Here is a 72,089-nt window from a genome sequence, read left to right on the forward strand (position 1 = left end):
ACCATGGCTGAAGATCATTAAATAATGATTCGTCTATAAGTAAACAAATAAAACCTTAACTATTAAACTACCTTAAAATCATAATACAAATACATAAATGTAGCAATTCCTCGATGTATACATTTAAACGGTGAATTGTAATTTCTAAGCTTTCCACCTGAACACTTGCAAGAAATTAAGGTTTGCGGACAATTAGGGTTGAAGTCACAATTCGAAAATCAGAATTTAGAAGCAAATGAGTGAAATCAAAAATCAGAACTAAGAACTAAAAATAATAGGGTTGAACACTTGTAGGAAATTAGAGATCGTTGGTGTCTGTTGTGGTGGAGGCAAACTCACTGGCGTCTGATGCGGCGGAGGCAGAATCTCTGGCCGGCGTCGGCTATGGCCGGAGTCGAAGAAGACGATGGGCGCCGATCTCAAAGACAACATGGTATGGGTGTGGCCGATTTCTTTGTTTTGATTTGGCTTCTAATTTTCATTTAACGTAGCTTTAATTAAATGGTAAATATTTTCAAAACCACATAAATATGTTTTTTAAAAACATTATTTTGGTAAAAAAACTCCGGAAAAATTGGAGCAAAAACTTATTTTGAAACTTTTTTAAACCTACATCAAGTCACCGGTTCAGGTATAATTGAACCAATCTCCAATATTTTTACCGGTTTTTATAAAAACCGGTTATTTTAGTGCGTCTCTACAACAGCGTAAAAATCTTAAATACACCAAATATGACAAACGTTGATGCATATGTTAGCCCAATATGAAATTATGAAGTAGGACATGGTGGATATTGAAGACAAACACAAGGTTTGGGACCGATAATAAATTTATCGTTTCCTGCTCATCCTATTGTTATTATCCGAAAGGTACCTATCCTGACTCGAATTTGTAAGTTAAAAAGAAGAAAATACAGATTAATAATTTGTAAATCAATAGATGTTAAAACGAAGGAAATCTACCACGAAGTAATAAATACACAAGCGAAACCTGGGCCGAAGCCCAAGCTCATCAAAAGGCCACTAATAAGTTTTATAAGATAACTTTCATTTTAGCTTTTAATAAGCTATATAATTTGTCAAAGTTAAAAAAAATGTTTTTTATTTTGTAATTATAGAAATTTTCTTAAGAGATTAAATACTTTTTTATTTATCTTTTTATCTATATAATATTATATAATACGACGATAAATATCTTTAATTATTATTAATTGATATTTAAATTTATTAAAATATAATATTTATTATTATTTTATTTGGATAGAAAGATAATATATATATATATATATATATATATATATATATATATATATATAGAGAGAGAGAGAGAGAGAGAGAGAGACTCAAAAATTGGTGAAGACTGTGATGACAAATCGTTGTCGTTGGATTAAAAAACTAAAATGTCAAGATTTAAATTTATTTATCGTCAAAATCTCGCGAAATAATATAATATTTTTGTAATCATGTGAGACTTTGGTATTTTCCGACTTTTGAGGGTTAAAATGGAAAAGGAAAATAACAAAAAAAAAAGATAAAACTGCAAAATTGGTCCCCATGGTATTCAAAAAACTTTGGATAGGGTCCAAAAAGTTTTCAACTTGCATGGATGGTCCAAAATCAAGAATTTTGGATGAATTTGGTCCCAAAATCATGAATTTCCTATGAATTTGGTCCATGAAGCACTTGAAAGGACCGTTTTTCCCTTCTAATTTTTTTTTTGTATTTTTCCATATTTATTTTCATACTTTAATTGAAAATAAAAAAATGCTCACACACATACTCTCTCTCTCTCTCTCTCTCTCTCTCTCTCTCTCTCTCTCTCTCTCCCCCCCCCCTAATCGAATTTGGTCCCATCTCCATTCATATACACCTCTATTTTTCCGGCAACACCACAACTACCACCGATTATCACCTCATGTCCATTTCCTCCCTCTCTAGCTTCTCCCCTGTTCTCCACCTCATCCCCAAGTAGTTTTAGATATCGATGCCGCCTTCAACTATCACCACACTAAACCTGCCCCCTCTGCCATTTTCTTTTTCCCGTGACAACTAATCAATGAATTATTGTCGAAGAACATAACCCAACTCCTAAGCATCTGCGTCTTCCTCTGTACTCACGTTCCCATCTGATGAAGGTAAGACCAACAATTTGATTTCATATATTCCAATTTTAGGGTTTTCAAGTTCCGATTTTAAGGGTGTCAAGGTCCGATTTCATGGGTTTCAAGGTCCAATTTCAGATGATGAACATGAATATCTTTAAATGTGTATTTTATGGGTTTTAAAGGTCGGATTTCAGGGTTTTCATGCCCGATTCTGTGAAGGAAAATTGTGCTTGATGGATGGAGGTTCGTGTTTTCTCCTTCTGATAGGATTTGTTTTTGAAAAAAATACATCTAGGTAATAATTTTGTTTATGAGTGTGATGATTTAGTTTTAAACATAAACGAAAATGGAAGGACATATCTTTGTTGAATCTAGTTATTTTGGGATTCGATTATGAAACCAGATTTTGTTTTGCATAAAGATAATCGAAATGGTTTTCGAAGAAGATGATGATGAATATCTGGGATTTGAGCTGATGAACCTATGAGGAACGGTAGATTTTTTTTGTGAAGATCATCGATGAACATATGAAGATATATAGTGTTTCAACAAGAAGATGTGTTGTAAATGAAGATATATGGTTGATAATGAAAGATGTTATCAACCGTTGATGAGGAGCTCATTGTGTCAAACTATTATTTCATTGCAATCCAGGATTTTTTTTCATCTTATTTGTGTGTGTGTGAGAGAGAGAGAGAGAGAGAGAGAGAGTGTGGGTGGACTCATCCTTCTATTTTTCTTTTCTTTTGCTTTTTTAGTTATAAAACAGTTAAAACAAATAAAAAAATGTGAAAAATAAATAATAAGGGCAAAATACTCATTTCATATTTTCAAGGACCAAAACCAAATAAAATTCTTGATTTTGGACCTTCCATGCAAGTTGAAAACTTTTTGACTTCATCCAAAGTTTTTTGCAAACCACAGGGACCAATTTGACAGTTTTGTCAAAAAAAAAAAAAAAACGGTCAGCCTTCTACATCTTCTCTCTGCTCTATGTTACATAGTACTTTTATTCCACCAATTTTGTTTTTAGCTAAAAAAAATCATTGGAAAAAAAATCTTAATAAACCAAACTTTTTAAAATTTAATTCACTAATAAATGAACATAATCATGAAAATTTGAAATAAAAATTTATTTTTTTAGTTTCTATTTTTTTATTAAAACACCTAGAAAAAAAATCATAAAAATTTAAAGGATAATTTCTTCTCATTATTCTAGTGACTTTCTAAAAAGATTTTTTTTAAAATAAAATTTGAAGGTGTTTATTTTTTAGTTTTAAGAAATATTATTTTTATAAAATATAAAATATAAACGAAAACTTTTTTTTATCCAAATTCAAGAAAGCAAATGCTGGAGTGCTTAGTAATATATTTTAGTGAGTTTGTAAAATATATATATATATATATATATATATATATATATATATAGGGAAAGGATCAAATGAGAACACCTAAAAGGTTGAGAACGCGAGAACAACTATATTCATTTGTGATTCCATTTATTCATTTGTGGAGAAATGATAATTTTTACGCACAATCAATATGAATATGCTTTTTCTCTTCAATTGAAATTAAAGGCGTAAAAAGTTATCATTTCTCCACAAATGAATACATGGAATCGTAAATGAATATACTTTGTTCTCGCGTTCTCAACCTTTTTTGGTGTTCTCATTTGATCCTACTCCTATATATATATATATATATATATATATATATATATATATATATATATATATATATAAGGATACAAAAGTTTTGTTAAATGAGTTGAACTTTTTATAAAAAATAAGACCTGCAAATTTTTGTTCTCCGAATTAAAATTATTTTAAAGGTTTATCATATATCATATATTATGAAAGTCGATAGACGACAAGCAGACACTTGGTAATCCCAGTGAATGTGTACGCACCACTATCATGGTTAAGCCAATCACGACTCGGATAGGGAACAAATGTATGACCTACCAATCAACTCCACTATCCTGATCGGGGCTTGATATTTCTATCTCCACGAGTGGGATCCACGCCCAACACCCCACTATAAAAGACCATGTGCTTCCAACGGTAAAGAGGTTGAACCTACATTCTCTAAGTCTTACGCAATACACTCTTCTCTCTCTGAGATTGACTTGACCGTCAAAGCGCTCTCTCGGGACCTCCTTCCGGAGATCGGCTGATGGCCTATTTCCTGTTGTGATTTTAGATCTCCATCGGATCTCATCCAAACGAACTATCACCGTCATCCCAAAGGTCCAATATCAAATCATTGGTGTTATCTGATTGTTGAGACAACGATACTAAAAGCTTCAAACCCTAAACCTCGATTGCGGAAAACGACAGAGAAGGAGCTACTGGAAACATGATGCAAATCCATGTCCGACCAATGCCATCCCTTGACCCAGTCACTACTTAAACAAGTCGGACGACCACCCTTATCGTCGCATATGCTCCTACATCAGGAATGTCGATAAAGCAGTTATAGGTACCTCCATTCATTCCGATGACTGAACAACAGTCAACCCACAATAGCTTCACCCCAAACATGACACAAATACCAATTTCACTACTCTCCGGTAACTCACCACCGTTTACACCGCCACAGATAAGAATGAAACCTTACATGCATGCGCAACCAATACCGAATTTCCAACCGATCTACACAACACCGACGGCGCGACCGTCCTTGGCTGCACCATTCATAAGCATGGCAAATAATTCACAAAAAACGTTCACCTCACCAGTTCAGTTTGGTACGCCCTTTATATACTCCAACATACCATTTTAGAATGTTCATGCACAATCATTCCCAACATTCACCAACATGTTAAATAACGCACACCATCCAAATTTCTCAATATTCCAACAAACAACCTTTCCACAAAACCAAGTAAACAACCACGCAACCCCATCAGATCAACATACATCACCATTTGTACCAGAACTACATGAATATGACATGCCCACTACAACCAAACTCCCTCACCTAAAATATATAATGGAACAACTTGTCTAGATAGCCAAATAGATGCATACGAATGACACATGCAATCACTAAAGCTAGATACACGATTTTGGTGCACACACTTTCCAACCACCCTAGATGGAAACGCAGGGGTTTGGTTCAAAAATCTAGCACCAAATAGTATCCAAAGTTTCATGGAGTTGAAAGAATTATTCCTCACCAACTTCATGCAATTAAGAAAATACAGGGGGGGTGTACGAGAAATCATTGGTTATAAGCAACATGAAGGAGATTTGATAAGGGACCACTTCAAACGCTTTAATGAAGCCACACTATATGTTCCAGGGCAGAGCGACCATCTTGTCATTGGAGCCTTCACACATAGGTGCTGTTTGTTTTGGAAGTGGTTAAATGTCTTTTGTCTTTTTCCAATTTTGCGGAAGAAGACGTGCACTTGCGAAACGTCTACCCACCAGAAGGGAAAAGTGCTCAAAAAGTACTTTTGTAGAAAAACAAACGAGGCCATAGTCTTCTGCCTGGAACATTGTCCAAAAATTTTCTTGGGAAGATGCCGACGACCAGACATGAAATGAATGAGTGAGTCCAAAAATTCTTGCGACAGGAAGAAGGCACAATAGCAAAGGAAGCATATTTGAAGGCATCCACCTCCCAGAAGGGAAAGCCAAGGGACAACTATAACAACAACCAATCTAAGCGAGGTTATGGAAGCAGAAGAGGACTCTTCCACAGTCCCTATCAACCATACCAAAGGGATGACAGGCGACATAGGCCCCCGAACATACTGGCCATCAACGAAAAACCAAAAAACACCTAAAAATTTCTAGATAGGTCGCCTGATACGTCAAAATATTACGAGTTCCACAAACGTTCGTGGCAGCGATACAACCGACTGTAGCATCCTAAATAAAGAATGAGATGAATGCATCCGTCAAGGGGAGCCCAAAGAAATAACCAGAACTCTAAGGGAACGAAACAACACAGTCGAGCTAGCAGCCAGACCAATCAAAGAAGAACTAAAAATCACAGAAAAAAGGTCAGAGATACTCGCCATTCGGATCCAGCATCAAACAAAAGTGCCAAGAACAACCATATTAACCCCAAAGGGTACAAATCTATAGTTCTCACCACACGAATATGTTCCCCCGAATTGGGGGTGAGATAACCCTCTAATAGTACAAGCTCGAATAAAAAATAACACAATCCACAAAGTTTACATCAACGGAGGAAGCGTGACATATATCATGTTCAAACATTGCTTCAGACAATTCCCCTCCCCTAATGGAGGGATATGATGGAACCATCACCAGGCATATTAGCAGGCTTCACAGGACATAATGTCACACCATTAGACACGATCATCCTACCTTTCTCACTAGAATATGAGAATAATGCAATAAGGAAGACAATATTACTACACTTCATCATTGTTCGAGCAGCATCCAAGCACAACATAATCCTTGGATGAACAATAATTCTTCGATTTGGAGCTGTTGCACCAACCGTTCATGGCTTTATCAAATCCCCCACAAGAATAGGCATGGAAAACGCAAGGGCCATCATGAAGAAGCCCCTTGAGTGCAATCAAGTTATGAAACCCTAAGAAATCACAAAGGGGCGAAAAGCGACAAAGGGAAGAAGAACCAAAAATGAAAGATGTGATACACAGAGATACCTAGATCAGAAGGCTGGAATAGGTTCTACACCGCCCTACCAGACAAGAGGAAAACTACTCAACCTGATACGAAAATACAAACACGTTTTCGCATGGGAACAAACAGACAAGGTTAGGATAAGCCGAGAAGTGATAGAGCACAATATGAATGTCAAACCTGGCAGCACGGTAGTAAAACAAAAAATGAGAGGCTATGCTGGAGACCAAAACAAAGTAATAAACATAGAGGTAGACAAAATCATCCGAGCAAGCATTCTCAGGGAGGCCATCTTTCCCTCCTAGATAGCCAACCCAATCATGGTTCGAAAACACAACGAAAGCTGGAGAATGTGCATAGACTACACAGATCTCAATAAAGCTTGCCCAAAAGATTACTACCAGCTCCCCAAGATAGATCAGAAAGTAGAGTCGCTGGAGGGTTTGAAATGGAAATGCTTTCTGAACGCATACAAAGGATACTACCAGATATGGATGCAAAAGGAAGACGAAGATAAAATAACATTCTACACTAATCATGGAGCTTTCTGCTATCAAAAAATGCACATCAGACTCAAGACTGCCAGGGCTGCCTACCAATCATTGGTCGATAAGATTTTCCAAAACCAAATTGGACGAAGCGTTGAGGTATACGTCGAAGACATGGTCATAAAAAGCAAGAACGAAACGACTTTGTTACGAGATTTTGATGAAACTCTTAAAACGTTAGAGAAATCACAAATGAAGCTAAACCCCACGAAATGCACATTCGTGACACAAGAAGGACAACTCCTGGGCTACTACGTCACTAGGGAAGGAAACACAATGTAACACCGCGAAATTTCAAGCAATTTTTTATTTAAATTTTTAGTAAAAACATTTCATTTTCAAATAATTCCAAAATCATGTATCCAATATTTCCACAAAACACAATACATACTCCATATCCCAAGATCTCAAAAACATATCATCTGCAAGTGTTTACCGATCATGCCGACGCGTTCCCACGATCATCACTAGTACCTGAAACACATAACAGACAAATGGTAAGCATAAATGCTTAGTGAGTTCCCTAAAATACCACATACAACACCTACGCCTTTCCAGGCCATAACTCTATAGGATCTTCCGATCCAAGTGTCTCAGGGGATTTCCATCCCATAAATCTGTTGACCTTCCGGCCCATACTCTATTGACCTTCCGGTCCATATCATCATACTCATATCATAACATATCACATATATAACATGCATCACATAAACATCATACACATAAGACCTTTCGGTCACACATAATCACCCCATCGGGTATGGCATAGTGAGAAGAGTCACCTCGCTTGATGTCGGATAATCACTCGTGCTCGATTCCCCGACCTATCTTCCTCCTATATCATAATTACATCTCTAATTAATACTTTCATGGCTTAGTTTGACTAATGCTATTAAGTCAACACTAGTCAACCCTGGTCAACGGTCAACCTTTGACCCGACTCGTCGAGTATTGCATAGACTCGTCGACTCCATACGTGAACTCGAGTCCTTTGAATCCTTTCTGACTCATCGAGTCACTCACCCAACTCAGCGAGTCATCCACTGATCTGAGTCACGGGACAACCCGCTCCGACTCGTCGAGTCTGCTCATGGACTCGGCGAGTTCATTTCATGCACAACCTCAAAAAACCTTCTGAGGCCAGATCTATTCCTCTAATCCCTAGATCTAACCTTCTGAATTTCAATAATCACATAAAGTCTTTATCTTGATGCACATGCAACATCTATATGACCATATATGATGATTTAGCCCCAAATACCTTAACCTAAAGTCATAACCTCCATTGTTCTTCATAAAGCCTGATGAGTAAGGATCTCTGGACCTCTATGGATCCAGATCCAAAGCCTCATCACTAGAAAGGGACTATTTGGACATCAAATCAGCCTAGCAAAGGGCACAAGAAACCCTAAATCCATATACTCTTCATAAAACAGAAGAAGAGCCGAATTAATACCTCAAATGCGATGATCTAAACTTCAAATCCACAGAATAGCAACCTCCTTTGCTTCCTCTCGGCTAGGACCTCCTTCTTCTTGCTAAACAATACCACAAAGGTCAAGAATGGCTTCCTTTCTCTCTTAAGACGCTCAAGCACTCTAGGGTTTCTCTCTGTGGACTGGTAGCCGCAAATGAAGGCCATAAGGGCCTTTAAATAGGCCCCAAACCCGAGAAATTAGAGTTTCTTTCGTCAGATCTGAATCGGAGAGTCACTCCATTGACTCGTCGAGTCCCCTCATTAACCACGTCATCCAGTCGCGACCAGACTCAACGAGTCTAAGCACCAACTCGTCGAGTCACCTTACATAATTAAAGAAATACAACATAAATCAATATACCTGGAAAACTGGGTGTTACAATTCTCCTCCACTAGAATCAGACTTCGCCCTCAAATTCTCGCTCAACAAATAACTCTGGATACTGCTCACTCATCTCTAACTCCGGCTCCCAAGTCAGCTCGGACCCCTTCCGATGTTGCAACTGGACTTGAACCAATGACACCTCCTTGTTTCTCAAAACCTTGATCCTCCTATCCTGAATCACGATCGACCTCTCAACATAGTTAAGGCTCGCATCCACTTGAATGTCCTCTAATGGAACCACTGCCAACTCATCGGCGATACACTTCCTCAACTGAGACACGTGGAAGGTATCATGAATCTGACTCAAGTCCGCAGGTAGCTCCAAACAATACGCTACCCTGCCCACCCTGGCGGTCACCCTGAAAGGACCAATATACCGAGGCCCCAACTTGCCTCTCTTCCTGAATCGAATCACACCTTTCCAAGGTGAGACTTTCAGGAGAACGAAATCACCCACCTGAAACTCGAGCTCTGACCGCCGTCTATCCGCATAACTCTTCTGACGGCTCTAGGCTGTCAGCAACCTCTGTCTGACCTGCTGAATCTGCTCGGTGGTCTGTAGCACTATCTCCGTGCTACCCATCACCCGCTGCCCTACTTCTCCCCAGCAAATGGGAGTCCGACACCTCCTCCCATATAACAACTCAAAAGGAGGCATACCGATGCTCGAATGATGGCTGTTGTTATAGGAAAACTCATCCAAAGGCAGATACGTGTCCCAACTCCCTCCAAAATCCAATACACGCGTGCGAAGCATGTCCTCAAGAGTCTGAATAGTCCGCTCACTCTGACCATCGGTCTGAGGGTGATAGGCAGTGCTGAAATGAAATCTCGTACCCAACTCCTCATGAAACTTCTTCGAAAACCTGGAAGTAAAACGTACATCCCGATCCGACACAATCGAAATCGGTACCCCATGCCGAGACACTATCTCCCTCACATACATCTCTGCCAACTTCTTCGTAGAAGAACTCTCACTGATAGAAAGAAAGTGGGCACTCTTCATCAGTCGATCCACTATTACCCAAATCGCATCGACACCCCTTGGGGTTCTGGGTAACTTGGTGATGAAATCCATAGAGATCTGTTCCCACTTCCACTGGAGAACCTCGAGTGGCTGCAACTTACCATGCGGACGCTGGTGCTCGGCCTTAACCTGACGACAGGTTAAGCACCTCTCTACAACCCACGCTACATCCCTCTTCATGCATGGCCACCAATAATCTCTCTTCAGATCCAAATACATCTTGGTGGCCCCGGGATGGATCGAGAACCTCGATCGATGCGCCTCCTGCATCAAGATGCTACGTGTCCCACCAATGAACGGCACCCAAATACGACCCTGAAATGTCATAAGCCCTCGGATATCAGTAACAAACTCAGATGCTTGCCCATTCACCTGCTCTTTCTTACGGTTCTCCGGTCTCACAGCCTCGGCCTGGGCCTCTCGAATGGCATCCAACACCGGAGTCATCACGGTCATCCTCATACACATACCTCGGATCAGGGCACTCTCTTCCCTCCGACTCAGGGCATCAGCTACCACGTTCGCCGTGCCCGGGTGGTACAGGATCTCACAATCATAATCCTTTACCACATCCAACCATCTCCTTTGCTTCATGTTCAAGTTAGGCTGATCCATCAAATACTACAAACTCTTGTGGTCCGTGTATATGGTACAACGAACCCCTTACATATAGTGGTGCCAGATCTTAAGGGCGAACACTACTGCCCCCAACTCCAGATCATGAGTGGGATACCTCACCTCATGAGGCTTCAGCTGCCTTGATGCATACGCTATCACATGCCCCCTCTGCATAAGCACCACGCCTAACCCAAATATCGATGCATCGCAGTAAACCACAAAATCAACAACTCCTTCTGGAAGGGATAACACCAGGGCTTCACACAACTTTTGGCGAATCGTCTCAAACGAGATCTGCTGCTCTGGACCCCATGAGAATGCAACACCCTTCTGGGTCAACCTAGTGAGTGGAACTGCAATCTTGGAGAAATCCTCGATAAACCTCCGATAATAACCCGCCAATCCCAGAAAAATCCTGATCTCGGAGGCTGACTTCGGCACCCCCAGCTCATCACTGCCTCAATCTTGGCCGGATCGACCAAAATCCCATTCTGATTAACGAGATGCCCTAGGAACTGGACCTCCCGTAACCAAAAATCTCACTTGGAGAATTTGTCATAAAGCCTCTCCGATCTCAACACTCCGAGGACCTCCCTCAAATGCTCCTCATGCTGCTCTCGGGATCTAGAATACACCAGAATATCATCAATGAACACAATCACAGATCGATCCAGCATCGACCTGCACACCCGATTCATGAGATCCATGAACGCTGCCGGCGCATTGGTGAGCCCGAAAGGCATCACCATGAACTCATAGTGCCCATAACGCGTTCTGAACGCCGTCTTCTGGATATCCTCATCACGCACCCTCATCTGATGATATCCAGACCTCAAGTCTATCTTGGAGAACCAAGATGCCCCCTACAACTGATCAAATAAATCATCAGTCCTTGGCAACGGATAACGGTTCTTGACCGTTACCTTGTTCAACTCCCGGTAATCAATGCACATCCGGTGTGAACCATCCTTCTTTTTGACAAAAAAGATCGGTGTTTCCCAAGGTGAGCTACTCGGCCGAATGAACCCCTTCCCCAACAGCTCCTGAAGCTGTGAGGATAGATCCAGCATCTCTGGCGGTGCAAGGCGATAAGGTGCCTTAGCAATAGGCGCGGCTTCGGGAATCAAATCGATGCGAAACTCCACCTGCCTCTCGGGAGCCACACCTGATAACTCCTCGGGAAATACATCCGGGAACTCACGCACTATCATGACATCATCAACTAAACTTGGCCTCTCAACGGTCTCCCGTGTATCCATCACATAGGCTACGAACCCCTTGCAGCCCTGCTGCAAACTCTGCCTCGCTCTGGCAGCCAAACAGAATGCTGACCCACAACGAATTCCCTCACCATAAACTGTCAGCACTCCCTCACTAGGATCACGGATCGTCACCAGCTGCTGCACACAGTCTATTACCGCCCCAAATTGGCTCAACCAATCCATTCCCACGATAACACATACGTCCCCCATCACAATTGGAACCAGATCTATCGGAAACCCAACTCCGAAGATCTCAAGCATACACCCCCGAATCACATCCGTGGCATACACTGTTCGCTCGTCAGCTATCGAAACACGTAGAGGTCGACTCATCACCTCTCGTTGGATACTGATGTGCCTACTGAATGCTAATGATACAAATGACCGACTCACACCCGAGTCAAATAACACCAATGCAGGTACATAATTTGCAAGGAAAGTACCTACGCATAACATAATATGAATACAACATCTCATCACAACATAAATAAATAAGAACATAATACATACCAGCCACGATGTCGGGTGCTGCACGGACCTCCTCCGCTGTCAGCTGAAAAGCTCTCCCTCGCGCCTTCGGTGCTTTGGCCTTCACAGGACGACCCTCAATAGCTCGTGAAGCAGCAGGGGTAGACCCATGCGGCGTCCCATGCGCTGTCCCCCTCAACTGTGGACACTCGACCTTCCGGTGTCCGGTCTGGTTGCAATGAAAGCAAACCATAAACTCCTTGGGACAATCCTTGGCGACATGCCCCTCCTTGCCACACTTGTAGCAAGCACCAGAACGATAAACCCCATCATGCCCCTTGCCGCACCTCATGCAAGTGCGGCCCTTCTGGCCCCCAGATCTCGAATCGGTGGGCTTTCCCCACTTGGCTGCCGGCTGAGACTATGCCGACCGCTTATCCCTACTCTGTGACTCGGCCTCCTCCCTGGCCTGAGTCTCCAGCTCAATCTCCCTCTTCCGGGCATTTTCCTGGAGCTCAGGAAATGTTCGGTATGATGAGTTCGCCACGAACTCCCGAATGTCTCTCCTCAGAATGCTCAGGTATCGGATCATACATGCATGCTCGGTCGACACGTGCTCAGGGAAAAACAACGCCCGCTCATGAAACATCCTCGTAATTACTGTCACAGACTCAGTCCCCGGCTTGAGGGTCAAGAACTCCTAGGCCAAACGTTCCCTTTCCACAGGGGGAATGTAATTGCCTCGAAACATCGCAGTGAACCTCTCCCAGGCCATTGCTGAAATCTCCGAGAAGTAAGATGTGCCGTCACAAACTTCCACCAGTCCTTCGCTCCTAAGCGAAGCTGGTTCAGCGCAAACTGAACCCTCAAATGCTCTGGACAAAAACAGGTGTAGAAGCATCCCTCAATGTCAGATATCCATCTCATCGCAACAATCAGATCCTGTTTCCCATCAAACTCGGGTGGCTTCGTGTTGCTAAACTCCCGATACAGCAACGAGTCACCCCCTTGCGGCTTGGCAGCAGCGACAGCTGCAGTGGCTACAGCGACAGCTGCAGTGGCTGCAGCGACAGCAACATCAGTAAGAGCAACATACCGCTCATCAAAGGTCTCAATCAGCGTGGTCTTGATAGACCCGGACATCTCTGGTATCTCAGCCCTGATGGCAGCAGCCACCTCATCATGAATCATCTGGCGGAGCTCCTCATCACTCACTCCTCCTTCGCTAGTCCCCGATCTGTGGCGTGTCCCAACCATGATGTCTCTGAAATACAACATAAAATATCAGGGACTCGCTCGCGTGTACTCGCACTCGTTAACCCAAACCTACTTGATTCCTAGTACCCTAAGGATTTCTACTTGGACTGCACACTGGTCCGGTGTTTCCAGTAGTACGGGCCCAATACTACCTTCCACACCGCACCAGTATTCATCCCAAGTCATCCTCCAAGGATCCCAAGTCACAAGTACTCTATCTCTTACAACACATAAGCTACCCTTCGGTAGACTATCATAACACCTCACTGCTACCTACTCACTCTAAGACATCACGGCAACATAAATCTTCCTAGGCTAAGGCATCACAATTCAGACCACTCTAGTCCTAATATGAATACCTAGCCTACTCTAGCATGCATCACACATTACAACATATCTCATAACACATAATGTAAGGGTAATTTGGGAAATCACCGTTCGGGCGCTGGCTGATCATACACACTACTTCCTTGCGTATCTTTCAAATTCCTTTACTCTTTAGAAAAATTGTTTATTTTATGAAAATCTCTCTTAAATCCTCGGTTTGAGTTCAAATACGCCCGAAGGTGAATCCGAATCCCTCAAACCAAGGCTCTGATACCAATTTGTAACACCGCAAAATTTCAAGCAATTTTTTTTTATTTAAATTTTTAGTAAAAACATTTCATTTCAAATCATTCCAAAATCATGTATCCAATATTTCCACAAAACACAATACATACTCCATATCCCAAGATCTCAAAAACATATCATCTGCAAGTGTTTACCGATCACGCCGACGCCTTCCTACGATCATCACTAGTACCTGAAACACATAACACACAAATGGTAAGCATAAATGCTTAGTGAGTTCCCCAAAATACCACATACAACACCTACGCCTTTCCAGGCCATAACTTTATAGGATCTTCAGATCCAAGTGTCTCAGGGGATTTCCATCCCATAAATCTGTTGACCTTCCGGCCCATACTCTGTTGACCTTCCGGTCCATATCATCATACTCATATCATAACGTATCACATATATAACATGCATCACATAAACATCATACACATAAGACCTTTCGGTCACACATAATCACCCCATCGGGTATGGCATAGTGAGAAGAGTCACCTCGCTTGATGTCGGATAATCACTCGTGCTCGATTCCTCGACCTATCGTCCTCCTATATCATAATTACATCTCTAATTAATACTTTCATGGCTTAGTTTGACTAATGCTATTAAGTCAACACTAGTCAACCCTGGTCAACGGTCAACCTTTGACCCGACTCGTCGAGTATTGCATAGACTCGTCGACTCCATACGTGAACTCGAGTCCTTTGAATCCTTTCTGACTCACCGAGTCACTCACCCAACTCAGCGAGTCATCCACTGATTTGAGTCACGGGACAACCCGCTCCGACTTGTCGAGTCTGCTCATGGACTCGGCGAGTTCATTTCATGCACAACCTCAAAAAACCTTCTGAGGCCAGATCTATTCCTCTAATCCCTAGATCTAACCTTCCGAAGTTCAATAATCACATAAAGTCTCTATCTTGATGCACATGCAACATCTATATGACCATATATGATGATTTAGCCGCAAATACCTTAACCTAAAGTCATAACCTCCATTGTTCTTCATAAAGCCTGATGAGTAAGGCTCTCTGGACCTCTATGGATCCAGATCCAAAGCCTCATCACCAGAAAGGGACTATTTGGACATACAATCAGCCTAGCAAAGGGCACAAGAAACCCTAAATCCATATACTCTTCATAAAACAGAAGAAGAGCCGAATTAATACCTCAAATGCGATGATCTAAGCTTCAAATCCACAGAATAGCAACCTCCTTTGCTTCCTCTCGGCTAGGACCTCCTTCTTCTTGCTAAACAATACCAAAAAGGTCAAGAATGGCTTCCTTTCTCTCTCAAGACGCTCAAGCACTCTAGGGTTTCTCTCTGTGGACTGGTAGCCGCAAATGAAGGCCATAAGGGCCTTTAAATAGGCCCCAAACCCGAGAAAGTAGAGTTTCTTTCGTCAGATCTGACTCGGAGAGTCACTCCATTGACTCGTCGAGTCCCCTCATTAACCACGTCATCCAGTCGCGACCAGACTCGACGAGTCTAAGCACCAACTCGTCGAGTCACCTTACATAATTAAAGAAATAGAACATAAATCAATATACCTGGAAAACTGGGTGTTACACACAACCCAACCCAAGCAAGATTAAAGACCTTCGGGAAACCAATTCCCCCATAAATGTATAAGATATATAGGGGTTGAATGGAAAGATAACAAAACTTGGACGCTTCATCTCGAAGTGGCCCGAGAAGGCCATGCCATTATTCCAAACCCTAAAAGAATGTGTAGATAAAAACAATTTCAGATGGGCAGAAAAAGTAAAGCACTCATTAGACAGATAAAGAAATCCCTCCAAAAGCTCCCAACGTTGGCTAGGCGAAACACTATCCATATGTCTAGCCACTTCCCAAGAGGTCATCAGTGCAGTCCTCGCAGTAGAAAGAGATAGGAGACAATTGCCAATCTACTTTCTCAACAGACACTACTAGGACCAGAACTAAATTATTAAATATTGGAGAATTTGGTCCTATCTCTAATTCATGCGGATAGAAGGTTACATAGATACTTCCAAGCAGATCACATCGAAGTCCTCACTATTTTGCTCATCCGCTAAATCTTATCCAAACCAGATAATTCCAGCCGACTGGCTAAGTGGGCAATCGGACTCGGTGAACACAATATCGAGTATAGACCATGGTTAATCATAAAGCACATGACCTAGTATATTTCTTGATGGAATTTACTACAACAGATAAGACACAAAAAACAAGTTATGTGGAAGTTGGACAAACAAAACCTTTGAAAGAAGAAGCAACATATTGGACCCTACATACCGATGGTGCCTGCAACAAGGAAGGACCAGGAGCGGGATTGGTATTAAAAATACCAACGGGCGAAGAAGTTACGTATGCATTACATTTTGATATACATACATCCAATAACGAGGCAGAATATGAAGGCTTGTTAGCAGGGATGTGCCTAGCAAAAAAATAGGGGCAGAGGCAATGTAAGTGCTAAGTGAATCCATGCTGGCAATAAATCAAATCAACAAATTCTATGAATTGTGAGATGGAAGAATGCAAAAATATGTAAAAGTAGTAAAATATCTAGCTGAAACCTTCAAGCATTTCACCCTTAAACAGATAAGTAGATCCGAAAACAAGCGGGTAAATGCACTAAGTAAGTTGGCATCAACATCATTTGACCATATGTCGAAGAAAAAAGGTACTCATCGAGATCCTCCCAACAAGAAGTATCGATAGACAAGAAGTCGTCGTAATGAGAACAGACCAACCAAATTGGATGACACCATACTTTGACCACTTGCTGAATGGAATCCTCCCAAACAACGGAGTAGAAGCATGGAAGATAAAAAAAAATCAAATCACCCAAGTATACCATTCACAACAGAACGTTATATAGAAAAGCTACCTTGCACCATGGCTAAAATGTGTAATACAACAAGAAGGAAAGTCCATATTACAAGAAATACATGCAAGAGAAGTGCGCATGCATGAAGGGGCCAGAGCACTAGCCGGAAAGATTTTCCACCTCAGAATCTACTGGCAAAAAATTTACAAGGATGCAGTCGAGATCACGAGATGATGTAAAGAATGCCAGACGTTTACACCAACATAGAACTTACCGGCAGCTCTGCTAACCAGCATGTCTAGTCCATGTCCTTTACACAAATGGGGAATAGACATTGTGGGACCTTTCCCAAAAGCCCTAGGTAAAGTCAAGTTTCTAGTTGTATCCATTGACTACTTCAAAAAGTGGATAGAAGCAGAACCAATAGCAACAATAAACGGACGTTGCATGATCAAATTAATGTGGAAGAATATTCTGACACGATTTGGAACCCAAGGACACTTGTCAGCAACAATGGTCTACAGTTCACTGCAAACCCTCTCAGGAAATGGTGTGAAGAACATAACATACAACAACGATTCACTTCCGTGGCTCATCCTCAAGCCAATTGACATACAAAGGTATCTAACAGGACCCTAGTAGCTAGAATCAAGAAATGTTTGGGCAAAAAGAAAGGTAAATAGGTAGACAAAGTCCCCACGATGTTATGGTCATATAGGACCACTCCCCATGTCAGAACGGGACAGACATCATTCAAATTTGTATATGGCATGGAAATAGTTCTACCACAAGAACTGCTCATAGAAACCCCCTATATACTATCTTTCAATACCGAAAAGAACGTTGAAGATCTTCAAATCAACCTCGATCTAATAGAAGAGAAACGCTACATGGTAGCACTCCATCAAATAGTGTACAAAGCAAATATTGAAAAGTACTACAACAAAAGGGTAAAATAGCGAGCATTCAAAATAAGCGAACTGGTGTTGAGGAAAAATGAAGCCAGCCACGACAAACCAAGGAACAAGCTAGGAACAACCTGGGAAGGCCCCTACAAAGTTTTGGAATCTAGAAATACCCATTCCAAGGACTTGGAATGTCCAAAACCTGAGATGATTTCACTACTGAGAAACATGCAACAAGAATGAGGGCACAAGACCCCCTCCTCTTTTTTCCTTTCATTTATTATGATGTTTTCCATTCAAAAGCATGTAAGAAAGGAATGAATGATCACCCTCTCCTCCCGATATGAAATCAATGATGAATTTCATAGAACTAAAGTGCACACTTATAAATTCACATGTGACAAATAAGCGGAAAACAGTTCCAAATACCCTGGCTTTGACCTGCCTTAAGTCTAGAGGCTAAATGCCCCGACATACTTTCTATAATAAAAAACGATCCAAAAGCCCTTGGCTTTGAAGTGCCTTAAGTCTGGAGGCCAAATGCCTTGACCTACTTTTAATAACGACAAACGGTTCCAAATCCCCTGGCTTTGATCTACCTTAAGTTTGGAGGCCAAATGCCTCGACCTATTTTCTAGTCTGGAGGCCAAATGCACCGACCTACTTTCTATGATGGAAAACGGTTCCAAAGCCCCTGGTTTTGACATGCCATAAGTATGGAGGCCAAATGCCTCGACTTACTTTCTATAACAACAAACGGTTCTAAAGTACCATGGCTTCGACCTGCCTTGATTATTGAGAACAAATGGCTCGACTCACTATTCCAAACTGAAAAATTGTCTCAAAAACACAATTCAGACCCATTTCAGGACAAGAAAAAGAAAATTATCGACTCAACTAGCATGAGAATCCCCAAAGGTCTACCAAGATCTAGTATTCCATGCAATCAACAACCCGTCTTATCAACTTATCAAACAAAGAGCCAACTGGAACAAATGAAAAAACGAAAATCAATGAGGATTCATGCAGTTCAAGTGTAAAATCCGTAAACCAAGCAACAATTCTAAAATAACAAGCAAAAACATGTCAAGATGGCTAAACCAGCCTAATACCCAATGTCGTAACCAAAGTAAAAGCATAACAAAGATAAGAAAATTAAGAGGGACCGACACCACCAGGAGCTTGCACCATCTGCTTTAGCCTATCCTCATCCAATCTCTCCAAATCAAGCACATACATATGTTGGAATAGTGTCTAAGGCTGCAACTATATTAGGCAAGTACTTGACCCGGTTGTGCATGGTCTTTTTGGGTTACCTTCACCATAGCAACTTGACAGGATGATTTATCAAGAGAGAGTAAATATTATTAATATATTATGGGAATAATATAAAGAATAATATATTGTTATTTGATTAATATAAGTCATAGAATTAATTGGAATTAATTTGGTGACTTAAAGAGATTAATTAAATAAAGGGGGTATAAACTGTCAATTGTTTGATAGTTAAGATTTAGACTGTAAATCCATATAGATATACAAGGGACGGATTCTAGAAGCTAGGATAGCTTCAAAATCGTCCAAGGGGTTATCTATGGAATGGATTTGGATAGCCTTAAGAGAAGATTATCCAATTAGGGTTTAGATTGTAACCCTTAAGGAGTCTACAAGTATAAATAGATCCCATGGGCAAGGGAAATCAACACCTAACCTAAAGTAAGAGAACCCTGGCCGATTTCCTCCCCTCTCCTCTCTCCTAAGTCATCTTTCTTGCTATTGGTGTTTGTAAGCCATTAGAGGAGTGACAATTGTGACTCTAGAAGCTCCAAGACAACAAGATCAACAAGGAATTCAAAGGTATGGTTCTAGATCTGTTTCAATGTTGTTATTTAACCTAATTAGCCATTAGAAGTCTTGGATTCAAAGCATGTTTAATTAGAAATCCTAGATCCAAGCATTAGGGTTTTGCATGCGCACATAGGAAAGTTCTTATGGCTAAAACCCATCAACATATAGTACAGTGATACAAAAGTATCTAATGCTTCATCAACCTCCCCCTCATGGTCAACACCATCCCTCGACACATCTTCCAACCTACCACCACCACCAACCAATTCTTTCGCCTCCTGCATCTCCACAACTTTTCCAACAGCAATACATGCATCATGAAAATTATTTATACCATAACGAAACTCAGGACTTTCGAAGACATGATGAACCACTCCAGCCAACCATTCCTTCATTATCCACTAAATTTCACGTTACAAAACCCCTAAGAACACAAACTTCTCTTCCACAACTGGATCTTTTTTTCGCCAAATCCTTCTCAAGGCTCTCCAACCGGATGCTTAAACCTTCATTTTCCTGTTTCAACTGGCCAATTGTAACACCTAAAGCAAGTTTATCATGTTTAAGACCTATCACACACTTCTCCAACACCTTTTTCTCCACGACAACGATACTAAGCTGCAAGGCATCCCCCTCAAACTCGTAAACCTTCTTCTATAACACAGTATTCTCAGAATGAAGCACTTACATTTCCTTCATCATATGGGCATGATCACGATCAACAACCAAGAACTGCTAAAGACAGTTAGCACCTTTAGCAACAAAACTAGTACTTTGAGTTGAAGCAAAACAAAATGACCCAACAAGATCAAAGAGGGAGTAATTAGCCATTTCAGATTAAGTGCCATGCAGAAACGCATTCTTGGAAAAATCAATTGCAGATTCAAACAAGGGAAGACAAGGATCGTTCTTTATAGACCAGGAAGGAGAAAACGTCGCACCATTGGAGCCCCTATTTTACTAGCACCAATAGTTGGAAATTCATCATGCCCAAAGCGCAAAAGACGAAACCCCTCCTTTATACTACCTTGTTCACTCCCAACTCCTAAATGCTCTGAAGTTTTGAACACAACTACCGACTCAGACCTAACAACGTTCTCTCATAAACAACTTTCTCCATATTTCCGTCGTCAGGAATATCAATTACCTCATTTTGAACATTGACAACATGAGAGCTTCCTCTATCTAATTTTCGTGGATGCAGATGTCGTACGAGCACCAGACCCACAACATCCTGACCACTCACACTTTGCCAAGATGCTTTACGCTTGTTTACGAAAGGAAGAACCCCTTCTTTGTTATCCTCCACGACCTCTTCCTCAAGAGACTTGTTCCTTGAAGACTCAATACCAACATCAACACTAAGAAAATCAATTGAAGCATGCAGTAAGGGCTCTATAGTGGCACAACACCGCTCATCGTCTTGAATGCCAGATGCTCGGGCAATAAAAGCTTCATTACAGAAAGGGAAAGAAGGTAACACCCTATCACTGAGATCCACCTCTCGATACCGGAGACTCCCCATCCACTTCTTAGCCAGCACGTCCATGAAATCAATCCTATTCTTGACACCTGCATACCAAGAATAGATTTACATACGTATATATATATATATATATATATATATATATATGTATGTATATATATATGTATATATATATATATATATATATATATAAAGGAGGAGGGGGGGGGGGGAAAGAAGGGAAAAAATGGAACATGATTAACAGAATCAAGAGAAACCTCTCAACGTAACATAAAACTCCGACGTCTTTCCACGAGGCCTCCATGACATACTCATCCCAGCCCCAACAAGCACATACTCTGGGAAGTCATCAGCCACAACATGAAAAGAAAACAAAGAATCCTAGCCATCTGCTCGTTGTCTGAATAAAGGTTAAAGGATTGGTCAAACACAAAAGTCGAATACCGCTCCATGAGCCCTACGCGATCAATATTAACCCAATAATAGATATTTGCCCAGTTCTTTGGCTAATTCTTCTACTCGGTCACTAGAACCTGACTATGCTTATGAACAACGAACATATAACTCTCATCGGAGGAAGCAACATCGAAACGAAAAAAATGGCGAAAGACCCAACTATCAGGGTTAATCCCATTAGAATGATAAAGCATCTCAAAAGCAACTACTTTGTTTATACCATTGGGTACCAACTAATTGATGTAAACCTTGTGTTTATGGAAAACTTCTCAAAAGAAATCTGACATCGGAAGATGATACCCGGCATCAAAGTGTTTCGCATATGAACCGAATTTACCCTCGGGAGGATTGATAAAGGTAGCGTGTTCACCGGGAAAAGTGACACCATCTTCTGGCTAAAAGTCGTATCTCTCTTGAAGAGTAGCAAACTGATCATGGGTTAGGGCGATGCTAATCGGAGATTCCTTAACAAAAAGAAGAATAAACTTAGAGAGACAAAGAGCAATAACAAGGAAAATTGAATAGGCAAGAATTATATAGGCACAAAAGGGCGGGAAATTCGAAAACCGTAATAATAGCTGCTAACGTCATGACTGGAAACCATTGTAATGTGTACTCAAAAATACAGAAGCCAGACGTAATGGTACATGGCATTAAATGCTAGTCCCACCCATTGCGAATCATCATACCTATGTGACAATAGATTTGAAGCATTTTCCGACGAACACAAGGTTTCTGCTTCGAGCGTTTTCCGTGGATGTACTTTGGAGCTATTCGGGGAGATCTACCCGATTGACCTGATTCTCATCCCTATGTGAGATGTATACGTGACTGTAGGGATGGATTGGCTGAGTAGATTTGAAGCCATGATTGATTGTGAGAGGTAGCTTCTGGTGGTTCGAACCCCAAGTGGGGACGAATTGACCATTTATGGTGAGGGTACCCGGGTTGGTTCAACTTTTTGTTTGACTGCTAGGGCTAGGCAGTGTCTCTAGCATTGATGTTTAGGTTATCTCACATATGTGGTTGGCACTCGAGTTGAGGGGAAGAAGTCAGTTTCAGATGTTCCAGTGGTTAGGGAGTTTCCAAATGTCTTTTCGGATGATCTTCTCGGTGTGCCTTCAGTGAGGTAGGTGGAGTTTAGGATTGATCTGATCCCTGATGTGGCCCCGATTTCTAAGGCATCGTATCTGCTCACACCATCTTTGTGGCATCCCCATTTTCATGGCAAGAAATGACCGATTTGTTTATGTTTTATTTTCAAATCATAGTAACTTTTTAAAGAAAAATGTTGTGGAATTTGTTCCCAGAAAAACATTATAAATATGTTATCAAAACATTTCCAAAGAAATGTATTTTATTTATTTTAAAACTTTGGGATGTCAATGTCAATATAGAAATATAAGCATCAACATAAATTACATTCATTTACACTAGTGATCTACATCTCTTTAATCTCTCGATGTAGTGCATCTTTATATCGACACCTGTCATACAAATAAACTGAGTGGGTCAGGTTGGGAAACCTGGTGAGTACATAGGGTTTTCAACCCACAATAATATAGTTACTATGTTTAAACATCAAACAATCAACCCAATTACCCATCCCCATTATCTTCTTTACTCTTAAGGATCTACCCTAAAAATCAGCTACTCTTTATTCATTCATTCCTAAGGAATAGGTACGAAGTCCATCGTGGCCATGGTTTATACAACAAGCACTAAATCCATATCTATGTGTAAGATGAAAGTAACTATGTACTCACTTGATAAGATGGTGATTCCAACTTGAACAACGCTTCGCTTCTTAAAAATATGATTTCCTTTGACGAAACCGGGAGGGTTGCTTGAAAACCGGGTTTTGCGCAGGAAGAGTTTTAAACCGAAAAACTCTTTTTATCGGAGCCTTCGGGAACTTCGGGGCTTTCTTCAAGTGCTAGGGAAGTTTCCTATGCTTTTGGGGATGTTTAGGGAGGTTTAGAGAGGGAGTAGAGAGGGAAAGAAAGGGTAAAAAGTGTGAAAAATGAAGGAACTCTCGGGTGGTATTTATAGGATGAAAAAGTGCCTAAATTGTCGAGTTTTTTTGGTCAACTTGTCGAGTTCTGACCCCCAAAATCATCGAGTTCCTGTTCAACTCGTCGAGTTGGTGCCATGTTTCGTCATCTAGTGGGGAGAAAGCAATGGTTGAGATTGCGCCACGTCACCCACTTCGCTGCAGCACCCTTACGACTTCTAAACCCCGTAACATTCTCATACGAGTTCTGTTTTTGACTTTCTTTATATCCACGCGTAGGTATTGACAACATATACAATTCTCCTTTTGACTCCATCGGCTAATTCTCAACAGATTTTAAATTTAACGGTATGAGAAGATTACAATATTTAACGACCGTGTAAAATTCATAACTTCTACATACAGACTCCATTTTCGATTGTGTTTTTATTGTTGAACTCCTATTAACGAGATCTTCAATTCTCATTTAGGTTGTGTGGGCTAAAAATCGCTCGATCTAAAATTCAAACTCCAGGCTGTACACTGCTATGCCAAATCTTAGAAAATTCATAACTTCCTCATACGAAGTCAGATTTGGACGTTCTTTTTATGCACGCTCTCAGTTTACGTATACCACGACTTTTATTTAGATTGGTAAGGCTAAAAAGCAATTTATCAAAAACTCACTTTTTACGTCACACAACGTTGTGCCGGTTTTGTCGCGAAACTTCGACAAGTCATAACTTCTTCGTTATAAATCGGATTTTGGCGTTCTTTATATTTTCGGAACCCTTGTTACGACCACTACAACTTTCTTCATAAATACCGGGTTTATCTAACATTTTATTTTTGACGCTTATTTTCATTCTTAATTTATTATATCATTATAAATAAGTATAAAACACATAAATTCACATAATTCACATAATTCACATAATACTCAAATAATTCTTTTTATTACTTCAAAATGAGTTACATTTGTTGACCCTTACTATTACATCATCGTATCAATGCTTAGCCTCGAAACACAGACGTTACAACTATAGATGCAGGAGTAGTCCTCTCAGCTCTATGAGCTATTAGGCAAGTAGTTTATCCGACCAAACACTTCACCCTGGGGAGCACTAGGGATGAGCAACTGGACAGAGGAACCGGTAACGGAACCGGAACCCGATGGAACCGCTCGGGCCGGGACCGGGACGATATTCTTGTGGATCTTTGGAACTGGGAACCGGTAGAACCGGCAAAAGCTGGAACTGTATGTTGCTATTTCTTGATGATTGGTTCCAACATTGAAGACACGAAAAGAACCGGTAGGAACCGGTAAATGGTAGAACCGGAACCGGTATAACCGGTGGTCCAGTTCGATTCTTAATTTCGGCCGACTTTGGTTTCCGGTCCGGGTTCTGTTCGGGTCGGTTCCAGCCGGGTCGGTTCCTTTGCTCATCCCTAGGGAGCACCGATTTTATTTATGAAGAAGACCGGTGGTGCTCATCGAATGTGCATATATTCCCAAGAGTTAAATAAGTTAATGGTGAAGAACCGTTACTCACTTCTGAGGATTGATGATCTTTTTAATCAGTTGCAAGGTGCGTCTTGTTCCTCCAAGATTGATTTGAGATCGGGTTACCACCATATGAGGGTCAGAGAGGAGGATGTTGAGAAGAGAACTTTTCGGACTCGGTATGGGCACTATGAGTTCGTGATAATGTCATTCGGTCTCACCATGAGTTCATGGTGATGCCAATCGAATCGTGTCTGTGAGGGAGAAATGATCAATAGAGAGAGAATCCGTAGCTTTATACTATGTTAGAATTAAGAAAATACTTGTTAGGGTTTCTATGTATTCAATTTTTTTAAATAGTACAACCAGTATAATTTTAATTAAATAAAAGACCCTCAATATATACACACAATATATAGCCTATACTAAAAAAGATATAATTTAAAACTCTTCACCAGTCTTCTAAAAACCTAGAAAGGTATATCATCATTCTTTTGGAAGTGGAAATTAATAAAACCACATATAGATTGAAAAATATAATGAAATTTAAACTAATAATTAACAATGAAATTAGACTTTCGTGTAGTTAGATTTAGGTGATGTTTATTTTGTTTTGAAAAAAAAAACTCTCTTTTGAAATTAGACTTTCTTAGAGATATCTTCTAGATAAAAAAATAAAAAATGTATATATAAATAACTTAATACACAAACAAATGCACAAACCATGTTTTTTTTTCTGTTACATTTTTCATACACATGTAATCTTTTTTTTTCCTTTTTTTTATTTAATATAATAAAAATAATAAATAACTTTATTTGTTTTCTTATTAGAAAACCTAGAATTGTATATTTTTCAAGTCATTTAAATAACCGCCTAATTTACTCAATGCCTAAATGTTGGGTTTTCGATATTTTGCCAATATTTTTATTTATTTAATTATTTGATACACATAAATAAGTCTAATTAAATTCCTATAAACATTTACTTGTTTGATGGACATGGTAATGTAACGGGTCGAGAATATATCATTAAGTTCAGAGATGAAATTGTTTAATAGTTAATACAAAATATTGAAGGAACAATTTTTTTTTAAAATATATATTATTATGGTTGTATGAATTATTTTTCAATATTATAAAGCTAGAAATTATTAAATTTCAGTGTTGAAAAGTTCTTTAAAGTTAAAAAAAAATAAGTTTATTTATATTTTAGATCATAGACCTTTAACATATCATTATACAACCACAATAACATTGAATGAATGTTTATAGGTATATGAATAAGTTAAGATACAAACAAATGCACACACACCATGTTTTTTATGTTTTTATTTTCAAGTCATTTAAAAAACTGACTAATTTACTCAATGCCAGAATGTTGAGTTTTTTTTTTTAATTTTAATTTTTATTTATTTATTTTTATTTTTTTTATATTTAGCCAATATTTTTATTTATTTAATTATTTGATACAAATAAATGAGTCTATTTTAAATTCTTATAACCGTTTACTTGTTTGAAGGACATGGTAGTGCAGCGGACCGATAATACATGACTAAGTTTAGGGATGAAATTGTTTAGTAATTAATACAAAATATTGAATGAACAACGTTTTTTTTAAAAAATCGTTATTGTGGTTGTATGAATTATATTTCAGTATTGTAAAGCTAGAAATTATTAAATTTCAGTGTTAGAAAGCTCTTTAAAGTTAAAAAAATCAATTTATTTATATTTTAGATCATAATCAAGAGGACCTTGGCCTACAGCCTGCCTGGACTCCCTCACAAGATCTATAGGGTTCCTGGACAGCTCTACCGAGCCTACTGTCTATTGGACCGGTTCGTAAGGCCAACAATAATTCGACCGCTCCCTTAGGCCTATAGTATGATTGGACACCTTCACAAGGTCTATAATACATTGGACCCCTCGGGTATTTAGACCTACAACACAACACACGAGCGCCTCAACCAAACAACATGCATAGAAACAAACAAACAAACAATAGCCAACAACACATGCAATCATCACATATCTTGTAACGCACACGTTTCTCGCAAGACAACTAATAAGATTATATAATAGTAAGGCTCAACAATTGTAACCTATTTGATATAATAAATGAAAATTTTGTGAAGACTACGTGTTCAATGTGTAAATATTTGTAGTATACATGCTTATAACGAAATATTAAAATAAGAAAAAAAAATACACGTCTAAAAAGAATAATAATTAGGACGAATATTGTTGACGAAAGTTGAAGTAATCGTGACAAGGATTCCAGAGATATATGGAACGCTTAATCTGTTGGAGTTTCGCGTTCGACTTGATATGGCTATGGATATCGTAAATAATGAATTGGAGATAGATCGGTTTTTAGCCTTATTGATCTAAATGCAAGTCATAGTAGTCATTAAACCGAAAACATGCACATAGAGAACGTTTAAATCTGACTTCATTAGAGGAACTTATGATTTTTTTCTAAGATTCAACATAACAGTATACAGCTCAGAAATCGAATTTTAGATTGATCGATTTTTAGCTGAAATGATCTAAACGATAGTTGAAGATCTCGTTGATAAGAGGTCAACGATATAAAGACAGTTGGAAATGGACGTAAGATGAAAGAATTATGAACTTTAATACCCTAAGACTATAAAAATATAACTTTAAAAATAAAGCCAAAATTAGCCGACGAAATCTAAATGAAAGCTGTAGATTTCGTCGATAGGTACACGTGTATATAAAACTTGTTGATAACGGAGCTCATATGAAGAAGTTACGAGTTTTCTAAGATTTTATAAAAATCAGCACGCACAGATAAGATGCACGACGCGCATTGACAATCCATGAGACTGTGACACGTGTTGCCACTAGATGAACGCCACATCACCACCCCCGATAGGATAGGCAGTGGGCCCCGACAGGTTGCGCGACATGCATTTCTTTTTCGGGCTATAAATACTCACCTCAGTATAAGATTCTGTCCTCACACCCCTACGACCTTTCTCTCCCGATGTTCTTCCACTTATTGCCATTTTACTGTAGTTTCTAGTATACCGACGAAGCCCTACTACCCCTGAGTGCCCAACAAGTAGTAGCCATCGAGTAGGAACTCTGCTAGTGCAATTTCAAGACTTTTGTCTAGGAATCTCTGTAAGTTCAATTACACTCTATATTATTTTAGTGTAATTTGTATTTTACAATTCATAGTCGTTATTATGAATTTATAAATAAGATTTGTCAGTGTTTCCAACGTCATTTTACTGATTAATCTACTTACGTGGATGATGCCTAGAATAGATAATGAAAATTGGAAAAAAGGAAATGGAAATTGGAAAACAGGAAAGCAGGAAAACTCAAAACTAGAACTAGAAGTCTAAGATAATCATAACCAGATTATCAGATAACGGAAATTGGAATCACTGAAACATATACCGTTTCCGACTTTTAGTTAACCATCAGTCTTGTCCTTTTGAAGTCTCTGAACAATGGATAATCACATCTCTGAATTAGAGAATGGAAGGAAGAATAAAGAAGGCTGTTGCGTTTCTTTGTTTCACTTTCAGACTATATTTTATAATAAAGGCTGGAGGAGTAGAGGACAGGAGGAGAAGTCGTCGAGCCGAGAAGGAAGAAGATTAGAACTTAGAAGAACACCTGAACAGATCAATCAACAGAAAACTGCGTTTTTTCTACGTTTATTTGGAAATCGAATCGCTGTTTCTCTCACACGTGCGTAACAAACTAACAGTCGAATGATCGAGACTTTCTTGACTAGAATTAATAAATAAGATTTAAAATTAGACTCTTCTAATGCATTGTTTTTTTTTTTTTTTCTTTCCCTTCAATGATATTTTTAATCCGTTTGTTTATTTTTTATAGAACTAAATAAAAAAAATACAAATCAAATAAGATTAGAATTGACATAATTATTAAAATAGTTCACCGAGAAGGAAAACCATCTCTCGTAACTTGGTATAAAACATCTACGCATAACATGATCTTCACGAATTGTATAATTGGCCATATCTAATATCTGAAGTATCACTATCTTCGTCTTGATATTCATCATTGGCTTTTCAAACGAAACAGTGCTTGAGAAACAAAAAGAGATCTTGAGATACTTATATCTAAAATTGTTCCATCCATGGACTATCGATAGTCGGAAAAGTTAATGTACTTCGTGAATTCGCAAAATGTGATTAACGAGTATCTAATACCAATAAGACATAAAACATGGCGCAATATAAATACATATCACAAATGTTTAACGAGCTCACATTATTGTCACGACCTTTGTTTCACGAGTTTGTTGTTTATGAAATATAGTTATCTAGTTGTTTATGAAATATAGTTTATCTAGTCTAGATATATATTTAATCTTTCAAATATGGTCATGTGGTGAATATCTAAAAAAACACCCCCATTAAAAGAGTCATTTGTTGCTTTAATAACATAGAATTTCTTTCTTGATTTGATACAAGTGTTGGCTACATTAGACATTTGATTTGGTAGCAAAATATAGATAGTATATTTTTCATTTAAAATATATAGGGATTATAGATAGATATTTTTCTAAATTGTTAAATTCATCTCCAAAAATATAAAAACAAGAATTTTCATCAAGTGTATCCATTCTCTTGTCTATACATTATATATGATTCTCTTCTTCTTTTTGTAGAACCAAAATATACATCATAAGATTCTCTGAATCCTCTAAGCTAATCCACCAAAACTAAAAACAATTTTGTATCACTATTTATATTATGAACCACTAACCAGCGATGAATCGCCATAGTAATCGGCGATTCCCGACGCCGCCCATAACCGTTCGTTAAACGAATCCTGTAAATCATCGGGTATAAATGGAGTCCGACAAAGCGGGCAAGTTTTCTGATCATGGTCCATCCACCGGTCGAGACAGCACCGGTGGAATATGTGTCGGCAATTGGTAAGTCGCCGGATCTCGTCGCCGGCGTCGAACTCATACAAACAAACTGCACAGCTCTCAGGCGGATCCACTAGCTCTGAGAACTTCACCACCGGGAGGAGCTCACGGATGAGGACAGCGGAAACGGAATGGAACTGCGTGACTGGTTCGTTCCGGGTCGGGTCTGTTGAGAAATCGGGTTCGAGAAACTCCCCGAGACCAACGAATCTGAAAATGAAGGAAATGAGCTTACGGATGAAACCCAGAAGAGTAAGGATGTGGAGGAGGACTTTGGGGAGGAAGAGGTCTGTGTAACCAACTGGGAACCCCATTACTGATTGGAAATGTCAAATTTGATGGAAGAAATGGGGATATGAACGTTAATGGCGTCGGAGGAAGAAGATGAAAAGATGTTTTGTTGTTATGTTTTGATGGAGATCGGAGGAGAAGAGATGGAAGAGTCGAGAGAGAGAGATTGAGAGAGAATGAGGTGAGATACGTGGTGCCATTATATATATAGATGTAGATATGAAGAAGGAAGGGGAGGGGTGTGATGGTGAAAAGATAAGAAAGAGAAAGGGGAATTTGTTAGAAAAACTTATGAAGGGTTTTGGTGATGATGATTGACACGCCATGTAACTTTAACATGTGTTCTCCATGAATTTAATATGTTTTAGCATGAAAAAGTTTTGGGATTACCACAAAAATAAACCGATCATAAATATACAACTTATATATATATATATATATATATATATATATATATATATATATATATATATATATATATATATATATATATATATATCAATCGCTTGTTTGTGAAGAAATTTTTACAAATAATATTACATCAAATTTATTTCGATATAATTTTATAATTATATGTTATATTAATTCTTGATTTAAAAGGTATATTGAAATTTCAAAGAATATGTGAAATCCAATGAAAATTTTTTAAATTTCAAAATGTTATTTTACTTTATGCACAAATCTAACAAAATGGATATTCAAAACGAGCTAAATAAATGCATTAGTCATTTAATTGGAAAAACAAACAATTATATTAAATATTTTAAAATTTAAAGGTAAAAAGAGCTTCTAAAATATTTAGTTCAAAGAAAAAAACATAATTGAAATCCTAAATTATGGAACATAGGTAGTTATTTCCATAAATGCTAAAAATTGAATTTTCTTCAAATGTGTTTTGTCAAAAATCTACTTAATAATTTTGTAACTAAAATAGTATGTGAGACATGGCGTTTTGTTTAAGTACTTGAGGAAGAAAAACTAAAAAAAAAAAAATTTAAGACGTTGAAAATGTTAATATCTTGAAGATGAGTAGAATATTAAAGATATCTGAAATATATAAAATATAAAAGTAAACATTCAAGATGTGACATTCGAGATATATGAGAAAAACTCTTGATTTTGGAACCGAAAATATCCGACTATCTCTAATATTTTAATTAATAATTAATATAAAAAGTTATAAAAACAACAGTTGGTGTAGAGAGAGCAGAGAATGGTAACTAGTGTACGTTATTAGTAGTGAGTTTGTTGTGTATTTTTTTTTAGTTTTGTGTGTGTTCAACTCTCTATTTATACATAAAGTTTCTAAACTAAATCCCTAATCTTGGTATTATCGTCTCTTCTTCCCTTATCATTGATTTTCTAATGACCAAATCTTTTCTTCACGTTTCTAATATAATTTCGATTTGACCAAGTCTTTGGTGGCATATTCAGCATCTAAGTCATACCATAGAATAAAAGATAGAATAATAAATTAATTTAGTACTCTTCATGACCTTGAATAAGATTTTGATCAAGATTTTACTCAAGATCTTAAGCAACATGTCTACTTTGAATATGCGAAAATGTTAGCCACAAATCCCCAACACAACAATATGTAATATAATGTTTATTTTTATGATTATCCCCAAAGTTTAATATGTTATGTTATTTATTGATGTTTTCTTATTGATTTTACTAAAAAATTACTTGATTGTAAATCGGGAAAAGGAAGTCTTTTGTTAAGCTACAACTTTTATATACTTTTTTAATTGTGTGGTCCTTTCGGTTAAATGTTTCTTTATTCATATTTTATGTTAAATACTTAATATTTTAATTCACTTTCTATGCAATCAAACTTATATTTAAACGTTTCATAGATTTGCAATTTTATATCAAATTCGGAAACACTTTGATTGTTCATTACATAAAAAAAGTTATGGTACTAGATTGAGCTTAAAGTTTACTAAATTCTCTTACACTGTCAATATTTGTTACCCACTTAATTTATTTTTAATTTTAATAATGTATTATTTACATCATATATTCGTAATTATATATCATTATTTTATCAGATATTTTTAATTAACAGTTTTATAATTTATAGCTTGTCATCAACTATTATTTTAATATTTTATAATTTTATAATATTTACAAATAAAAATATATTTCCAAAACAATTTTCAACCGATAATGAGTAGTCAATTTATCAGTCAACATGATGTATTGTATTCAAAGAGAAATTGATATTTATCATTATTCAATTATTCATTAATCTCATAAATATTAACTCTACTTTTGACAAATTTAAAGGGGTTAATTGTTTCAAGTAATTGTTTTTTTCCTAGACACAAAAAAGCTTAGTGATAACATATAGCTTTTCTTTTTTAAAAAAACACCTATTTTTGAACAAATTATTCATTATCACACAGAAAAAACATACATGTACCTAAAATGAATATAGCTGGCAGGTCAAATCTACCACCAAACTATAAAAGTAATAAAACTCTATAATTACTAGTGAAATTACTCGAGAAATTTAGGGCATGGGGCCAAATAGTACATGTCATGTCTATTTGTATTGCAATGTGAATTAGCATCTATGGTGGGAGCCATTGGTTCCACCATTAATCATCCTTTGCATGAATGATTTCCCCCAATAAAATAGTAATAAAAACAAACAAGCCAAAACAAGTGAGGCATGGCTAGTGGGTTCTCATTTATGTTGCCATGGTTGGTCCATAAGGTTTGGTTTTGTTGCATCATTGGTGGGGTTCTTGCCAAATTATTAGGTTTGCCCTTTTCCAATGTTTGCAAATTCAAATTCATATTAGGTTATCATACCAATGTGTAAAAGTTTATTAAAACTATGATCAATGGGTCACAAAAAATATTAGTTTTTGATTTGTGTGCTTTTGTAATCTAATAATGTTTTGAAAAATAAAATAATATGTGAATATTAGAGTATACAATTATATTAGAGTATAAAATAAGATTGATTGTGTCTAAGAACCAACCCACCTCACCCCATGGGGTCCAATTTTAAGATATGTCTAATAAAACCAAAACATAAAGACCCACCTCACCCATAAAAGGTTAAATCTCTTTATATAAAGATGTAATATTAAAAATGAAACAATTTAAATAAATATAAAATAGACTACACATGGATACCTAAATCTACATCTAATGCCCGACCGTTTGGACCGGAGCTCATCTTATCACTACACCGGTCCACTTATTTGTGCCTCCTCTTTCTTTTTGAGTTTTGTCTCTTCCTTTGTCTTCAAATATTTGACGCTAGAGAGTACAAAGAAATGGGTACGGGATGTGATGGCTCCTTCATGTCTAGTTTTGTATTTGTGTATATGTTCCTTTCTTATTTTATGATGATCATGTGATCATGTCCCTTGTTTAACTTCACTCGAAACCCTTCTTGTTACTTACTGGTTTTAACTATGATCAATTGTATGTGTAGATATATGTAAAATATACTCGCATTATAATTTTGGTTCCTATTTCTAAGACTTCTTTGATCATTTCGTTTTCCGATATTATTACGTTACACCAAAACTTTTATGAGTTGAGAACGTTATTTTGTTAACCGGTATCAATCAAAAGTTTTAATAAAAAGAAAATAACAAATTAGAAAAAAAAATATAATACTAGTTTTTCTTAAAAGTCAAAATCGCCATCTTTTTTACACATACATAAATCCAAGAAAGAGAATGCAACAAAATATTATGAAACATAACGTCCTTCCTTATTGTAAAAGATACGAAAACGTCTTGTTTGGAATCCACACATACCCTAAAATAATGCAATAGTAACCGCATCAAAATATTGTTTGACGTGCTTTGACCCTTGCAACCGGTTCAATGTCTTCAAGCGGTCACTAACCAAGGAAGATTGTAACCACATCAAACATTGTTTTCCTTCTCAAGGAGAGATCGGGGACAAGTTATTGAGGGACAAGATATTAACATATGTAATCACCATTTACAACTCTAACAATCAGTAACGAATCTAGAACAAAAAATTATATGATTCCCAAATAAAATGAAACCGATAAAAAAATCAACAACACTTGTGGGAGGTTGGGTCGGGTTGGGCCGTATACCTTAAAAAAATTGGACCAATCAGATCAACATGTTAAAACCGATCAGGTACCACCGATTAAAATTTAATAAAAAATGATTGAATATTACTGAAAAAACTGTACAATTTAATAAAAGAACTAGTTGATTATTAGTGTATTGATACCTTATTGTTTGATAAAAACTATATATTATATTTAACCCTATACATTCGACAACATATAAGAAGCAAATAGTTGTTAGTAACTTATTTTTTTTCTCCTTTTAAAATGGGTTTTTAAGACATTTAAAAAAAAGACAAATTTAACATAAGTTTTCTATTTTTTCTAAGGTAGTTCTTAATTTTTGATAAAAATTATATATTATATTTAACCCTATATATTTGACAACATATAAGAAGCAAATGGTTGTTATATTTTTTTCTAAGTTTTCTATTTTTAAAATGTTTATAATCTTGATTTTTGAGACTTATATGCCAAAAGGATCGATGAAGTAGCAAGAAATATGGAAGATGGTCTATCTAACATCCCAAAATTTAAAACCAAAAACTTTATTTAATGATTCATAAAACAATTTATAGAAAACCTCATCAAGTTATCTTATTTCATAAAAACCATAGATCATATGTCTCAAAAGCGTGTCATAAGATAGTAATAATGTTAGACTACAAATCCCAAGAATCTCATATGCGGAAAATCGTGTGTGTGATGTGCTGCTACCGTGCCGACTCCTTTCCCTTCGAAGAAGACCTGAAACAAAAACTGAAAACCGTAAACACAAAGCTTAGTGAGTTCCCCCATCATACCACATACCATATAATCACATAACGCCTAGCATATCTGGATGCTGGCTTCCCCTTTGGTCTCTTTCAACCGGTAACTGCCTAGCATATCTGGGTGCTGGCCTCCCTTTCGCCCTTCGGTCTCTCTCAACCGATAATCGGGGACTATTTCACCCCTACAACTACCACATAGCAACATAGCATACTAGCACATAAAGCACAACAGATAGTGGCATACCAAACAATTATTACAAAGACAATCATCTCAACTATAATCGCCTACCAGTGGGCCGATATTGGTGCCTTAGACCCACTTCTACTGGAAGGTAACTCACCTCAATGTCGTGAAGTAGCTGAACTATTCTCGGCTCTGGAAATCAACTCTCCTCAAACTCCTACACATAAAACCTCTTTTAATTACTCTTTCATACTCATAAACCTTTTAAGGATCAACTCTGGTCAAAGGTCAAAGTCAAAGTCAACATCCTGGTCAAAGTCAACATCCTGGTTAACTCAACTCGCCAAGTTGGTCCATCAACTCGTCGAGTTACATGATCCATAAAAATTTGGAAATCTCGATCCTACTTGTCGAGTTCTTTCATGAACTCGTCAAGTTCTTCCTCATAACAGAGTCAGGACATTCCACTCCCAACTCGCCGAGTTCCTCCTTGAACTCTCTTCCGACCCAAAAGCCTTATCCAACTCGTTGAGTCATCTCCTAGACTCGACGAGTTTTCCCAGTAACAAAAAAGTTTGGGGGACCCCGACCTAACTCGCCGAGTTGTATGAACAACTTGTCAAGTCCCCCAAAGTCTAAACTCATTTAGTCGTTTCCAGCCGGGTTCAATGCTTCCAAACCATAGATCTAGTCCCTAGGACCAAGTTACCATGTAAATTTGCTAACTTTACGTCCATGCATAGGTTATTTAGCTCAAAAGGCCCTAAAGGTGGTTCACAAGTTGCATAGGACTCCCATGGCCATAAAGTTGGCAACTTTATAGCCATGGAGTCCCTCAACGACTCTAGATATGAAGGTTTTTTCCACAGGGGTCATCCGAATCCTAAAGGCCACCATTATTGAACCAACACATCGAGAAAGAGCCCTAAAACTAGATCTAAACACTCAATAAGCAAGGTAAGAGCTTTATACCTCAGGTAAACCAGAAATGAAGCTCTACTTCTGGATATACTCTTCTCCTTCACTTCATGGCTCTTTCCTCAAGTCTCATCTTCTTCAAAACCTCAAGAAAGTACCAAAAATGGCTCAAAACACTCAAAAACGTATTAGGGTTTCATAGCTAGGTTTGGGGTGATGGAGGCTGCAAATGAGGCCACAATTTGGAGGTTAAGGTGCTTAAATAGGGTGCAAACCCTAAAAATTAGGGTTTCACTCTGGCAGCCCTACTCGTCGAGTATACTTCAAGTCTCGCGTCCAAATTCCATTTCTACTCGACGAGTTTGGGGCCTCCAACTCGTTGAGTCCCTTTGCAAAAATGAATAATTTGGTTTAAAATACATACCAGGATCCGAGCGTTACAGTCTAATAGTAGGAAGGGTAGAAGAGAAAAGTTTAATGGAGGTCGGTGGTACGATGGTGGTCGACGGCTAGGGTATATCGATCCCCTTCCGATTCATAAACAATGCCTTTCATGATTTTCAGAAAACCCTTATCTGTGAGAAGTCGTTCTACTGAAATCGATTCTCAAACCTACAATAACTGAAAGATATCATGTAATCATTTATGGGTGCATCTGGTTCATTGGTGTTCCAGAAAGTTTGTTGATTCCCCACTGTGATTCTATGACAAAACCATGTACCAACACCCGTTGTAGATGAGATTAAAATAACAAACTACCATTAAAAAAATTAAAAAAATAAATAAAGAAGGGTACTTAGTTATTTTATGTCTGGTAAGGACCAAATGTGTAACAAAAATACACCTTAGGGACCTTCTGAGTTATATATATATATATATATATATATATATATATATATAATATAATATAATATAATATAAATAAAAATTGGGAACCAAACGCACAAATTAGCTCATATGATAGGGACATTCGTATAATTTACTCTATTATAAATAAAATTGAAAATTTAGATAGATCCTAGGACATATCTTCTTCCTAATAAGTATGCCTCTCTTAGGGCATCTCCAACCCACATCCAAACTTTATTTTTTCCCTTATTTCTTCTCTCATTCTCTTTAAATCATATCTCATTTTCATCTCCAATTTTGGAGATATGAATAGTATTCTCTCATATTTGGAAGAATATTATTCATATCTCCAAAAATGGAATTGAGGTAAAAATGAGATAGAAAATAAAATAGGGTTGAAGATGAAACATTATTTACATTATTTTTTACTTTATTTATGAAGTAAAAACTGAAGATGGGTTGGATGGTCTTAACAACCTCTTACGATGGACGGCTACCGGAGACCTAGGCAATCGCTAGAACTTTTGGCCAAAGAGAGTTTGGCATAAGGTAGATTGATCTCTAGACATATTCTAATGAGGCGTAAGATTTGGAAATCTTAGCATCCATTTGTCGGGTCAACATTTTGATAACAAGGCTAATCAAGTTTTATGTTGTTCAATTATCCAAAAAAAAAAAAAGAAAAAAAATCAAAATAAACAATGATGTTAAACAATAGATATCACTTACACAGTCCACTATCGCGTCACCGTGTTTTCGAAGTGTGAAGGAGGAGGGTCTTCTTTGATGAAGAGGGCTAATAATCAACCAATTGAATAGAATGAATCTATTGTATTTATTAAACATTACATCTAGTAGACAATACTTGTAATTATGTTTTCTTGTGTTTTCACAAACCTCGAAAATTAAATGACCAAAATGCACATGCACTGCTTAAGTTTAAAAGAAATCCCACTTGCTTAATCTTAACTAATATTAATCTACTTTCCAGGCATTTTTTTTCCTTTTTTAATCATACACTAAAACAAGATTATGCAGTTGATTACTTCCAAAAATACCCCAGCTCTTTTTACCAGAGTTTGCCTGCCACAACTTAAACTCTGAAATCAAAACATGGCTTAATTGTCACTTGATAATCCAGCTTTGTTCATCAGAACTTGTCTCACCCACATGGATTAAATTTAATTGCCACCATACCACCAAGTACTTGGTAGCTTTATTTAATATATAAACATCTTAATTAATATTCAACATATTTCATGTGCAAAAATAAGCACATCGTTAGCTTTTGATATTACGTTTTAAAAAGTAGTTATAACAATAAATCTTGAATTACAACCATTTAACCTTTTTAGAATCGACATGTTAAAAATTTAGAAAAATATGCAATGATTAGGCAAATTGTTAATACCCTTCTGTATACAATATAGCTTAAGCACATTTTTTCCGTTTTGCCCGAAGCATCGTATTTCAAAGCTACATGACAGAAGCACCGTATTTCAAAGCCACATGACAGACCTAATTCAACTTTATTTGTGAAAAACGGCCTCTTGTAAGCTTTGATTTTCCAACGTGTCATTAAATTGGGAGAGACTATTGGGTGGACTGTGATTATGTGTTCTTCTGGCGTCTGTTTTTGGTTGTTCACATGCCCTTCGATTTATTGTGCTTTGAAACTAGGGATGTAAAACGGTTCGGAACCGTAAGAACCTAAGACCGGTTAATGAGTGAATAGGGAACCGAATACCAATAATCAGTTCCAATGGATTCTGGTTCTAGTTTAATTATACTATGAAATGTGTTATTTAAGAGGGTGTTTGGTACTGAATTGTTCCGGAACTAAAAGAACAGAAACTAAAAATGATGAATTAGAGGAACTGGGGTGAATACCACTAATTAGTTCTAACCGGTTCCAGTTTGCTTCAGTTTGATTTTTCGGTTAAAAAACTCATCCTCACTTGAAACTTTATTGTAATTGGTTGGGTTGTTGAGGTACATGCTTATTAATTTAGGATGTTAGTTGTTGTTTGTTGTCTGTACAAATTAGGCATAGGGTGTATCAACCGTAGATATAATTGTTATATTAGATATAACTGTTGGAATTGTTTTAGTGTTTGAGATGTGTTCACAATATCATTTGATTAATGACTTGAATATTAATATCGATGGATTGAAGCTCAAAGGATGTTTTGTTCATTTATAGAAGTAACATGTTTATTTGAAGTCATCTGAATTGAACAATAATAATATGGTTTTAATAGACGAGAAGGTATCAACATGTCATGGATAAGTTCTCCATTTTCTTTGCATTGATATATAGTCTTCTATTTTTCATTTGTTTGTATGATAATTTCAAGGAAACCTTATCTCAACTACCATCAAGATGGCTCTAATTCGCCAATTTGAAGGATTATTGAAGGATGAGATTGTGTATGGTTTAAAATTTCTTTGTTGGTGATAACTTTATCTATTTGAAAAAAAATGACAAATCATAGATTTAAATTAAATTTTCACAAAGGCACATCTATTGAGGTCAAGACATCCGTCTTCCCCCATGCTCTTTTTTTTTGAGACATTATTTCATGTCATGGTCGGGAGGAGTGTGCAATTGGTATGTAGAATTTGTTATTAAAGACATACTTGCTCTTATACTTTTGTTGTCTATCCCCACATTTCTGAATTATATGGCGTTTCATTTTGTAGATATAATTAAAGTAGTGACAAGGTAAACCCACTTGATAATGAGTATGAAAGATGGTTGGTCTACTAAAAAAGTATCATTTTATATGTTTATGTTGTTAGATGTTTTGAGCATTCAAATCTCTACTGTGGCATTCGATTCGACTTTCAATACAAGCGGCCACATACTTGATCCCTACCGAACAAACTTGGTCGCACTAGTGGAGCAGGGGCGGAACACGAACAATATAAATAGGGGGGGGGGGGGGGGGCAAAACATAGACATATCCATATTTTTTCTAGATGAAGTCATAATCTAATCAATGTAATTTCCTATATAATTATCAGTTCACTATAAAAAAATAGTTGCTCTCATGAATGATATCCAAATGGCAAACTGATACATTTCTAGTTTATAACTTCATATTATAATAAAAATATTAATATAAATATAAAAACAAACATTAAGTTACAATTAAATAAAATATTACATATGTGGTAGATGTTTATATTGAAAAACTAATTAAAATAAACATAAAAGACTATGCTAATCAACACCGAGGATTGCAACATTTAAAAGAAAACGGAAACAATACACTAGAAGACTAGAAGAAAGAATTAAAAACTAATTCACGTATTATGGTGATGCTGACAAGTTTTCCCAAAGACTATTCTCAAATACAATTAAATAATAAATTAAAAGTAATATTAGCAAACAAAACCAAAAAGAAGAAAAGTGAACAAAAGTAGAACTCAAAAGTCAAAAAGCATTACCTTCGTTACAGTTATCCCCATGGTTCCAAAATAGAACCAGACGGAGATGGCGATTGTGGAGGATTGCGGAGGCTGTAAGTGTCTGAGCGGTAAGCAAGATCCATGAAGACGAACGACAGAGTGAGAGAAAGAGTGGGGGATATGTGATCGACCGGATCCCATTTGAAGCAACGATTATACGAAAATAGCGAGTTACCCGGTTATTTGATGCATTGTCTCTTTTTCTCATGTTTGATTTATTTATGTTTATATTCTTATAATCACGGAATCGATTCTTAAATCTTAAATTGGGATCTGTTTCGAAAATCCAGAGATGCCAATACAATAATTATCTTTAAGTAACAAATTAATTTATAAAAAATTCAACATTACAAGGCTAAAAACTAAGGGGCCATGGCCCCTCCTGGCCCTTAAGGGATCCGCTACTGTAGTGGAGGTCTTGGTTTGCACCCGGGTAAGAAAATCAAGGAGTCTAATTACTGTTGCAAACATCGAAAACATTTTTAAAGATGATAACGTCGATAAATGTAACAAGTTCATTTTATTATTTATTAACAAAACGTCGGTTATATACTCACTTTCACATTATGTTTTTTCCAAAATATATTAAAGTTAGAAGACATGATACGCAATCGAAATAGAAATGGGCAAAAGTCGATAGTGATTATCAAGTCGTTAGGTTTTATTTGGTTTTTGGTAAGTAATTATTGGTTTGTAAATGATATTTCTTTTGAACTTGGCATGGAATCAAATTTACAAGGTAAATGATATTTCTTTTGAACTTGGAATAGGAATGCACACATAACTTTTGGAATATAAATTCACATAAATATTGGCATTGTCAACCACATAACAATTGTTATCCAAATCCACAAATAAGCATATTCCATTTCTGGGTTTTTCAGATCCGGTGTAATTGGGTCAGGTCTGAACCCATTTTCATCCCCAGTTAAGACTTCCATGGTTGACAATAATTGTTTGTCAATAGAAATGTACGTATAGCTATTGGCATTGTCAAACACATAACAATTATATATTATAGAAATAAAAAAGATAAAGCCCAATGAATATGTATGCTCATTATGAACTTGCTGAAAGCTTACGAAGGATAAATTGATGAAGCATTAGTAATATATTACTTATTAGATCGTTATGAAGCATGCGGTTTGATGTGAGATGATGATATGAAATCACACACATCATGGTTAAGACCATGTACAACTTATACCGACGTGGATATGATGTGGAATTTTTTTTTTCTTTCTAATATACATTCAATAATTGATAAATTTTAATGCATAAATTGTATATGTTTTGTTGTTATTATTATTTTATTTTCTGTCCCATCCCTTTCTTTGAACATCGACACTCCACACCCCTGCCCATATGAGGTGCTTGCTACCCACAGGCACACAACACAACCTCCATCCCCCCCCTACTACCCCTTGTCAACAAAAGTTTAAAGATGGAAATATATAATATAAAATAACCATGTCATTACTAAACAAATTTTCAAATGAAAAATAAAAAATATTAAAATATACATTTTGGATAATTTGTTATTTTTAATCCGTTTTGAAAATTAAAAGAAGTTACTTTCACAATACCGAATATTCCGATACAACAATATAAAAACGTGTTATTTAGTTGAAAAATCAGTCATAGACCTCATATTATAGTAATGAATATACTTTCACAGCCATGTTCCATGTTTTTGAATACACACAAACTTTATTCATTTACAAATATACCCTCAGCAACCAAAAGTTATTGAATATTAAAGAATGAAATGAAAGATCCAGTTATCCACACATGTCAAGACATTTACCTCTGGTAACCTGGAGCTGGATACCCCGGTGGAGGATAGGCGGCAGGTGGAGGAGGACCTGGTGGATAACCACCGTAAGGTGGTGGTTGCCCGTGTCCAACATTGGGCGGATATGGCTGGTCAAATCTTGACATTTGTTGGGCAGGTGGAACTGTCATTGGTTGTGGTCCAAACTTTCCATCTCTTTTATCCATTTCAACTTTGTGTTGTGTCTGCATAATTAAGAACATAATCCGATGTTTATTATTATTATTATTTATCTCATGAGTCAAAAAAATTCAAATTGAATTATATTTCATGTATACCTGCATGCACGCACAAACCCTACAAGAGGAAATTAGAACAGATTAGTAAAAGAAGCTTGTTAGCTTTTTTAAAAAGCTATCTAGATAAGCTGACTTTTCAGCTAGCATGGAAAGAGGTGAAACAACTCACGTGCAGTAAACCATGTCAGCTAAGCAATTGAGTGCCTGAGATGCATCACTAAGTTCTTCATTTCCAACAAGGCAAGCAACAATGGAGCATATGCATGCGAGTTGTTGAAGGCAAAACATGAAACCCTTAAAAAACAATCAATCAATTAAAAGTTTTGAGTAAATAGCGAGTAAAGTTAAAAGACAAAAAGGAGTTTGATTGAAGATATTACAATGATGCAGTTATCACATTGAGTTGTTTGTATGTTGAATTCATCTTGCAACAAAAAGCGAGTTGAGGCTACTGAATTCCCAAAGCATAAGAAGACCTGAAAATTTAGAGAAGATGATTAAGAAGGTTAATTAGTATATGGAGAGATGTTTGATTAATGAGGTTTTAGGGATATGGATTAATGGATAATATTAATACCTCTGTGCAAAGGCATAATTCAGGACATTTACTTTCTCCACATTTTCCACTGCAGGGCATGTATCCAGCACAGCATGTGTATCTCGACATATCATTGTAGAGAGCTCTTTTACGAAGCAAGTATGATACACATGGTCCACTAATGAACAATAGAAAGGTAATTACTAATTAGTAAGAAACAAGATGGAAAAATTCACCAAATCGTCTGAATGAAGATAAGGATTAAGAAGTAGTAAGTAAAAGCACAAATTGTCCATGTTCTAAACTGATTCAAATGATCAATCATCCATGTTCTAGTGAAGAGAAGCTGTTATTATCTGCTATTTTGCTCATGTATAATCAGAACAAAATTCTATAGATTATACCAAATTAGAAGTAGAAAAGACCTAATATCATCGAACAAAATTCAATTGATGAAACATTAATCAATGAATGTTGAGTCTACGTACGTAAAATTGAAAAAACGAAGTGCAGAAGGCGAAATATAGAAGAAAGAAATAGATACGACTGCTAATAGATTTATCAAGTGAGGATCTTACCAGAAGAACGAGAAGCAGCAATCTACATAAAAACACCACAGAAACAGAGCAAGGAAATTAAAATCGAATTATGAAATTAAGAAGAAAATCGTTAGGTTTTGTAATGAAAATATGAGCGATAGATTTCTTCTAATGATATTTGTTTACAACTTACAAGGAGTATCGGCAACGATGGTGCTCATGAGATCAGTGTGCCAAACGTTCCTGTAGTTCTGACGTTGCTGCATCTTGTCCAACTGCGCTTGAGAAGCCGCCATTGTCGACTTTCAAGAGTAAATCAAGCTTCGAACCAGCGAGTTTCGATCGAATTGCTGAAGCAGAAACTTTGGATTTGAAGTTTAGGGTTTGATCAAGGAATGAATGTGAATATGAATGTTGAAGGAAGCAATGCGTAAAATTCAAAACTTGTCACCTAAGGAAAAGCACTGGAAAGAAAAAAGTTCAAAGTTGACGACTTTTAAGCTACACTAATTCCAAGGAAATATAAAAGTTGGGCGTCTTTAAATTGACTGCATTTTATTTAAATCTGAATTTATAATATGCTCTTAAAAGTGTAAATTTTAGATAGAACTTTTTAAAGAAAACTTATTCCTAAAGTTCGTAACCCCTTTTCACTCAAAGATTTTGGTTCATCAATCTTTATTGGTTGCATGTTTAAGTTGCTCTAAGTCTCTAGCCATCCGTCTTAAAGAGGGCTATCTCTAAACTCATAATCGCTCGCGGAGCCAAGAATTTTCATAGGAGATATAATCTGCAAAGACTTTCTTAACATTTAAACTCCTAAATCGAAAAAATATATAATTTAAGCATAAGTTATAACTGAATTTGCCTGGTCATGTTTTGAAATTAATCAATGATGCAGTCATCAAGAACTTGTAGGAAACATATCATTCCTAGTAAAGTGACTAAAAAATCATTTAAAACTTGATCATCTATGTTATTCCACATCTTATTTTTGACATGTCATTCTAGAAAAAAAATTCCTTCTATCCTTATCAATAAGTAACCGTAAAAGATATATTTTATATAGTTATTCTATCCAGACATTAAAAACATGGTACAACTCTTTAGCTGAAAGTACAATAACATAGAATATGTTTATATATATATATATATATATATATATATATATATATATATATATATATATATATATATATATATATATATAGAGAGAGAGAGAGAGAGAGAGAGAGGAAGGTTCAAATGAGAACAATTATATAATCGAGAACGTGAGTGTTGACCATGATGATGAGAAGAATGGAAGAGAAAGTAGAATCACTTTTTTATTTCTTGTCTATATGAACAAGCTTACGTACTGAATATATAGTCTATACAAAAAACTAAATAAGGAAAATACAATAAATTGCATTGAAAAGAATGGCTGACAATTAGCTAGGACCAGAAGTCAGGCTTGAAAGGTCAATGGTCTATTTTGGGAGATGATGGAGTATTTTAATCAAATATTTCAACATTCCCCCTCAAGTTGAGTAGTGGGATTTCCGATACTCAACTTGCCAAAACAATGATTAAATTTTTTTCCATTGACCGCCTTTGTTAATATATCTGCGAGTTGGTCTTCTGAGCGGACAAACGGAAGTTCAATTATCCCTTTTTCAAGTTTTTCTTTGATGAAGTGTCGGTCTACTTCAACATGTTTTGTGCGATCATGTTGGACTGGATTCTCTGAAATTTGAATAGCTGCTTCGTTATCGCACATAATTTTGCTGGATTGGGTTGGAGGGTACCCGATTTCTGTCAAGAGTTTCCGTATCCAAAGTATCTCTGCTAGTCCGCGTGCTATTCCTCGAAATTATGCTTCGGCACTTGAAAGAGCCACCACCTTTTGTTTCTTGCTCCTCCAAGTAACAAGATTCCCACCAACAAGAGTAAAGTAACCAGATGTTGATCTCCGATTTCCTTTATCCCCTGCCCAGTCCGCATCGGTATATATTTGGGTTTCTAGATGCCCATTTTTCTTGAACAGAACTCCATGACCAGGTGTCCCTTTGAGATATCTGATAATTCTCCACACAGCTTCCATATGGGTAACTTGAGGTTGATGCATAAATTGGCTCACCACTCCCACTGCGTGAGCAATGTCAGGCCGGGTATGTGAGAGATATATTAGTTTACCTACTATCCGTTGATATTTTCCCTTGTCGGCCAACTTAGCCTTTTCCTCCATATAGAGCTTTTGGTTCACCATCATAGGAGTATCCACAGGTTTGCAATCTATCATCCCTGTTTCTGCCAGCAGGTCAAGGATGTATTTCTTTTGGCAGATAAAAATCCCCTGCCTGGACCTCAGGACTTCGATTCCAAGGAAATATTTAAGTCTTCCCAGATCCTTCATTTCGAATTCTTTGAATAGATTTATCTTTAACCTTTTCATCTCTTCCTCATCATTACCTGTGATTATCATATCATCGACAAAAATAATTAAACATGTTACAAGTCCATTCCTCCGTTTAAGGAACAGAGTATGATCTGAGTTACTCTGTTTGAAGCCATATTTTCTCATGGCTAAAGTAAACCTGCCAAACCAAGCACGAGGAGACTGTTTTAATCCATATAAGGATTTCTTCAAGCGACATACTTCTTTAGAGTCTCCCATGAATCCGGGAGGGGCTTCCATATAGACTTCTTCTTTAAGTTCTCCATGTAAAAAGGCATTTTTTACATCAAATTGAAGGAGAGGCCAACCTTTATTTGCAGCTATAGAGAATAGGACCCTAATTGTGTTGATTTTGGCCGCGGGAGAAAATGTCTCGGAATAGTCAATTCCATAAGTTTGAGTGTATCCCTTTGCTACAAGTCAGGCTTTGTATGTTTCAATGGTTCCATCCGGCTTATACTTTATAGTGAAGACCCAACGACATCCTACTGGTTTTTTTCCAGGAGGAAGGGTACATTTTTCCCATGTGTCATTTTTATTCAGTGCATCCATTTCAATTTTCATAGCCTTTCTCCAATCCTTAGACTCAAGAGCTTGTTCAATTGTAGTTGGAATTTCTTCATAGCATAGAGATGTGGCAAAAGCCTGGGCTTCTTGTGATAAATTTCCAGCTGCCACGTTTGCCATCGGGTATTGAGAACTTCGAGCTTCCTTCTCGGGAGAGTATCTTTTTGGAGGAAGTCCTCTGTTGGATCTTGGGGGTAGAACATATCTGGCTTGTTCAACCTGTGATGACTCGTGTTCTGTCGTATGGTTAGGCAAATCAGGAGCTTCAACATGCTCATGAGTTTCACAGTTAGTAGATGACTCAGAAATAATGGGAGAATCAACATGTTCTTGAGATTGAGAATTACTTACCTCTGACGTCAGGTTGGGAGGATCATTGTTAGTGGTACTGTCTTCTCGACTCGTGGATTGTGACATGGTTTGGGTTCCGTGATTAATTTCTACTGATGATGGCATCCATTTTATCCAACCCAATGTGTCATCATACTCCTTTTCCCCCTGACCAGTATGTTGGATATTGTAGAAATATTCGGTTTCGAGAAAGTCACAATTCATCGTGGTGTACATATGACGTTTGTTCGGACTGTAACATCGATAACCTTGTTGATTGACTCCGTAACCGACAAACACACATTTCTCAGCACATGCATCAAGTTTGGAAAGTTCTGATTTTGGTATGTGAACAAACACAGAACAACCAAAGACACGAGGTTCAAGGGTAAGGGTAGATGGAGGTTTGTGAAATTTAGACATGGCTTGAATTGGAGTTTTTAAGTCAAGAGCTCTTGTTGGAAGACGGTTCACAAGATAGGTTGCTATAGCAAGAGCTTCGGGCCAAAAGGATTTCGGAACTTGGGATTCAATCATGAGCGCACGGGTTATTTCTAAGAGGAAGCGGTTTTTTCTTTCAGATACCCCATTTTGTTCGGGGGTGTGAGCACATGAGGTTTGATGAATTATTCCCTTTTCTTGACAAAACTGTTTCATGGAAGTATTAACAAATCCCCACCCCCCCCCCCCCCCATTATCGGACCTAAGAATTTGTATATCACTTTTAAATTGGGTTTTAACCATGGCACAAAAACTTTTGAATTTTGAAAAAACTTCGGATTTATTTCTCAAGAGGTAAATCCAAGTCATGCGGGTGCAATCATCAATGAATGCAACGAAATACCGGAAATTTTGTCCCCCCTCAACTTTTGCTGGCCCCCACACATCTGAATGAATCAACAAAAAAGGAAAATCAACCTTAGTATCATTTGATTTGAAAGTGTGTCTATGACTCTTAGCCAAAAAACATGTCTCACAATTTAAGACTTTATTTGTTGGGAATAATTCAGGAAATAAATGATGCAAGTATCCACTAGATGAGTGTCCCAATCTTCGATGCCATAACCAAGCCTCCCTATCTGTAGATCTATGAGCTAGCATTACAGTACCTTGTCGAGTCATTTCATCCATATAGTATAGTCCTTTTTGCTCAGTACCACGCGCAATGATCTTCCCCGTCTTGATGTCCTGTAAGATACAGAAGGTTGGATGCATTAGAACGACACAATTTAATTCTTTGGTAACATGACTGATCGATAGCAATTTATGAGATAAGGATGGAACATAGAGACAATTTTTTAATTTCATGTTTGGTGAAATTTGAATGGTCCCTCCTCCTTTGACTTGGAGAACTTCTCCATTTGCAGTATGAATTCTTGATTTTTGCGGTTTTGACATTGAGCACATGTCAGAAATTTCAAAAGTCATTGTATCAGTAGCACCACAATCAAATATCCATGAGTCTTTATTTTTTATATTTTTTTGTTGCTATGTTAACTTCCCCAACATTAAAAGAATTTGTTGACTTGACTGTCATATTGGAACTATAGGGTTGTGAATGAAAATGTTGAGAGAGTGAAGGGTTTGAGGTGTAATTCTCAAACCCTATACCTGCGATGCCCCCTGATTCTTCTTCTTTAATTGCCGTCGAACAACAATTCCCTCCATGGTTTCCTTTTTTGGTGCTCTCTTGATTTCCGGCGGGTTTTGAGTGGTCGTCACTGCTATCGCCGTTGCTGGTGGTCCCTTGATTGCTCACAGCGACTGCGGCTTTGCCATCTCTCCCTTTTTTGTGTCCGTCGGCCCACCATTCTGGGTACCCCACGAGTTTGAAACACTGTTCTTTCGTATGCTTGGTCATGCCACAATGTTCGCATTTCAATCTACTTTTATCAACCCGAGATGATGATGGATTGGATTTCTGGTCTGACCGACGACCTTTGGAAACGAGCCCTAACCCATCGGAATCACCGGTTGAGTTCAGACCCGACGCCACCCCTTGTTGTATGTTCCCTAAAATACTTTGATGCACTGTTTCTTTTCGGACAGCAGCATAGGCGGCTTTACCAGACGGCAAGGGGTCCCACCGGAGGATCTCTCTTTTAAGGGAATCATACTTTCGATCAAGGGCATTGAGAAATTGAAACAGTTTGTGTTCTGACCTGACTTTGTTGTAAGTGGCGATGTCGGTAGAACATGTCATCGGGTTTGGATCTCGCCGTTCAATTTCTCCCAAGATACCCTGCATCACGATCCAAAATTCTTCTAAAGGTACGCCATTTTGCTTGAACTCATTTGCTTTGACGTGGAGATCGAAAGTATGAAGTTTGTCTTTGCCGCTGCTATACGTAACCGTAAGAGCATCCCATAGCGTTTTCGCTGTCGGGAACTCTGTTAAGTTACTAGCAAGGACCGGCTCTATATTTTGGATGAGCCATGAAAAAACGATCAAATCATCTTGTTCCCACTGATCATCATTGGGTTCTGGTGGGTTTTGGGTGAGATGGTTTAAAAGAGTTTTCGATTTCCCCCCTATGGCGACTCGTATCATCCGAGCCCATAGAGGGTAGTTTTGGCTAGTAAGATTAAGGCTAATTTTTAGGCTATCAGAGGGATTTGGTTTTGGGTTCTGGGTTTGAATTTGAACTCCATTTTTGAGGAGATTGGCTATTTGGATGGCTAGGTTATTGTTATCTTCTTCTGACATTGCTTCTGGTAGATGATGAGCACAAATGGTTTTTGGATCATAAACACTGCTCTGATACCATGTTGTCCATGATGATGAGAAGAATGGAAGAGAAAGTAGAATCACTTTTTTATTTCTTGTCTATATGAACAAGCTTACGTACTAAATATATAGTCTATACAAAAAACTAAATAAGGAAAATACAATAAATTGCATTGAAAAGAATGGCTGGCAATTAGCTAGGACCAGAAGTCAGGCTTGAAAGGTCAATGGTCTATTTGGGAGATGATGGAGTATTTTAATCAAATATTTCAACAGTGAGAACACTTGTGAGCTATATATTTACCCATTTATTTATTTTTTTCAAATAAAAATCCAAAAAATATAAAATATTAATTAAACTAAAAGAGAAAAAAATATTGTGGTTATTATTAAACCACCACCACTACCATCCAACACCACCTGCCAACCACCTCCACCACCCACTACCGCACACCATCACCACCCACACCCACCACCATCACCACCCATCAACACCAACTACACAAATCCACCACCACCCACCACCTACCGTCCACTCCCACCACCACCCATACCCAACAACCACTGATACGTAATTTATATACTAGTTTAAACCAACTAATTTAATTAACTATTACGACTAAGGCAATGTACGTAATCGAAAATAGAATAACACAAATAGTCGGGTATCGAACACAAAGAACGGATTCAGTATACTAAAATAATTACTAAAAATCAATCTAAATCAAACAATAATTAAAAAGGGTTTTTATCTGATTTTACAAGTTGAGATTAACTTAAAAATAACAAACAATTAACTAAAAACGACTGCTATCAAGATATTAAAAACACTTTCGTTTAGTTTCACACCCACATTTTTCCTATGATTAGTTCTTATTTATGGATTAATAAAGTTGGTTACTAATTTATATATAATTAGTAGTCTTGATCCGATCTACTAATATTTTCACCAATTCATGAACAACTATGTAATGATCATACACAAGCAAACACAACATTGATTATTAATGATGATTGGACTATGTAAGATATATCAAAGATAATTGTCTATGATCAAGATAATTAGTTAAACATAATTATGATCAAATTGTGCTCTCCAACACAGCTAAAATTGTTACCTTTAGCACTTAATCTAAGATGTGATTAATCCTAGCTCTAGCAATTTAATGATCATAAACTACTAAGTAAAGAAGTTCATGTAATTCAAATGGTCAATAAACTACACTTAACTTGAATTAAAGCAACAAAGATGCGAACTTTGACATGATAGGTAATGATAATCAAACACATGCATAAACCTAATTTATATAATCCATAAAATAAGAAACTAATTCATAGTATTAGGTTTCATCTGACTAAACGAAAGTCTACTAAATTAGCTACTCATGGCAGAAAGTAAACACATAAAATAATAAGAATTCAACATGATTGAATTAATACAAACCGAATACAACGAATGATCTTCAAATCGTCAATCTTGAATCGTTCTCTCTCCCAAGGGTTGTTTTTTGCTCTCCTCTTACTTTTGAATTTGACTATAACTCCAGGAAATCAGATCCAACCTCTAAACTCGAACGTGCAAAGGGATATTTATAGTTTCCTAAAATCATATCTCACATCGTGAGAATTAGGGTCTCAGGTAGTGAAATCAGTGCAAATCATGTCTAGCAAGGAAACTGCATTCCACGTAGTTATCTTCTAGAAGAAGTAATATCATGTCGTGAGATGATAGTGCTCACATCGTGAGAATTGGGAATTATGTCATATCCTTGGCCGAGGCGGCGAAACACGCCGGGCTATGTGACTAAGTTCAAAGATCACATGTAAACTGAATATATGGCACAAGTACAACAATAACTAATATAACATTTGTGTTCCATCTTGATATTTGAATACAAGGTTTTTACAAATAATAATAATAGTACATGAATTGCCTTAACAGATAAGCGTATAATACAACAGCAAGTAAACTAGGTCACCTGTAATCCAATCCATCTTGAATGTTTGTTTAGTGATTCCTGAGAATAAATGTAATTTTGAGGTTCAACACAAGGTTGGTAAGTGTTACAGGTTTTTTTGCTAACGACAGTAATACTTTTAATAAGTACAAAAAGTATTATCTTTGTATATATAACAATAGTTAAAAATTATGTTTGCAAAGAGTCTTTGAAAGCCAAAATGTATCTTTGTATAAGGAAATCCATACTTAAAACCGTATTTGTAAGGAATATTTCAAAGCCAAAACATATATTTGTATAAGGTAATCCATACTTAAAATAGTTTTGAAAGCAACCAAGCCCATGGTTTGTAGTGAGAGGGAGAGAGAGAGAGAGAGAGATTCCAGCTAATGTTTATAGTGAGTTCTATAACCGAGTTATGTGACTAAAATGTACCCCCTACAACGCTTCATTGGACATTGTAGTAACAGTTATAGACACTTATCACCCGCTTCGATTGATCGGTCAAGGTTGTAGCTAACAACCGCTGGTGGGAATGTCAACCCCGTATAGATCTATACATATGTATCTAGCTCTGAAGATTAACAGTTATAGTAATGTGGGTATGCTAAGTGTTTAGACTTAGCTAATGAATAATTTCTCACCAAAAATATCTTAACTAAAAAGTATGTAAATAGATCTCTTCCCCAACTTAATTGTGATTAAGTCACTAGGCATAATGAATTTCATTGTATAAAGTTTATAAAAGCCGAGTATGCTTGGTATGTATGCAAAAGTGTAATGTACTCGCTTTTATAAAGATGTATGTTTCAAAGTAATGAACATATGTACATGCATAAATTTTATGTATTTAAACATATAAATATAGAGAAATCTCCAGAAAAGTCCTAAAATTTTACCCTAATTTACGAAAAAGTCCTAAACTAAAATTTGTTTACGGAAAAGCAAGAATTATGGGTAAAAATGACGATTTGATCCTTTTTTTTGGTTTACTGGTTTTATTACTCACCTGTTTGTTAGGCGTGTCAAACCCAACAAATGATAGGGTACAACAGACTCCAGATACACTGCTTTAATGCACTAAAAAGTAGTACAAGGCAAGCAGGGTCGAACCACAGAGACACGGGACAAAAGTCTATACCTTTTTTTTGCACAAGGTACTTTGGTCACAAATGGGGGTTTTATTTGAAAAAGTCAAATAATAAAAAAATAACAATCAACTTTGAAACATGAAGAAAATGAAATAGATTTGTAAACAAGTTGTAAAAGTGCTTCCAGTTCTAGTTCTCAATGTTGTTAATTAACCTGATTATGACTTGATGTAATTTGTGATTGCTATTCTAAGTTGGTATTGAAAGATATCAACACGCTCTAATACCTCTCGCTTGCCAAATTATCTAACCAAAATACGCTCTTTGACTAGACCTAGCTTCACTAATTCAACCTGAACACGCGCTTAGATTGTGTTGGAAAACTGCATTAAGTTTTGTACAAACTTCCCAACAATGTTCATTTCTTCTCATACACTCGGAAGTGGGAAAACATGTGATATATGTTTTACAATAAGAAAACTTATTGCTTGTTACCAATTATTAACTTAATAGAACGATTAGGTGCCCTAAAAGTTAATTAACTGCACAAAAATTCAATTCATGAAAGTGGCCAATCAAACACAAATCAAATTTAAGGGTTCTAGTTTAAACAAAAACATAATCACTAGATTAGAATCACAAATCAAACATCAAATCATACGCTTCAAGTCAAGCAATCAACATGTTTTGAACAAGAACTAGAAACTAGGGTTTCTTAGCCACACATGGCTAAGAACAAATCAAACAAGAAAAATGATGGAATTGAAATGTTTAATGCTTACTAAAACGAAATCAAAAATGTTTGCAATGATTTTGGTCTTCTCAAAAGCTCTAAGAATTCTCCTAGAATCGCCCAAACTGCTCCAAAAACCATTCTCCGTTAAATGGCGACATCTTCACTTGTTTTATTAAAGCTCACGTGCATTCCATAAGGCCATACGTTTTTGGCATGGCCATGCCTTTTGCCCATGTGTTTTTGGCATGGCCATTTGTCTTGACCATGTGTTTTTGGCATCACCCATGCTTTTTGCTAAAAATCAAATACATCTTTACTGTTGGCTCCATCTTCAGTCTAGCTTCACCATAAGTCATGTTTCTCAAATATGAGATGATAAAGGAAAAACACGACCCGTGTCAATGTGACAAGAACCGCGTTTCAAACGTAGTCCTTTGCTACGATGACAATGCAACAATGACTCGGGTTGTGTCTTCATGTTTTCTGCCATGGAATGACCGGTTCATCTTCTCTTCATGTACCAAAGCTCCATGATCCAAGTCCCATGCTCCATGCATCCAAGTCCCATGTTCCATAATGCCTGCAAAATAAATCAAAAATAGTGAAGTATCAGACATTCTTGATGAAATATGTAATTGCCCTAATAATCAACTAAGTGCAAGAATTATGAAGTAGAATGCTATAAAAGGACGGAAATAAACATGCAAAATAGGTGCATAAAATGCACCAATCACTGTTTCACTAAAGTCCCATTATTTTACTCTAATTTGCGAATAAGTCCCAAAATAAAATTTACTGATGATTTGGTCATTTACTCTATGTAGCATATATTTTACCAGTTTCATTGCTGACCCGAACGCCTTGTCATTAAATGAGATGATGAGATGGATATGTTGAGTTATATAATGTTATGTTTAGCATAACACTTGATATCCTTATGTATTGTATATCTTTTTTGGAACATAAAATCCATCCAATGAAGACTACAATAATTACTTAAACTAACAACAACTACATTATTTTTTACATTTATAAGAAATATCAAATTGGCTATCTAATCTTATGTAACCCAATATATCCATCTCATCATACATCAACTCATTTTCTGCCATTTTTTTCTAGGAAACACTTTATGGGATTCATTGTTGACGTAGATACATAGTTATAAATGAGCCGATGAGATGGATATCAAATTTTACAGTAAATGTGACATTATATAACCCATTGTATTCATCTTATCAGCTAATTTAATGACTATATGTCTAAGTCAGCAATGAAACCGATAAAATGTATGCTAAATGAAGAAAAGGGCCAAATCATCAGTAAATTTTATTTTGGGACTTATTCACAAATTAGGGTAAAATAATGGGACTTTAGTGAAACATGTAAGTAATAAAACCGATAAACCGGAAAAACTGGGTCAAATTGCCATTTTTACCGGTAATATATGTTTTTTTGTAAACAAATTTTAGTTTGAGACTTTTTCGTAAATTAGGGTAAATTTTTAGGACTTTTATGGAGATTTCCGATAAATATACATGAATAGTAATAGCTTGAATCCTTGAAATTCTACAAAGTTTTATAACATGCTTATTATAATATACAATGTCACAAAAAATCATATATTTTTGTATCGTGTAGCATTTGTTGTGTGGACTAGTTATTTTATAATAAAATAACCATAATATGTATACGAAAAGTTTATACTAGTTTATTTGTAACAATATGTTAAAATGTTATATAGCATTTTTTATAAACTAGATTTATTTTATTTTTGCATAAAGGATAATGTATTTGTAAAAACATGGTATATAGGCACATGTATCCCCCCCCCACCCCACCCTCCCGAAATAATTGAAAATATTAAAAAGGGGCCGTAAGCACTCACCCTTGAAACGTGAGTTCCATTTGTTCGAATTCGATTTTTTTTTGAGAAACTTGTCGTGAAAACCACAAATCCACAATTTTTGAAATTTGAAATGCTTTCGAGTCCGTTTCGTAACAAATTTAAACTATTGGGGGTTGATTTGTAACTTCACCAAAGTATATGGGTTGTTTGGTAATTTAATTAACCAAAATAGGACCACTTTGGTTAAAATCTTTCAAGGGAGGGGCTGAAATGGTTATTTTTATTCCATGTTTGAAGATTAGGATTTGTTCTATTAAAAATGACAAAGGAGGGGCCTTTTTGAATAAATGGGTCCAATATTTGTGGATTGGGACTGGTTTCGAATAAATGTTTAAATAAGGGAGTAATTTGGTTATTTCATCAAAGTTGAATGAACTTAGGGCTTTTATGAAAAGGAATCTCATGGAGGGACCATTTTTGATTAATGGCCCAAACTTAAACTAATTTAGGGCTTTTACGCCCCATCTTTTGTTCGATCAGTCATACAGATGAAAAAAAAAACGAACGGATTACGAAGGGACGGAGCAGATGAACGAAGGCTTGCAGCGAGGAAGAAGGAGCACGAAGGCTTGCAACGGATAATCCGGATCCCTTGGCTGATCGCAAGAGGGAGGCGATACCAGGTCGACGAGGCCGAAGAACGACGAGGGGAAGAAGCAGCGAAGCTGCTGTGAAGTTGGCGAAAGGGAGTGGAAATCGAGGTGGAAGAGAACGATGCGAAGGGATGTGCGAGGGACAAAGGAGGTCCCGAGGGGTCCGATCGGCAGACATACGTCGCAGGTGGTTGCTTCGGTGGTTTAGTTGTGGCAGACCCGTCAAGAGCGGAAGCAGCCGACGATCCTCCTAGGCCTTCTTGAATCTGTCTCTAACTGTAAACGTAGGTAAGGGTCTTCGGTATTCTCCTAGTCGATTTTTTTTTTTTTTTTTTTTTTTTTTTTTTTTTTTTTTTTGTATGTGTGTGTGTGTTTGAATAAGAATGTTGAAGAGAAAGGGGTGTTTTTGGTTTGATATTTGACAGGGGAAGGGGGACGGACGGAGGTAGAGTCAAGGATGGCAGGTGATGGTTGGTTTGGTGGATCGGAAGAGGGTTGTTGCCCTCATGGTGTGCTCCTACCAGCATCTGAGAGAGTGTTAGGGATTTTTGGTTGTCCTTTACGGTGTCCAAGATACAATGATCAGATTTGATTTTGACGGTGTTGGAGTATTTATTGATCTATTATCAGATTTTGGAAAAAAATAAAAAAAACTTTGGAGTGTTGATTGTACTTTAATAATTTTGGAAGGATTTTTGGTTATAAGTTTTGGTTAAACTTGTAGTGTTCATTTTAGCCAAATATACACTTCTTGAATTTAAAATGACTTATAAAGGTAATTAACTTTTCGGTATGTTTACGTTTAGGTAACTATTTTTTTTTTTTATATACATGTATGTAACAAATTTGTTGGAAGTGTTCACATATGACCATTATGACCTGCTGTAGTAGGTTACATACTAGATGTGAATATTTTCAACAAATTCGTTACTTAGATGTTTACAAAAAAAAAATAGTTATCCAAATATAAACAAAATGAAAAGTAAGTTACACGAATTTTTTTTTGAACATCTAAATGACAAAGTCAGATTCTTTAATTAATTATATAGTTCAATACACGAATGGTCCTTGTTGTTTGGGGGAACTTGTGTTTACTTATTTTTTAAAGTTGGATGGTCCTTATTATTTATTTTTGTTGCGTGTTTGGTCTCTGTTTTGCTTAAAAAGACTATTGTATCTTTATTAATTTATTTTTTAATTAATTTTTTAATTTATGTATTTATTTTTTATATATTTAAAAAAATTAATAAACCCCAAATATCTGTATTTCTTTGGATGATCCATACTGTTTATTTTTTAATTAATTTATTTTTTTTAACTCGGATGATCCTTACTGTTTATTTATGTTATGCGTTTGGTCTCTCTTTTACCTAAAAAGACTATTGTATCCTTATTAATTATTTTTTTTTTAATTTATTTTCTTATTTATGTATTTATTCTTTATATATTTTAAAAAAATAATAGATTCCACATATCTGTATCTCCTCACCATCACATCTCTCATTCTCCTCAACTTCTTTTTATTTTCCATTTTTAGTGATATCGACGTCTTCACCATCCCTTCTTTTTTCAGTCCTTCAACTCCGTCAAATTAACACCACAACCCAGTGAACCCACTAAAGATGAAGAGACAGTGGGTTATGGTGTTGATTCGCCAGAGTTGAAGGACCAAAAAAAGAAGCATGCTGAAGACGTCGATGTCACTAAAGATGAAAAGAATAGAAGTTGAAAAGGATGAGAGATAGGATGGTGACTGTTGAGACCTAAATTAAATTTCTCAAATGTGGTTTCAGGTTTAAGGTAAGGAGATACATATATGTGGAGTCTATTATTTTTTTTAAATATATAAAAAATAAATACATAAATAAGAAAGTTAATTAAAAAATACATTAATAAGGGCACAATAGTCTTTTTAGGTAAGACAGGGACCAAACGTGCAACAAAAATAAACAGTAGAGACCATCCGAGTTAAAAAAATAAGTTAGGGACCAAAAACACAAATTCCCCCAAACCACAGGGACCATTCGTGAAATTACTTTTACTTTCGTTTTGTTTATATTTGGATAACTATTTTTTTGTACACATCTAAGTAACGAACTTGTTGAAAATGTTCACATATAGGATGTAACCTGCTACAGTAGGTCATAATGGTCATATGTGAACACTTCTAACAAGTTTGTTACCTAGATGTGTACAAAAAAAATAGTTATTCAGATGTAAACATACCGAAAAGTTAATTACCTTGATAAGTCATTTTCCCCTTCTTGAATGGTACTAGTTATACACATATGAATGAGTATCTTGATAATAAGATGCAAATCATACATACGTTTGTGTATGTATTAGTTTAATTATTTATGTATTTGTTTGGTTTGATATGTATTATTGGTTGTTTTCCTCTTGTATACACATGTATGTATACTTAGGATTTTTCAAAACTATTTCTTAATAAACAAGATCTATTTTCTCTTGTCATGAGTTGTTACATAATTTGGGTATTACATATATATAAATTTAAACTCATTCGTCAAGGAAATGATAAATTGTTAATTTCTTAAACCTTGGTCTCTTAAATTTAAAATTGACACATATATAATATATATTTCTGAAAATTTAATCAACCACATGTAATTGATTATGACATATTTCCCATACTCGTATATACATACATATATATAGTCGTTCACGAATTCATGAGTGTTGGACTATCATCGTTAAAATCTCTAGCAACCAATTTGGATTTATATATTTTTCCGGAATACATTACCAATAATAGAAATCATGTCGAAATCAATAGTTTAAAGTTTCACGATTAATAAACCTGAAGCCGAATGATTTTTCAACTCTCATTAATATTTTTACTAAAAATATTTCAAATATGAAATTAAATATTAGGCTATAGCCTAAGTCCAAAAATACTTTTGGAATTTCCATTTGAGGTTTGCAAGTCCTTCAATGGATAGAAACGGTTTAAAAAAAACAGTATTATATTGGTTTTTGATTCTTAAAATGGTTGTATATTTTGCATACGAACTCCGTTTTGGACGTTCTTTATATTTTTGGAAACAGGGAAACACATACTACAAGACTATAATGTTTTTATTTATCACAACTTCTTAATATGAAATTTTAGTTTTTCAGACGTATTAACTATGGTTGCGGTTTGAGCTGTTTGATTCACTTGCTAGTTTACACATTTGGAAGTAAGATACCATCTGATATCTTATAATAGTTTAAATGAACTCATTTATTTAACATAAGATGCACTAAAACTTAATGAATAAAATTACAAAGAGATTTACTGTGAACTTGTCACACCCCGACAAACGGCAGAAACGACGAGGTTGAGACTAAACATTTGTATCATAGTAAACAACATATATTGAAATAATAACAGAATTCATATGATATTACATTCTTACGATATATGAATACGATGAAATACATTGTTTAATAAATCCAAAAGCGTTAAACGTGGAATACAATTTCCTTTAAGAATAAAAGAGACAAACGGCTACCATAGAGCCCACAATTTATTCCCAACGTCAAGTCCTTCGTCCTCACACTGGGTGAGAGTTCTTTCGGCCACTTTGAACACCTAGAGATACATATATTTTGAAAATACGTCAACAATAATGTTGATGAGTTTTATAAGTTTTCTTTTGACTCCGAGAGTTTTAATACTTCAAAAATAATTTTTCAATGACCGGTAAATTATAATGCGTATTTTATTACTCAAATAATTTTAATAACAATGATTAGTTATTCTCGTGACAATTTTTATTATTTGTTTCTCATCCGCTTACAAAGAGTTTTGTCGCTAGGAGAGGTAGATAACATCCTATACACTCAAACACTCTCAACCCCAAATTGGGAGGAGTGACTCATCCTAGACCTATACTTCTTAGAATAAAAAATCTTCAATATAACAATTTGCCTATAACCGACACTATAGTCGCTCCTCCACAAGCCACATAGGCACAATATAAATAAAAATGGAGGAATTGAGATCATTACTAACATTTTAAAACGGTCGTATAGTAACAAATAAAGAAACATTTGACGCATGTTGTCTCGTTCGTTAGAAGAAGTTGTAGCTAGCAACCACGGACGAGGAAATTACGTCAACCCACATAAATCATTCCGTAAGAAATAGATATATACCAACGTTCTTTATTATAAATCTATGCCATGTACATAGACCTACAGTATATGATCCCTCCTGGATTAACGATTATAGTGTTGAGTTTCAATTATAGGATTTCATCGTTATGAAAGAAAACACACCATCATAATACTCTCTCTTTCACCCCTTTTCAATACATTCCTCCCACAAGTACACATGGGATACACAATCCAAAAAAATCCATGACAACAATTCTTCGACCCATAAAATATGTCGCTTCCGATGATCACCAACGCGAATCTTAAATTATTATGATTTTTAAAGCTTAGTGAATTTAGTTAAATATTGAATTTAACTTAGCGTTCAAATAATAAGACGGTAGTAACTCAAGTAGTTTCAATCTACAATCCGATAGGAAGGATGTTCCGTTAGCGTAGTTGAATAACTCGTATGTGTCGTCGTTACGTCGGTTGACCGTTTGTTGCCTTAATGCATTATTATTGCATTTTTAATATTTACTTAATGTTGAAAATATATTGTTTTCATTCGTAAGTAAACTTATTCTTAAAAATACATACACATTATTTATCAACGAGATTTTGTATTATACCATAGTATATAACTATTTGTGGTTTATTCTCATACTTTAGATACAAATTTATAATTCGTTTGCATATTTTTATTTTTATCATTTCGTTTAATCCTTTATTATTAACCTTTATGAATAATAAGTTTAATGCTCTAATATGCACAAGTCATGTGGTTATACATATCATATTAATGAAGATGACAAGTTAAAAATGTTCATCTATCAAAATTTCGACGTAAGTTCTTAACGATACTTTTATTCGTTCCGACAAATATTATAACACTACTTTCATCAACTTACTCTTATATAACATTTTTATTTTCACAAGGACTTGTAAATATGACTAACATTTTATAAAACTCTTAGTTTATCAAATACTAACCACAACCTTTTTAACAAGCTTTATTTGTAAAAATAGTATTTATAACAAATATAGATATTTATAATTTTTGTATGTAGCATCTGATGGGTTTTATACAAACAATCTTATGTGTGTATGCAACCCTAGTTTAGATCTATATTTTCTCTATTAGACATACAACAAATGAACACACAAAGAGAACCCTAATATGCATCTAATATTTTTGAAAAATACATATGAAAGATTAGATTACATACCTTTGTTGCTATATAGTAATAAGAACTAATTCTTGAAGTTCCTTTGCTCTTGAGAACAAATACCACAATTGTAGTACCTCTAATGGCTCACAAACACACTAGGGTGAAAGGATGAATATGAGAGAGAGGAGAGAGGGTAGCTTGCTCCAAAAATCAGCACTCTTAGGGTTTCACAAGGTGTGGACGAAATCTTGTGCTAGAGGGGTCTATTTATACTTGAGGCTAGCTAGAGTTTTAAGGCGGAAACCCTAATTCCTTAGCTTAAGGCCTGAGCAAGTCCATGGACCTCCTTACCTTAGGCCTTGGACGAAAATATCTAGAACCTTCTAGGGATTTCCGGCCTATCCCTAATAAGGGTGATCCAATGGCCCAAAGCCTCAACTATCAAATAATTACAAAATAGCCCCTGCACTTTCAGTCCGTTCCTTTAATCCCAAAATTAATTCCAAATTAATTTCTGATTAAATACTTATTAACAATATGATTCCTGATTAATATATCATTCTTATAATATATTAATAAATCATATTTATGCCCCAATTTATTATTCTTAATAATAAAATCATCCTCTCTCCTCAATAGTCATCCTGTCTAGTCACCAATGTGAAGGCAACCCAAAAGGACCATGCTACTATCAAATCAAGTACATACCAATTATACTTATGGGCTTAGAGACCTAATCCAACATCATCAACTCTGCATGCATGTAACATTTAAACTTTTTGGCCATCATATTATATTAAAATACTCAAGTGTGTATCTCCCCCCAAAACAAATAAAAATGTAAAATGGGGCCATAAAGACTCACATTTGGTGTGTGTTTCTCGAGTTTAGACGGAAGATTCGGTGTGGTTCTTGCTTCATTCGAGACTCGGTTGCTTCACCAAACAATAAACGAATCTTGATTTAGATTATTGTACCTCACAAAGATGCACAAAACAACAAGTTTTTCAAATTTGAAGACGGGAGAAAAACTCACTAAAACAACCACAGGGGCTGTTGACAGAAATGGGATGGGCGGAGGTGTTTCCAGCAATCTTCTTGCCCCCTTTTCTTCCTGTTTTTGTAGCATCACTTGAGAGGGATAATTGGGCAGAAAATAAATGACCTCATGGGAATATTTGGCACGTTTGTTGGATGTAACATGTGGCTAAACTCGGTGGTGGCTTCTCCTTTTTGCCTCCCAAAATCATAGCAGAAAACACCTCCGATGGAGGTGTTATTGATGAACTTCGAACAAAGGAGAGGAAGTAGGGAGGAAGGACGTTTGAGGCTGAAGTTTTCTAGGCTAAAGGTCCCTAATAGTGCTCTTTTTATACACTCCTAAAAGCTGTCAAAGTTCCCCTAGTATGTACTTTTGGCCATTTTTAGAAGCAACTCTACTCTCTAATAAAGGCTTCGAGTTTTGCATTGATGAGAGAATTTTGAGGGAAGGAGGACACGTAAGATAGAGGGAGAAGGATTATGCAAGTCATTTAAGGTACTCCACTTGTCCATGTTTTCATCATTAGAGTACTTCTTTGGTTACTCATAAAAGTTAAGCATTTTCACCTCACCTACCTTTGTACTTTATATTAAAACTTGAATGCAACTCCCTTTAGTGAATGGTACTTGCTACATGAAGAAAAGGTGGAATTTGGTGGGTGAAGGAGTATTAATCATGTGAGAAGGAGGAGATTAGAATCCTTAGTGTTGACTTTGGCCTTTAATTCTTATGTCTAGTGGTATTTTGGAAGTAATGAATCACTAGCCTTTACATGAGATGTAATATGACAAAAATGACCACTTGTACAATCATGATATGGATTTCGAGATTTCTAAGTCTATATACACACACATCTATTTCACCCTTCGTTTAATTTGTTATTAACTTTCCATATGATGATAAGGTCCATTTGTAGTTTATTATTACATATAAAGCATGTATAGACTTAGGTAATTTTATAATTAAATCCTTTTCACTACATAAACATAATTATATGTATCTTGTTGATTTTATTAGCATAAACTTAGCCATATATGAGAAATAATCTATATTAAATGATTCTTATCGTTAAAACATATATATTTATATTTATAAGAATATCGTACGTTAAGTCCTCCATCAAAATTAGTTACGGTCGTTGATCTACATAAATCGACCTAATTTTTACAATTGTTACAGAACTTGACCGCTCACAGTATTTGACCTAAATTCTGGGATGTCACATTACATCCTCGTTAAGGGAATTTCGTCCCAAAGTATTATGTTCCAGGTTACTTTATTTTACTATCATTTTGTTCTACTATCGTTTCGTACCACTAGTGGAGGGAGCATTGCTAAATAGTTGTGGGTACTTTTGTTTCATCTGGTCCTTACGTTCCCAAGTAATTTCAGTCCTCTATGAGAGTTCCATTACACTTTTACTATAGATATGCGGCTTTCTTTGAGGCTTTTGATTTCTCGATCCATGATCTCTACTCGTTCCTCCACGAAGTGAGGTGAAGTTGATTGTTAACCTAGATCCGATCTAGAGGAATGAAAATGTTCTCATTAGAGAGACACTTCTTAAGATTACACATGTGGAAGGTATCATGAACTTTGCTGAGTTCTTAAGGTAACTTGAGTTTGTAAGCCACCGGACCATCCTTTGCCAGGATTTCAAATGGTCTGATGTATCAGGGATTTAGTTTACTTCGTTTTCCAAATCCAATGACAACTTTCCATGGTGCAACCTTTAGTAGGACATGGTCTCCTACTTTGAATTCTAAGGGTTTGTGTCTCACGTCATCATTTCTTTTACGGCGACTACGTGCGGCGTTTAACTGTTCCTTTATATGAACGATCTTCTCCGTTGTTTCATGAATGATCTTGGGACCAGTGAGCAGAGTATCTACAACATGCTTTTTAGCTAATTCAGTATCTACAATTTATGATTATTATAAGGGACAACAACATCTGTGTACGTACAAGGCCTTGAATAGAACGGCCTTTATGCTAGTGCGATAACTATTGTTATATGAAAACTCAACAAGTGGTAGGTGAGTATCCCATGCATTACCGAAGTTTATCACACAAGCACGGAGCATGTCTTCCAAAGTTTATATCATTCTTTTTCTCTAGTCATCCATCTACGGATAATACACAATACTCATGTCCAAATTGGTTCCTAGGGACCTCTATAATGATTGCCAAAATCTGGAAGTGAATCTATTGTATCGATCCGAGATGATTGATATTTGCACACCATGCAGTCTAACTATTTCCTTGAGATAGGTACTAGTAAGTTTCGCTATCTTTTCCGTTTCTTTAATGGCTAGGAAGTGGGTAGATTTGGTCAAACCGTCAACGATTACTCAAATGGTGTCATAAATGCTTGGAGTTCTTGGCAACTTTGTTATGAAGTCCATGGTTATTTGTTCCCATTTCCATTCTGGGATTGATGGTTGTTGCAGTATACCAGATGGCTTCTTGTACTCTGTTTTGACATTTGAGCAGTTCAAGCATTTACTAGAATAGGTGGCAATCTTTGCCTTCATGTTGGGTCGCCAATAAAGTTTTTTGAGATCGAGATACATCTTATCTGATCTGAGATGTACCGAATATATCGATTTATGATCTTTATTTACGACTAGACTCCTGACTTCACCAACTTTGGGGTCTAAATTCAGTTCATGACATATCATGTTCCGTCTTCCTTGAGGTCGAACCATTTGTCCATTCCTCACAGGTTTTCTTCCACAATATTCCCAGGTTTGAGGACTTCTAGCTGAGCATCATGAATTTCGGTGGTGAGATTTGAGCGGATGGTTAGGGTTAGAGACTTTACACGAAGAGGCTTTGCTCGCTCTTTCCAGCTTAAAGCATCTGCCACAACATTTGCTTTACCAGAATAATAATGAATTTTACATTCGTAATCGTTTAGCAATTCGACCCATATTCATTGTCTCATATTGACCTCTTTCTGATCACATATGTGTTGAAGGCTTTTGTGGTCGGTGAACACGACACACTTCGTCCCGTATAGGTAGTGCCTCTAAATCTTTAGGGCGAACTGTAACATCAGTAAAAATCATAGGAAATTTAACTTTTAAAATCAACACAATTTCATAAAATTCTTTACAATCATAGTTTTTAAAATATTTTCCAAACATCAGAGTTTCCCAAAAATCATATATCATACAAGAGGATGTGTACGGTCACGCCTTCGCCTTCCTGCAATCATCCAGAGTACCTGAAACCACAACTAAAAACTATGAGCCAAAGCATAGTGAGTTCCCCAAAAGTACCAACACATAAACATATAGCATATCCAATAACATGTAATGTGTCCATAGCTAACAAACAAGATTACCCCTAATCCCATGACATAAGTCTTGCTTGCCCTCGAGGCCCACAACTTATGTTTGGCTTGCTCCCTGACCAAAATCAGTCATTGGACGGAAATAACATCAAGCCCACAGTATGAGGATGACATACCACCCAGTCCTCAGCTTGTATCTACAATGCTCCCGAGCCCTCAGTATGAGTCTGGCATGCCATACCCAGCTCTCAGCTCATATATGGTATTCTCCAGGGTTTGTTGGATACAACACGAAGCAGTACAACCTCAACTCACCACAATATGTCGACATATAACATATAACAAACATATACAAATAATAATGCAAACAGAATCATAAGTAGTCCTATAGATCTACCAGACTAGCACATCAGAAACTAGCATAATCATGAATATCTATTCCATATTTAGCATATCAGTACATAGCAGGATATCAAACCAATGGGCTGACCTTGGTGCCTTCGACCCGTAAGTATAGTGAGGAAAACTCACCTCGCAATCTGGACAAAAGCTGATGAGGTCTCGACTCCGAATCTCAGCTTTAACCATCACCTAACCCACCAAATGACCAATATCAATCAAAATACCCAAATACCCAAAATACCCTTTAGTTAAAATTGGTCAAAGTTAAAGTCAAATTGGTCAAATCAGCTGAGTCAACTGAGTCAACCCAGCCGAGTCAACTCAACCGAGTCACCACAGAGTAAGTACACAGGGCGTACTCGCACGTTGACCACATCGGGGTGGTTGAACTCGTATGCGGGGTGTACTCCAGGTATACGAGGCGTATTCCCAGAAGCCCAAAACTCCATTAAGAGCTTAATGGCTTAAACTCTCACGTCCATATTTTAGATCCATGGCTAAAATACACTCAAGTCATAAAGTTTCCAACTTTATGACTTTTCATGCCCATTAAGTGCTTAAATAACCTTCTTAATCCATTAAGACCTTCTAAATGATGCATGGAGCATAACTAACCATTTGGAACCCATTTTTATGACTGAAGACCCTTCCAAAGGTCTGAAAGGACGAATTAATGGGTCAAGAACATGTTATGTTCATGAATCTCCATATTTGGGACAAAAAGGACCAAAAACCATTCCAAAACAAAATCTAAATGAAAATTCACCAAGTTCCGAAACTGATACCTCAAAATGGTGCCAAAATGTGGTGTAATCCTGGATCTAAGGAGCTTCACTCCTCCAAGGTGGTCTCTCCTTCCTTCCTTCTACTTCAAAACCACAAAACATACACTCTCAAGCTTGGAAATGCTTCACAAGATGAATTAGGGTTGCGAAAATATATCAAGGGGATGGAAGCTGGTGAAATGAGGTAAAATAAGGATATAATGGGGTTTAAATATGATCCGAACCCTAAAAATTAGAGTTTGCATGTCTGGAACGTATGCCATGCGTACATATGTATGCCTTGTGTACTAGGGCGCACGTAGTATGCTAAGCGTAGATACGTACGCATGGCGTACTCTTTAAACTCCTTTATGAAAATACCATTAGGGCCTTCAATACACACTTTATTTTACTTAAGGACCAAAATGCAATATAATTCAATTATAGGGTTAAAAATAGAAGTACCTTATTGTCGGGATGTTACATGAACACTACAGTTCCGAACTCTAAGTTATGGGTAATGTAGTTGGTCTTGTTTGGATTAAGTTGTCTAGATACATATGTAATGACTCTACAAAGTCTTATATTTCCTTTGGAAGAGATAAAATGGTGCACTGCACAATAATTGTTTCAATTTCTAGAAGGTAGATTCTTATCTATCTCCCTAATCGAATTTCTTGTCCTTCTGGGTTAGAGCGGTAAGAGGCTTGGCTATTTTGGAAGGGTTCTCGATGACTCTCCTATAATGGACTTCATGCCCAAAGAATTGGCATACTTCGGTTGGTGTTATTGTTCAGTATGAATAGCATAACTGATGCAATTTTCCTTGCACCCAAATCGGATTAACAAAGAAAATAAGAAACGATGGCTGAAATCTATGGTATCACTTTATTAATAATCAAAAATAAAAACCAAGTCTTATGAAGGAAAAAGCCAAACAATATAAAGTCTATGTCAAAACAAGGAAATAGGAGATAACTTTGGAAAGAAGATAACTAAGAAAAAAGAAATCAAATATAGTAAGGAAATAAACTAAATAAGAAAAGATTTCAGCTGCACTTTAGGAATATCCCACGCCTTGCCTAGCCACTTCCACGGATCGGGTTCTCCTCTCGGATGAGGCTTGTAGACCGGGATTGCTCGGGCCGATTGCATCATCCTCCCCCTCTTCAAAAGGACTTGTCCTCAAGTCAAATATATCATTAATATCAAGAACAAACGGTGAAATATCAGCAACATTGAAGGTGGTCGGGACATTATAGTGTCTGGGTAAATCAATCTTGTATGCATTGTCATTCATGCGCTTCAAAACTTTAAACGGTCCATCTGCCCGAGGGTTTAATTTACTCGCACGACTCGGAAAATGTTCTTTGTTGAGATGGACCCAAACGAGATCTCCTTCTTGAAAAACATTTTTCTTTCGTTTCATATTAGCTCATCTTTGATACATGTTATTTTTGTTAATAATTTGCTTATGGACTTGTTGATGAATGAGCTTGATCTGGTCAGCCCGTCCCTCTCCATCTGCACTAAAATGATCAGTAGTCGGCAAAGGAGCAAAGTCTAATGGCGTAAATAGATTCCTGCCATAAACAATGAGGAAGGACTCATCCCCGTGGACCGATGAGAGGATTGATTATAAACGATTTTAGCTTGAGGAAGGACCAAGTACCACTTCTTCGGGTTGGACACGACAAGACTGCGTAATAAATTTCCTAAGCTTCGGTTCGTTACCTCGGTTTGTCCATCACTTTGCGGGTGATGAGCACTACTAAAATTAAGACGAGGCCCCAACTATCTCCATAGTGTACGCCAAAAAATCCCAACAAACTTAACATCCTGATCCGATGTCAACGTTTTTGGTATTCCATGTAAACGCACAATCTCTGCAAAATATAAACAAGCGATCTGACTTGCATCATACGTCTTAACACATGGAACAAAATGTGCCATATTAGAAAAGCGATCCACCACAACCATAACTGGAACTTTTTGTCTTTGTGTTCGAGGAAGACCTACCACAAAATCGAGACTAACATCCTCCCATGGTCTGTCAGAAACTGGCAACGGGTTATATAGACGTGCGTTGGAACAATGTTTTTTTTTTGCAATATGGTAGGTGCGACAACGCTATACAATTAGTGTAACATCCACACTCATCTTTGGCAAAAATAATTACTCCTTAACTAACTTTGAAGTTTTGTCTCTACCAAAATGACCTGCAAGGGATCCTTGATGTCCTTCTAGAATAATGGTATCGCACAAGAAGTAGTTTGGAATACACAACCGAAGTCCCTTAAACAAAAACCATCTTACAATATGTACCTGTGAGTGGGCGTTGCCCTACATGTAGCCCATAAAATTGAGAAATATTGATCATTTGGATAGAGGGTACAAAACTACTCGAACACATCAACCCAACCCTACAAGGATATGAGTAGAGACCATCATTTAGCATGACGCGGGTAAAGTTTGTGTTGCCCCTGAATAAAACGTAGTGCTTAGTGATCGGAAAAAAGAATAAAATTCGCATGTAGAATATAGTGTCGCCAAAATTCGAGGCTTCGGATGATGGAATAGAACTCTTTATCGTACGTGATGAAATTCTATTTTGCCTCACTGAGTTTGTCACTAAAAAAAGTTATCGGTCGTCCCTCTTGGCTAAGGACTCCTCCAATCCTGATCCCGGGTGCTTCACAATCAACCTGAAATATAATCTGAAAGTTAGGTAAGGCAACGACCGGTGCTTGTGTAATGCGAAGTTTTAAATCCTTAAGAGCCGCGGTGGCGATGAGGGTCCAACAGAAGGTCTTGCCCTTTAGGCAATCAGCATTAGGTGCTACGATGGTGCTGAAATTGCAAATAAATTGACGGTAAAAAGATGCCAGTCCACGAAAGCTCCGAATTTCATGAATTATTTTTGGTGTGGACCATGTTGTAATTGCTTTAATTTTAGACTCATCCATATGAATGCCTTTCCATGATATTAAGTATCCTAAAAATAAAACCTCTGGTGACAAAAAGCAACACTTGTCATGATTAGCATATAGTTTTTGGTCCCTCAAGATAGTAAATACTTGTTTAAGGTGGATAAGGTGATGTTTGAGATCGAGACTAAAAACAAGAATTTCATCAAAATAAACCACAATGCATTGACCAATAAGCGATTTAAAAATATGATTAATTAACCTCATGAAGGTGCTTGGGGCGTTTGAGAGTCCGAAAGGCATAACCATCCATTCATACAACCCGTCTCTTGTTTTAAAAGTCGTTTTCCACTCGTCACCAGGCCGCATTCGAATTTGGTGATACCCACTTCATAAATCAATTTTAGAAAAAATCATTGCTCCGTGTAGCTAATTTATGAGATCATCAAACTGGGGAATAGGGAAGCTATACTTGATCATGATTTTGTTAACAACTCTGCTATCAACACACATATGATACGATCCATTCGCCTTAGGAACTAGAATGGCTAGAACTGTGCACATGCTCATACTCTTCCGGGTAAGACCTTTGTCAAGGAGCTCTGTAACCTGTCGGTGTAGTTCTTCATATTCTTTAGGGTTCATGTGGTACGTGGGTTTGTTTGGGATGCTTGCTCCAGGGGTGAAATCGATATAATGTTGAATTTCTCTAACGAGGGGCAATCCTGTGGGAATGTCGGTAGGGAAGACATCTTGAAAATCAGTTAAAAGTGGTTGAACTTCAGGTGGAGCGGATTCGGTTTTTGGATTGGCTTCGGTGACGATCATAGCGAGGACAAAAGGTGGCTTCGACATCCAGGTGAAATCTAAAAACGTTGATTCGTTCAAAACAAGGGCTTTCGTTCCTGTTTCACGTGTGTTGAGGGGAACGAGCTGAACATTAACACCCTCCTTCTTGAAAGTATAAGTATTGAGGAACCTATCATGACTTGTATGCCTATCATATTCTCACAGCCTCCCCAACAGAATATGGCATGCATCCATCATAATAAATTCACACCGAAATTCGTCTTTATAACGAGAACCATTTCTAAATTGAACAAGGCATCTTTGATTAGCTTTCACAACATTCCCCTTTTTAAGCCACATCAACTGATAGGGTTCGGGGTGTGGCTAACCTTTTAATCCTAACTTCTCCACCATGACTGAGGCTACTATATTCTCACAACTTCTTCCATCAATGATAATAGTACACACTTTACCTTGTACCGTGCAGCGGGTTCAAAAATTGTTGTTGCGGAGCCAAAGATTATTGTCCATAGAGCGAGTTGGGTTGGTGCTTAGGACCCGTTGAGAAATGAAGGTCTCAGCCTTGTCCGAGTAAATGATTTCGGTATCAATGGCTTCTGAATGGTATCCTCTGTATCGTAAGTAGGTGGTGTATCTTCCGTGAGGGTGAAGATTTGGCTATTCGGGCAATCCCGCGCAAAGTGGCCCAATCCACCACACTTGAAACATCGTTGTGGCGAATGAGAAGAAGCAACAGATGTGTTGGTAGGTGCCGATCCTTTAGTTTTATTGGCACTGGGTCGGGTTCCAGCAGGTATTACCGAAACTCCTTTGGGGTTCTCAGTTCTGGTTGTGTTTGGTCTAAGCGTCCCGGTCCTTCCTTTTGCTTTGAGTTGTTTTTCCACCTTTAATGCTAACTGACATACATCATTCAATGTATAGTAGGATTATAGATGGACAACAACTCTAATCTCAAGCTATAAAGCCCCCAAAAATGAGCGATAATCTGCTCCTCTTCCTCTATTGCACCGCATCTCTTGCGTAACCTGTCAAAGTCGCAAATAAATTGTGACAACCCAAAATTTCTGTTCTGTACAAACAATATCAATTCAATAGAAGTTAGAATAGTTGCAGTAAATGTTCAGACCTTTAGTATAAGTTTGAGTATTTCAGG

The 72,089-nt window shown here is 36.8% G+C and overlaps 2 protein-coding genes and 1 long non-coding RNA gene across 4 annotated transcripts; 1 reads left to right on the forward strand and 2 right to left on the reverse strand.

Moving 5' to 3' along the window:
• Window positions 1-1,838: 1,838 nt before the first annotated feature.
• LOC145059389 (uncharacterized) lies at window positions 1,839-2,775 on the forward strand. Of its 2 annotated transcripts, none has more exons than XR_013686755.1 (2): window positions 1,839-2,399; window positions 2,526-2,775. It is a non-coding gene; the product is annotated as an uncharacterized LOC145059389 (long non-coding RNA). The 2 variants fall into 2 exon arrangements; XR_013686756.1 differs by having other exon boundaries at window positions 1,839-2,347.
• A 27,230-nt stretch (window positions 2,776-30,005) lies between these two features.
• Window positions 30,006-30,858, reverse strand: LOC145058926 (brassinosteroid-responsive RING protein 1-like). The gene has a single exon (XM_079006809.1). The coding sequence runs from the start codon at window positions 30,663-30,665 to the stop codon at window positions 30,168-30,170; it is 498 nt and encodes a 165-aa protein (XP_078862935.1). The 5' UTR covers window positions 30,666-30,858; the 3' UTR covers window positions 30,006-30,167.
• Window positions 30,859-42,536: 11,678 nt separating this feature from the next.
• LOC145058951 (uncharacterized) lies at window positions 42,537-44,569 on the reverse strand. Its single transcript, XM_079006830.1, has 7 exons — window positions 44,262-44,569; window positions 44,108-44,129; window positions 43,569-43,707; window positions 43,372-43,467; window positions 43,161-43,285; window positions 43,031-43,049; window positions 42,537-42,937 (listed from the first exon to the last, which is right to left on the reverse strand). The coding sequence occupies exons 1-7, from the start codon at window positions 44,362-44,364 to the stop codon at window positions 42,722-42,724; spliced, it is 720 nt and encodes a 239-aa protein (XP_078862956.1). The 5' UTR covers window positions 44,365-44,569; the 3' UTR covers window positions 42,537-42,721.
• Window positions 44,570-72,089: the final 27,520 nt, after the last annotated feature.

Source organism: Lactuca serriola, chromosome 6, assembly GCF_051521515.1.
Source record: "Lactuca serriola cultivar US96UC23 chromosome 6, Lser_US96UC23_V15, whole genome shotgun sequence".
NCBI classification, from domain to species: Eukaryota; Viridiplantae; Streptophyta; class Magnoliopsida; order Asterales; family Asteraceae; genus Lactuca; species Lactuca serriola.

Bases quoted from the DNA above. Each gene is read 5' to 3' on its own strand.
- LOC145058951 (XM_079006830.1), bottom strand. From the start codon at position 44,364: ATGGCGGCTTCTCAAGCGCAGTTGGACAAGATGCAGCAACGTCAGAAC. The intron at 44,130-44,261 runs GTAAGTTGTAAA...GTTTTTATGTAG, and splicing joins CATCGTTGCCGATACTCCTT to ATTGCTGCTTCTCGTTCTTC. The intron at 43,708-44,107 runs GTAAGATCCTCA...ATTGTTCATTAG, and splicing joins TGCTGCTTCTCGTTCTTCTG to TGGACCATGTGTATCATACT.
- LOC145058926 (XM_079006809.1), bottom strand. From the start codon at position 30,665: ATGGGGTTCCCAGTTGGTTACACAGACCTCTTCCTCCCCAAAGTCCTC.